Genomic DNA, 72089 nt, shown 5'->3' with positions numbered 1-72089 from the left:
TCAACATCTTCTCACTGTCCTCCACTGCTTTATCAGCAGAGTCATTGATGGCCTCCACCTCCTGTTGAAGCAGCTTCACATCTTTCTCTCGGTCCTGGATTCTCTGCTGGATGTTTAGTCGTCTCACCTCGAGCTCCTTCTGCTTCTCAGTCCTTTCTGCTGCAGCTGGGACTGTTTCATGGCCTTGATGTTCATCCATTGTGCAGAGATAACAGATACTCTGCTGATCAGTATGACAGAAAATCTTCATCACCTCATCATGACGAGAGCAGATGTTCTCCTGGAGCTTCTTGGAGGGGGCCACCAGCTTGTGTTTTTCAAAGGCAGCAGATTCATAATGAAGCTTAATGTGTTTTTCACAGTAGGAAATCACACAGACCAAACAGGACTTGATGGCTTTCAGCTTCCTCCCAGTGCAGACATCACAGGCCACATCTTCAGGTCCAGCATAGCCGTGATCAGCTGGAGCAGCTTGGAGTCCAGTCTTCTTCAGCTGCTCCACTAAAACTGCTAACATGGTGCTTTTCTCCAGGACAGGCCTCAGTGTGAAAGTCTTCCTGCACTGAGGGCAGCTGTGGAGTTTCTTCTTCTCCTCCTCTTCATCCCAGAATCTTTTAATACAGTTCATGCAGTAACTGTGTCCACAGGGAATAGTCACCGGATCCTTCAGTAGATCCAAACAGATGGAACAAGAGAAGGTTTCTCGGTCCAGCTGAACTCCTTTCTGCGCCATTTCTCCTCTCAGTGTCAGTGACTGTGTGAGTTTCACTTCCTCATAACTGAAACTAGTCTGAGCTCTGATCTCAACAGCATGTGTTTCTGCAGTGAATGGAGCCTTTCAGCTCTGACACGTCACCACATGTTGGTTACACCCATCTTCAAACTGCAGATCTGAAGGAGAGGGAACGAGGAAACAGAGAGGAGGTGAAGAGGGAGGAGTTATCAGGCTGTGCTTCATTCCAGGAAGAGGAGCAGATTGAAGCAAACACAGTTTAACCTTTTGTTATACAACAGAGCACATTGAACATGTTTGTCTGCTCAATATTTCAGTAGTAAATAGATCAGTTTTCATAATTAGATTTTCTTATGTAAATCAGAAGATTAATAAATATTTTTGAACATTATTACTTTAAACTAAGGATCCTCAAATCCAGGCCTCGAGGTCTGGTGTCCTGCAGCTTTTAGATGTGTCCGTGATCCAACACACCTGATTCAAATGGCTGAATTACCTCCTCAGTATGCAGTCAAATTCTGCAGAGTCCGGCTAATGACTTCTATATTTGACTCAGGTGTGTTGAAGCAGAGACACATCTAAAACCTGCAGGACACCGGACCTCGAGGCCTGGATTTGAGGATCCCTGCTTTAAACAATTGGTAACAGCCATCAGATTTTCCTCGCCCCTAAATAGACAACAAAAATGTAAACGAGTTCCTGCTGTACATGAACAAATAAATCAGTAACTAATTAAACAAGACAAGTACTTTGTGTGTCTACATGTGTAAATATAATATGGACCAAATCTGAGGGGAAAAACTGTCATGATTTCCACACAAAAGGATTGAATGGCAGAACAGGAAGAGATTTTAATAAACAGACAATAACAACAACTCAGAATTTCACTACAACAAGACTCTAAAACCTCTTGATCCAGCTGAAGGTTAGTTTCCTCTGACTCAGATCCATGTGATTTTTTTCTCTAGCTTCTTTTCCACCAGCAGGGGGAGCTCTGATTAGCACAGGCAGGTTATTTCAGAGAGTAACCAAGCAGAAGCTCCCTGAGTAGAAATCTGTCTCACACTGAGTGCAGAGGTGAGAAGTAACAAAGTACAAATACTTTGTTACTGTTCTTAAGTAGATTTTTTAGGTATCTGTAATTTACTTGAGTATTTATTTTCTGACTACTTTTTACTCCCTACTTTTTACGCAAGTATTTGTACTTTCTACTTCTTACATTTTCAAACAGACTCCTTACTTTTTAACACGTCAGAGAGAAGTTTGCATTTCCGGGCAGTTCACCTCAAGCATCAAACGATCTGAGCCTAAACAGAGGAATAATAACACATAACACTGGGAATTCCACCCAGGGAAATATTCCTTCAACAGACGCCAATTCACCAGCACAAGAAGGACACTCAGGTTCGTTTCACTTACGACAGAGACGTTGTAAGATATAAAACAAAATAATTTATTTTGTTCATAAGAAACAATAAAACAACGATTGCATAAAACAATATAAAAAAATAAACTGGGAGCTGCGGCTTACCCGTGTCGAATGAGGTGCTTGAGGAAGGGCTGAAGATCACCACCGCACACGTGAATACTTAATACCCGTCACCAGCACACGCACACACAAAACCTAAGTGCCACACGAAATCTTAGACAGTCAGTCACGGCACACAAAAATAGATCCCGCCACCAGGGGGCACCCAGATATGATCACGGCAGCCGTCAGCTCCTAAATAAAAGAAATAAAACAAATTACAATTTTAATCACTTTTATTAAAAAAAAAAGACTCATCAGCAAAATAAAAACAAGCCTTCAAATAATAAAAACAGTGTGGGTGAGAAATTACACACCACACACGCATATTAATAAAACCCTGGTTCTCAAATAAAATCCCCACAGCCCGCTGACCTTAAAAACCGGCAGGCGTGCAATAAAACAAAATAGAAGCACGCCCGTGCATAACAATGGTGCTAAAACTCTCCTCTGCGCAGTCTTCCTGCCGGCACAACATCGAAGGGATCGCACCAATATTAAAGCAAGGCAGCGGGCATAAAACATCCATCCATCCATCCATCCATTTTCTTCCGCTTATCCGGGGCCGGGTCGCGGGGGCAGGAGCCTAAGCAGAGAAGCCCAGGCTTCCCTCTCCCCAGCCACCTCCTCCAGGTCATCCGGAGGGACCCCAAGGCGTTCCCAGGCCAGCCGAGATACATAATCTCTCCAGCGTGTCCTGGGTCTACCACGGGGCCTCTTCCCGGTGGGACATGCCCGGAACACCTCACCCAGGAGGCGGCCAGAAGGCATCCTAATCAGATGCCCGAGCCACCTCAACTGGCTCCTTTCGATGTGGAGGAGCAGCGGCTCTACTCCTCCGCATAAAACACTTGTATAAAAAAAGGGGAAAGGCAAAACAGCAGCACACTGTAGCTTTATCCCGGGGAAGCGATGGCGGCGCCGTGGAAAGCAACACGCCGCCGACCCAGGCCCAAACACCCTATAACACAATAAATATTAAAATGACTGGCGAAAATATTGAATGTAAACAGAAACCAGCGGAATTACATACCAGTCAATCAATGCTTGCAGGGACCAAATTGGCCAGTATGGGGCTTCCCCAGCTACTACCTACAAATTAAAAGGCAAATAAGCTACAGGATTAAAATCGCTTTACAATAAAAAAGGGAGTCATACCATACCCAAAGCTTATGGAGGGAGGGCTACAAGGTTACCACCAGCATACTGCTACAGCCAGGAGAAACGTGAATGAAAACCTGGAAGCGTGTGCATCACCGAGAGCAAGATCACAATATGGTGTTACACACCGCCCTTTTATACCATGACTGCCCAGTCATAGCAGGCAACCAATTAGAATCCATTCTGCTACATTTATTTATAGTAAAGCTCTGTGTTGGTGCACAGAGGCTGTGTTCATGGTCAGAGTTACAGGTTACATCAGTGCAGCAGAGATGAGTATGAATCAAAGCTGCTGATGCTGAGATTCATTCACTGAATCCAACATTTCTGCAGCCTGTATGCTGTCAGTGTAGGGGATGGAGATCAGCTCAGATAGCTGTGAAATACTGGGTTACATCTTTGTGAGTTCAGTTCATCCACACAGAGCAGTAAACCTCAGAGCAGCAGCAGCAGCAGGTCAGCTGATCACAGCCTGCACACCAACATCATTTACTGCAGCTACAATAGAAAGCTGTGATTCTTCTCCCCATGCAGAGCCACTACAGCTGATCTTAGGGTTCCTCCACCTTCTGAATCCCACTGTAACCCCTGAGTATCCTCATGTTTGTATTTAGGTGGAGGCACAGTCACCCTCTACTATGGAGGACACAGAGAATAGAGCTGTGTTTAAATTCCCTTTGACAGTTTGTGTCCTACATAACAGTTTCAAGCTGAGTGCATTCATTAGAATTAAAATTTAGAGTGGAATAACATTTGTATTCTCATGTATTATTTTATATTATTACAATGAGGTTCAGTTAGCTTTACAGAAAAATAGCAGGTAGAAACGTCCTCCAAAGAGCGGCTTTTACTTTCTTACTTTGAGTACATTTCAAAGCCTGTACTTTTTTTACTTTTAGTTAAGTAAAGATGTTGAACCAATACTTCGACTTTTACCAAAGTATTTTTTAACACAAGTACTTGTACTTCTACTTAAGTATAGAATGTCAGTACTTTTACCACCTCTGCATGTGCGGTGCCCCTATGCATTGCATATAGGGCATACGCAATTTTTGCATCCACTGGTCAGTGCCCTGTGCTGTACATTCAGTTTAAATAATACTCAACCAAAGCAATTCAAGGCTCCAGAGCACAGTCAGAAAAATTAGTAGAGGGCTCAGAAATAAATAAAACCTGTAAGTGTAATAATGGGAAAATGTTTTGGGAAATTGATTGGACTAATCTTTTCTCTCCTGGTCTTCATTGCAGTTGCTGTAAGAATTAAAGAACTAATTCTTAGGAAAAAGACAAAAAATAAATAAATAAAAAGGGTTTGACACTGTAATGACAGGATCAATTATCTACCAGTAAGTCCCAATTGATAAAGGTGTGATCATGAGTAATTAGCTTATGTAATGTGCTGTAAACAGATGCACTCTGACTCATATGTTGTGTTTGCAAGTAATCATGATTTTTATGTATCGTACTTTAGGCCAGTTGCTTTTCATTTTGTTTGTTTTTAAATAGCATAATTATTATAGAAAAGGAGGGAAATTTTGGAAAATATGAGTGTTTATAATAATTTTGCTTTTTCCATACTTAACTGCTGAAAGAGGTGCTCTGAGCTGTCTGTGGGTGATGACTCTGTCTCTGAAAGGATGTGAGCTGACCTTCATTAAGGAACACGACCAGGGAGAGGGCTCAGAAAGGGAATAATTTAGAGCATGTTTGTCTTATTGTGCCTCATTGCATTTGACAAATATATTATAATCATGCTATTATTGTTCTTAAGAGTTTTGATTAACAGGTTAATAACCACGGTGGGACGAAAGTGGATTCACACATTAAAAGGTGTGAACGGGGGGATTTGTTGAGTTTTATTTTTTACTCTATGAACAAAATCACAATGTTTAATGAAAAAGAAGAGAAATTAATAAATAAGTAGTGGCTGAAGCAAATAATAGACAATTTAATCAATAATTAAATTAGATAGAGAGCAGACAGATGGTGGACCGGTGGACACCAGGCTGACTTCAAGGCTTTGGGGAAACGTGTTTATGTTATTCATGGCCTTCACGGTCTCTGGGAAAAATATGTTTATCTTATGTTTGAGGGTTTTTGCCACAATATGAACAATTAGGTGTAAGGAGAGTGAGTAAATGTCACCATGTCCTGTTACTAAGCTGGATAAAACTGCCTTGTAATGAAGTGTTTCTTTTACAGAGCTTTTATCACTGATGGAAGAAATCTGAGCCATGAGAGCCACTGGACGGACCAATGACGAAGGCTCTCTGTATCTGTTTTGCTTGTAGGAGAAAGTTTTATGCTTAGCCCAGAATTTCTGCTCTTCTCAGGAGGAGAGTCACAGCACTGCTTTAATGGCTGTGATGCACATGTATAATCTTCTGATTCTTTAATATTAAATGTTTTAAATGTGAACTAAAATAAGAACACCTGACAAAATGATGACAGCAGACATCAAATAAAATATATATTTTATAACAAACTTTTATTTTGTCTATGATGACAGAGTGGGTCAAGCTGATTACAGTGACTCGTCATTTTCTCAGTTTCAATTTTGAGTTCATCCTCTGTTACCTGAATCCTGCATTTGGGTCCAGATTCTGCCACACGACCGTTACAGGATATTTACTGAAGACAAAGAGCTCCAACATCCACCACACATTATAAATCAGTGGGAAGTATTTCACCCACTTTTGGGGTCATGTTGTGCAGTGTAGCTGGTTAGGACCCAAATGCAAAGAAAAGCAGACTGAAAAACACAAAGAGCCTCTGAACATTTTCAGACACACAAATTTGACCTTTGACTCCAAGAGAGCCTGAAGAGTGCCACAACAAGTCTGTAATGAATGTAAAGTTTTACCAGTAAAGGCAAACATGCTGTGATAAATGTCTCAGCTTTATAGGTTTTAAAATTCAGCACATTTTGGGAGGATGAGGCATTTTAATTAAAGAATGCAGATCGTGTCGGGAAGATGAATCCATTATGAACAGATCCAAGCTGGATGAGCTGCAAAATAACTGGAGCCTGAACTGGATCTGGGCCTTATCGCGGCTGAATCCGTGATCCTGATCCATCTGGATCCTCCTGCTGCGCGGGTGGACTCGGGCACGGTTTGCGGATCCGTTATAGAGCCTATGATCACCGATTTTGGTGATTTTCAGTGGAAAATCTCACTCTGAATTTCAGACAACGTAACCTTCAAAATGACATCATTTAAGTCACTTTAAATCCATTTAGTTCAGTTTTCAAGTCTTCAAATATTTCAGCCTCATCATCACTCATTCACATCATCTCCGGTATCTGACCGCGGTGAAGTTAGTTTCCGGACATTTTTCCATCCACAGTGTTTTCTGTGTCAGCAGCTTCATCCAGATCAGTGTGATGTAACAGTGATGCTACAGTAACTACAGTAAATGTTTCAGAGGAACTGACTGACAGTCTGACAGCTGCAGCTGCCTCATTATAAATCGGCGACATCATCGGTGTCTCCGTCCTTACAGCCTGTTGACGAGTGAACGACTGTGAAAGCTTCATGTTACGTACAATAATAACAAACTGGATAAAACCTGCCAGGTTAGGTTCACAGAGTCTGTTACCGGTAACTGACTCAGAGTTGGAGTTAGCTCTTTCTGGAACTGAAAACCACAGTTTCCCTCATTTTAGGGTTAACAAACTCAGAGTTATTAGCAAAACCTGCTTTCTGGAATAGGCCCCTGGGTCTCTGTTCCATGTGTTGTAGTTTAACTCCTCCTCTGTTGTCTATGATCTTGTTGCTCTAGTTTAGGTGTTGTAACCCCTCTGTGTGTCTGCTTCCCTGTGTTGTACAAGTCAGCATTTGTTTCCATGTTTACTTCCTGTTTTACTTTGGCAGTCCTTTGTATCGTATTCAGTTTTACTCCCTTGTCTTGTTCCGCTGTGCTCCCTGGTGTGTCCTCTCTCCCTGATCACCTCGTGTGTGTATCGTCTGTGTCTTCCTGATCTTTGTCACATCGTCTCACTCAGGCAGAGCCCTTACTGAGACAGTGAGCTCAGGTGGAGAGAAAGGAGCTCTTGTTCCCGTAACCACCTTAAACCTTTACTGGGAAACAGCTGGAGGTCCTTCATCAACCCCCTGATCAGCAACATGAAGAACAGAGAACTTTGTAGCCTCTCCATCCACCCTGTTTGTTTTACACAGAGAAACATCTGCAGTATGGAAGTTAAAATATTCTGATGAATTGTTAAAATAAGAAATTTCTTATCCAATTACGTGATTAATTGACGGAGTAATCAACTGAATACTTGATTACTAAAATAATTGATAGTTGCAGCCCTACTTGTATTCAGAAAGCCAAAGTCAAACATTAGTTTTCAGCACCAGTGGAGCTATGAGAGGCCTTCAAGAATGAAAAACTGCAGTTCCCAGCAAGATGATGTCACTTCCTGTTCTTGCATTAAAAAGTGATAGTTTATGCTCACAACATGGTGGCTGATATTCAAATGTAGGAAATGCTTTTAGCATCTGATTGTTAAAAAATCTGGATTATGTTACCCCCGAGTCACAGTAACTGTCAGAATGCTCGAAGCACAGGTCGAGGAGGAGGATTATCTGCAATCTTCAATTCCAGCTTATTAATTAATCAAAGACCCAGACAAAGTTTTCATTCTTTTGAAAGCCTGACTCTTAGTCTTGTCCATCCTAATTGGGAAAATCAAAAACCTGTTTTATTTGTTATTATCTATCGTCCACCTGGTCCTTACTCAGAGTTTCTGTCTGATTTCTCAGACTTTTTATCTGATTTAGTGCTCAGTTCAGATAAAATAATTATAGTGGGTGATTTTAACATCCATGTAGATGCTGAGAATGACAGCCTCAACACTGCATTTAATCTATTGTTAGATTCAATTGGCTTCTCTCAAAATGTAAAGGAGCCCACCCACCACTTTAATCATACTCTGGATCTTGTCCTAACATATGGCATAGAAACTGAAGACTTATCAGTATTCCCCGAAAGCCCCCTCCTGTCTGATCATTTCTTAGTAACATTTACATTTAAAACAGCTTACATGTAAAACAGCTAACTGATCATCTGCAGAGGAACAGTTTATTTGAAGAGTTTCAGTCAGGTTTCAGAATTCATCACAGTACAGAAACAGCATTAGTAAAGGTTACCAATGATCTTCTTACAGCCTCTGACAGTGGACTCATCTCTGTTCTTGTCCTGTTGGACCTCAGTGCAGCTTTTGATACTGTTGACCATAACATTTTATTACAGAGATTAGAGCTTGCTATAGGTATTAAAGGTACTGCACTGCAGTGGTTTGAATCATATTTATCTCATAGACTCCAATTTGTTCATGTAAATGGGGAGTCTTCTTCACACACTAAGGTTAATTATGGAGTTCCACAGGGTTCTGTGCTAGGACCAATTTTAGTTACATTATACATGCTTCCCTTAGGCAGTATTATTAGAAAGCACTGCATCAATTTTCATTGTTATGCAGATGATACTCAGCTTTACCTATCAATGAAGCCAGATGACACACATCAATTAGTTAAACTGCAGGAATGTCTTAAAGATATTAAGGCCTGGATGACCTCTAATTTCCTGCTTCTAAATTCAGATAAAACTGAAATTCTTGTTCTCGGCCCCACAAATCTTAGAAACATGGTGTCTAACCAGATACTTACTCTGGATGGCATTACTTTGGCCTCCAGTAACACTGTGAGAAATCTTGGAGTCATTTTTGACCAGGATATGTCCTTCAATGCACATATTAAACAAATATGTAGGACCGCTTTTTTGCATTTGCGCAATATTTCTAAAATTAGAAAAATCCTTTCTCAGAGTGATGCTGAAAAGCTCATTCATGCATTTATTACTTCTAGGGTGGACTATTGTAATTCAATATTATCAGGCTGTCCTAAAAGCTCCCTGAAAAGCCTTCAGCTGATCCAAAATGCTGCAGCTAGAGTACTGACAGGGACTAGAAAGAGAGAGCATATTTCTCCCATATTGGCTTCTCTTCATTGGCTCCCTGTTAAATCTAGAATAGAATTTAAAATTCTTCTCCTCACCTACAAGGTCTTGAATAATCAGGCACCATCTTATCTCAAAGACCTCATAGTACCATATCACCCCAACAGAGCACTTCGCTCTCAGACTGCTGGCTTACTTGTGGTTCCTAGGATACTTAAGAGTAGAATGGGAGGCAGAGCCTTCAGCTTTCAGGCCCCTCTTCTGTGGAACCAGCTCCCATCTTGGATTCGGGAGACAGACACCCTCTCTATTTTTAAGATTAGGCTTAAAACTTTCCTTTATGATCAAGCTTATAGTTAGGGCTGGATCAGGTGACCCTGAACCATCCCTTAGTTATGCTGCTATAGGCCTAGTCTGCTGGGGGGTTCACATAATGCACCGTTTCTCATTCACCTTATTTACTTTGTTTATACTCCACTCTGCATTTAATCATTAATTGATATTAATCTCTGGCTCTCTTCCACAGCATGTCTTTCTCTCCCCTCAGCCCAACCAGTCGCGGCAGATGACTGCCCCTCCCTGAGCCTGGTTCTGCTGGAGGTTTCTTCCTGTTAAAAGGGAGTTTTTCCTTTCCACTGTCGCCAAGTGCTTGCTCATAGGGGGTCGTTTTGACTGTTGGGTTTTCTCTGTATTATTGTAGGGTCTTTACCCACAATACAAAGCGCCTTGAGGCGACAGTTTGTTGTGATTTGGCGCTATATAAATAAAGTTGAATTGAATTGAATTGAATTGTTTCTGTTGTGTATTTTTTTACGTGATTTCTGCAAACACATTAGTGGAAGGAAACGGCACTCTGGGACACATTAAATGCATGATATATAAATCCAAAATGATATGACATGCACTTGGAGGAATGTAACTACACATCCAAAAAAACTGATTACGCCAAGGCTTCAGAGGTGCTTTTAAGTTACATCAATTAATAAGCGGGAGTGGCATTTCGCGGTTACCATTGGCTTACTAATTAGCATTAGCGTTAGCGCTGGGCTGAGAAATATTTTTTGCTAGAACCCTGAAGTTACCATGGCCACCACCAATGGAAACGGCAGAGAAGTAAGTAAGTTGTTTCTCCGCCATTAGTACATTGAGCTAGTAGTGGGCAAATCGATCCTAATATCCATAATATGGATGCCAACGTTGGTATTGGTATTGATCAATATCAGTGTAATGAGATCGATACTTTGGCTTCAGTTTCTCTCCTGTATGCAGTGCTGCGGTTTCATCAAAGATGCGAGCTGACTGTCTAAGTGTCGCTCCTGTCACAGCACAGAGCAGGCACACTTTGCTCCTCCCCTCCCCACAGTGTTTTGTTATACTGTCATGTGACACATAACATATTTTATTTTTTGGGGGGGGGGGGAATTGCTATGAAACATTTAAAGCAAATTTAAAATGAAATTTGTACAATTTGATTATTTTAGAAAAAATCTATAAAATTAGTGAATGAAGGGACATTTTTTATTACATTTTTTATAATACTTTCTGAACAATCTACCTGGAAAAAAAAGTTTGCATTTGTTCTTGAGTGATGATTTTGTACACTTCATTTATGAAAAAAAAAATCCAGACAACAATGTATTGGGAAAATTGTTTTGTTAATGATTTATTGTTTCAGAACAATAACTTTTATTTTTTACTTACATATAAACTTTGGCCAATTCTGTCCTGACTTTTAATGATCCAAAGGAAAAAAAATCTCAAACCAGTTAAACTTCATGAAAATTCTTCATAATTATTGAAAAGTATTGGTATCAGTATTGGTGATAATGGCCCTGTGTTTACTTGGCATAGGATTGATACCAAATCTCAAAGTATCGCACACAACTACATTAAGCACGGCATACACGAGGAGAGACACGAGCAGTTCAGGGAGGAGGTGGAGGAGCTCGAGTTTTTTCGCAGATTATCTGTCTCATACTGTCATGACATGGTGACAGTTTTTAACAAATATGTAAAAAACAGTTTTTTTTTATACAAGTTACATACTGCAGCTTCAAGCTTTAATCTAAAGGCTTTAGTTCTTATTGTCAATCATTGTTCAGTTTTACACATTTAACTATGTGGTTTTGAAATAGCACCCATTTTTACAAAGATTGTTGTTGGTTTAAAAACAAAATAACTTTATGTATTGTTTATGAATGGCAGAGAAAAGTCAAGACTATTGTGATGAACTATGAATAATTGTTTTACATTCTGTGATAAGTCAAAGTCAGCTCTATTGTCGAATCTGCAATATGTACAGGACACACACAGGATTGAAATTCTGTTACTTTCAGAACCATGGTGCAACAATAAACAGTAAACATTTAACTAGCCATCAATAAATATTAGCATAATAAATAAATAAGAAGAGTACAATACTATCCTAAATTGTAAAGTATAGCAGTATAAATATATAGGCATAAAAGTATATATATAAGTGTAACAGTCCTGACATTGACATCTGGTTAAGTGGCATATGCAATGAATAAAATGGATGTACACAGTGTGTGTGTGTGTGTGTGTGTGTGTGTGTGTGTGTGTGTATATATATATACACATATACATACATACTGTGTCCATATATGGAAGTCACCCATATATGGAAGTCACCCAGGAGTATTAAATAAAGATGGTCATATTTATTTGAGGTGTGAGTGTTTAATATCTAGGTGATCTTTCAGATCAATCTGAGAAGTGATTTTGATCATGTTTCACATTTTATTGTGTCATGTAGCGTCAGGCACTGGTCTTGGTCTTGTGTCAGTCTCGGGTTAGGTGGTCTTGAGTACAACACTTTTTGAAGCAGACACTGAGTTTAACATTTTTAATATTTTAGTTCTGAAAGTTTAAGTTATGGACACAATCATTCTGAAAATTTCTTTCAGAAACCGCACAAAACAGCAGCTCAACAAAAACGTGTATGATATTGTCAATAACAGACACATAGTTGTGAAAAGTTTTTATTTGAAGACCTTTGCCATTGTTTTCAGGGAAAAAATATTAACTTCAATATAATTATGAAACTGTGTTCAAGAGCAAGAATAAAGTGCATTCATAAAGCTGCATTTATCAAAGCAAAAATCCCAAAAACCCGTTTATTGAACCTTTTTAAAAATGTAAAAATGCTGCAGATGTTGGTTAACAGTAGATCCACAATAACTGCAGCTCTGCATCTGTTTCCTACCTGAAAATAATGGAAGCAACAATAATAATGATACAGCGAAGCATAAACAAAACCAGCAGCTTTACTCATCACCTAAATCTGCAGTTTGTTCAAATACAAAATCAGTAAAATCTGAGAAAATATTAGTGAGACATTTAAATTTCTTAACGTTCATGAGCACAAAAGTCAGTTTCACTGAAAAAAAAAAAAAAATCATCATGAGCAGTGAGAGCTTCCCTGCAAACGGACACAAGATGCAGCACCACACAAACAAACTCAGTCATTAACTGGACAACAAACAATAAGATGTCAAAGTAGCAGCCATATAGTGTGACTGACAGGTGATCTCTGTGCAGAGAAGAAACAGCACAACAATGATGGAGACCAAAGAAACTGAAACACACATTTTAACCAACTGTCCCTCAATGACTTCTGACTATTTCAGATTAATGAACTCTGCAGAGTCTCCATGTGACCAAAGATTAATCCCAGCATAGAGCGGCTGAGTGAATGTGGTCTGGTGAAGGAAGGAGTGTAAAATAAGCTGCACAGTAGACAGACCACAGATATAACTATATAAATATAACTATACTATTGAGTAGCATATCACAGCAATGATCCTCACAACAAGGTGAAGGTGTTGAAATAACACTGCACAGGAGATAGAAATAAGACTGCATAGTTGAGCAGCAGGAAAATCACATGCTAGATGAGTTACTGGAAAAGAATGTGTGTTTTGGTCTGATGTTTTTTTGTCTACAGGACCCAAATGAGGCCGGTAGCTGGCGACAGTGAAGGTCACAGGAGAAGGAACTGATAAGCAGGCTGCGCATCCCCCGCTATACAACGCAGCATCGTGCATATTTCAGTAACTGTGTAATGGGCTCGACACACGGGGAGCGACAAACGACAGCGACGAATGGGTCGCATCGCCACTGGGGTGAAACCGAACACACGGGACGCGATAGCGACGGCAGCTTTGCGAATCGCGCTCTTACGTCACTCGTCTCCAAGAAATGTGATTGGTTATGAAACTGGAGGGATTTAGACATTTTAAGCAGTCCGTGTCAGACACGGGAATAAAGATGAGGAGTCTGAAGATTTTATTGGAACTGACAGAAATCTTGCTGTTAAGTCTCCTCTACAAAAGAAAAAGACAACCTCGCGTTCATCCTATATTAGCACAAAAGTCCTCTCTATCCGTCTGTTTAACGTTAGTCTTGCACCAACACGTTCTCATATGGCTGCCTTTTATGTTTAACTCGATAATCACTGCGTGAAGTGTCATATAATATAGGAAAGTCAAACACAGCTAAAACGATGCTTTCCTTCCTGCTGAAAGTGGTTGCAAACTGCAGTGTGTAGCATACTCTTCGCTCATTGGTCAGTCAATGAAACTCTTGCTGATTGGTTTAGTGCCACGCGACAGCGACAAAAGTAGAACATTTTCCAACTTTGTTGTGTCGCGTCGCCTGGTCGCGTGTGCACGTCTACGTGTACGAGCTCGAAATTTCACATGCACGAACGTCGCCGGTCGCTTAGCTGGAGGAGGGCAAGCGATTGTCGCCTCATCGCACAAGCTCCATAGGAAATGAATGGAGAGCGAGCGACGTCGCTCCCCGTGTGTCGAGCCCCTAACAGTGTCTAATCCTGAGTATAAAAGTTGGACTAAGATAGAGAGTGGTGTCAGACTTGTGTGAAGCTGCACCGACTGACTGTATTAGGTAGCTTCAACAATTCTGAACCAGAGTACTCTGTAACACATTGTGTGACGTATGTGTGTGTATTAAACAACTCCTTGATTGTGATCCAGCATCTGACTAATGAATTTTTCCCGATTAACAAACACGCAGGGCCTCGGGGTGATTCAGGAAGTACGTCTTGTCCCAACACTGGACTCTGTGGAGGAGAGTCATGGTTTCAGAGACGCTGTAGAAACTGCAACATCAACTCCTCTTCTCTGATTGTTGATGTTCAGGTCGAAAAGCTTCTCTGGCTCCATCTGCTGGTCACGCCACTGAACTGCCACATTAACCTCTCACTGATCACTTACTGTGTGTCACTAATACACTGAACATCACTGATGGACTGAACCTCAGTACAATTATTACACCACTTTACTTTTTTAGTGTTTTTCCTCATTTATTAGGCCCGAGCCTCACGAAGTGATCGGCGAGGAGCCTATTGTATTCGCTCGCGCGAAAAACGAAAAAGGGTCAAAGTCGAGCGCGAAGCGCTCGACTTTGACAACGGACCCTCAAACAGGGTAGGTCAGGTCGAACGCTTCTCGAAAACGTACATATGGGGGTGAATGGAGCAGCCCATAATTGAAATCGTTAGCATCATGAGCTAGCTCGCGCTATGAAATTGGGTCAATGACGAGCGCAACGCGCTCGTCATTGACCATGGACCTCACGACAACGTGGGTCGTGTCGAGACGTTTCCGAAAACGTATATATGAAGGTGACTGGATTGGCGCATTATTGGAATCGTTGGCGACGTTCATTATTCTTATTCTTATTATTCTTATTATTCTTTCTGAGTAAACGATCGCTAATTTGACCCCCTGAACATATACGAAAACTCACCAATTTTTCCATGCAAGCCAGGTCTGGTGAAACATTTTGTTTTTTATTGGCGCCATTAAAAACCTCAAAAAAGTGGCGAAACAGCGCCCCCTAGAATTTTCAAATTTTGCATTCCTATGGGAGGGGCAAAAAAAAGTTGGTCGTAGAACGACGAAATTCGCGTCACAAAAAGACCATATGAAGACCGACAAAAAATTACATTATGGAGTTGCCGCCTGACAAACAGGAAGTCGGCCATCTTGGACTGAACTTTGACCTTTGCCGATTCAGCATTTTTGCACACCTCGTACTTGAATTAACTTTTCCTAGGGCATTAAACCGACTGGCACCAAAATCGCTCAGGAACATCTTCACAAGTTGGGCATCAAAAGATGTGCGAGGTTTTATAGAATATTCAACGGTGTTGCCATGGCAACCGCGTGAATTTGGTCTTCGTTTTTGTCTCTCGCCGCAATATTGTTTCGCCATTCGTTCGCACAATCTTTGGCCGATCAGCCTCAAAATTTAATAACTTGTTTACTGAACCGGCCTGAACCAACAATTAGGGAATCAAGTTTATAGGTGCAATAGCGCCCCCTACAGAAGAAAACGAAAATTTGTATGGAGGTCCAGAATTTCAGTTTGTCTGAAACGCATGAAAATTTGTGTCAACATTCATGACATCATCCTGATCAAAAAAGCCATTCACACCCATACTCTATTTTCTACCACGTTGCCATGGCGAAGCCAGAAATGCCCCATTTTATCCCTATGGGAAAAAGTGAAATTTCTCCAATACTAAAATTTCAGCTTACTTTGCCCAAAATACATGAAATTTGGCTCACCGATTCACGATGTCAGCCTGATCAAAAAAGTCAATCACACCTATGTCATATTTTGGACGCTGTTCCCATGACGATGCCAAAACTGCCCCATTTTATCCCTATGGGAAAAAATGTGAAATTTCTGCGATGGAAAAATGACCCTTGCTTTCTCAAAAATGCATACAAATGCCTGAAATTTGGTACACGCATTCTTCACATCTCCCTGGACAAAAAACCTACCGGTGAAATAGATGTAATATGTAAGACGTTGCCATGGCAAAGTCCGGAAAATGGCATCTTTTTCCTTGAGTTAGCCAATTCATCCATTTCAAATTTTCACATGTAGCAGCCAAAAAAACCGCTAAAACTGGCACGGCTGGAAAAGCACGGTTCCAATCGGCACCAGCGCTTGGGCGGCGGCCGGCGAGGGCCTATTATCGCCGCTTGCGGCTTTAATTTCCCATTATATTCTTTTCAACTAGATTCAGTACAAAAAAATTATATTTTAATATAGAAATATTTTACTGATAGTTTGATTGAACCAAAGACATGAACAAGTTGAACTGAAACCTAAAAACATGTCTGGGCCAAATTCTATCCTGCACAGAATATTACAACTCTTCAGACTGACCCTCTATAAAATCTATTTATTAGAAAATAACAAAGAAGCTTCACAAACTTTTTCAAACATTATTTGTTGGTCTTTCAGTTGTTGTGTTATTTTTTTCTAGAGGAAGGATCAAAATCATTTGTTATCCAGTGTGTAACATTTGATCTGTGAGGATATTTTCAAAAACATTGCTGTTATCTTTTGGTCACTTAAAAAGCTGAGGTTCATTATTGTTTGCTCACTTTGATTGTAATTATTTCCTTCTTTGTACAAACTAGAAACACTTTTGTGTGCAGCAGAATTTCTTTGAGATAAATTTCTCACGTCACTTTGACCTCTTCCCAAAATATTTGAATCTCTGTGCCAAACACAGAGAAACAGTGTTCCTGTGATTTGACAACATTTAAGATAAATGGAAACACAATTTTAGATTTCTGTGTTCAAACAAACTCAATCATTAAGTGGACAACAACCAATAAGAGGTCAAAGTAGCAGCCATAAAGTGTGACTGACAGGTGATCTCTGTGCAGAGAAGAAACAGCACAACAATGATGGAGACCAAAGAAACTGAAACACACATTTTAACCAACTGTCCCTCAATGACTTCTGACTATTTCAGCTTAATGAACTCTACAGAGACTCCATCTGACCAAAGCCAAAGTCCAGCATAGAGCGGCTGAGTGAATGTGGTCTGGACTCTGTGGAGGAGAGTCATGGTTTCAGAGACGCTGTAGAAAGACAGAATACCTGCTCTGTGATCCAGGTACACTCCTACTCTGGAGGACCGAGGACCTGAGAGGTCAGTTTGGACTTTGTTATAGAAAAATTTATAACTGTGTGTCTCACAACATAGCGACCAAGATTTGTCATTAAATCCAAATAAAAATTCTTCTGACCACCCTGCTCTGCTGATATTCTTGTATGCGACTGCTACATAAACTCCTTCCCCGCTCCACTCCACCTCCCAGTAACAACGTCCAGTCAGACTCTCTCTACTCAGGACCTGACACCATCCACTGAATCTGTCTGGATGGTCAGAATAAAACTGTTGTTGTTCCATTAATGTTGCTTTTCTGTTCCCCTCAGATAATAACAGATATCTGTTTGCTGTGTTTGGATCCAGTGTGATTTCACGTGAATATTTTAAGAATCCAGCTCTGGTCTTTGGCTCTGATGGTGACAGTAAAACATCCTCTTCAGTGACTCTCAGTGAGATGTTTGTCCATTCCTCTCTCAGGATGTCCTGTAGTTTATCTCTGGTCTCTGACACAGCTGCTGTCACATCCTCAAAGTACCTCAGAGGACCAATATTGATGCTGGATGAGTGTGTAGACTCACTGAGTGCTGACAGTGAGGGGTAGTTGTGTAGAAACTGGTTGTGATCCTCTGTGTGTGAGAGCTGCTCCAGCTCGGCGTCTTTCCTCTTCAGCTCAGCGATCTCCTGCTCCAGCTTCTCCTGAAGCTCTTTGACTCGACTCACTTCAGTTTCCTGCTGGGATCTGACCTGCTGCTTCACATCAGAGCTTCTTTTCTGGATCAGACGGATCAGCTCAGTCAACATCTTCTCACTGTCCTCCACTGCTTTATCAGCAGAGCCATTGATGGCCTCCACCTCCTGTTGAAGCAGCTTCACATCTTTCTCTCGGTCCTGGATTCTCTGCTGGATGTTTAGTCGTCTCACCTCGAGCTCCTTCTGCTTCTCAGTCCTTTCTGCTGCAGCTGGGACTGTTTCATGGCCTTTATGTTCATCCATTGTGCAGAGATAACAGATACTCTGCTGATCAGTACGACAGAAAATCTTCATCACCTCATCATGACGAGAGCAGATGTTCTCCTGGAGCTTCTTGGAGGGGGCCACCAGCTTGTGTTTTTCATAGGCAGCAGATTCATAATGAAGCTTAATGTGTTTTTCACAGTAGGAAATCACACAGACCAAACAGGACTTGGTGGCTTTCAGTTTCCTCCCAGTGCAGACATCACAGGCCACATCTTCAGGTCCAGCATAGCAGTGATCAGCTGGAGCAGCTTGGAGTCCAGTCTTCTTCAGCTGTTCCAGTAAAACTGCTAACATGGTGTTTTTCTCCAGGACAGGCCTCGGTATGAAAGTCTTCCTGCACTGAGGGCAGCTGTGGATTCCTTTACTGTCCTCTCCATCAAAGTGTGTTTTAATACAGTTCATGCAGTAACTGTGTCCACAGGGAATAGTCACCGGATCCTTCAGTAGATCCAAACAGATCGAACAAGAAATTGCTTTTTGATCCAGCTGAACTCCTTTCTGCGCCATTTCTCCTCTCAGTGTGAAACTGGTCTGAGCTCTGACCTCAGCAGCATGTGTTTCTGCAGTGAATGGAGCCTGTCAGCTCTGTCATGTCACCACATGTTGGTTACACCCATCTTCAAACTGCAGATCTGAACAAGGAAACATGTACACGAATACGAATACCTTTATTAGTCCCACAATGGGGGAAATTACAGTTAACAGAACACAGACAACAGAATGTAGACAAAGAGGAGGTGAAGAGGGAGGAGTTATCAGGCTGTGACTGAATCCAGGAAGAAGCAGAAACAGTTTAACCTTTTGTTATACAACAGAGCACATTGAAAATGTTTGTCTCAATATTTACATAGTAAATTGATCAGTTTTCATAATAATTTTCTTATGTAAATCAGAAGATTAATACATTTTTTCTAAACACTTGGCAAATACCTCCAGATTTTCCTCATCCCTGACCAGGCAGGAGCAGCAAGTTTCCTTTGTTTAGCACAGGCAGGTGTTCCACAGAGTAACCAAGCAGAAGCTTCCTGAGAGACAATCGCACTGAGTGCAGAGCAGAGCTGAGGTTAAATACTGCAGCTGAGTGGAGCTGAGAAACAGATGCTTCCAGGTTGAGCTCTGCATTGACCAATCCTCACTCAGAGGTATGCATAGTTATTTTCACACGTGACAGAGGAAAGAGCAGAGAATAAAATGAACAGCACTATCTGCACAAAAGCAAATTGTAACTTTTGTCAAAACAACAGTGATTTTGGTGATACGAGTTGTCCTGTGAACTAACAGCACTGCTTTCAGTTTGTAAGACAGGGACTGTCTATAGCACGTGTCAGACTCGAGGCCCGTGGGCCACATCCAGCTCATGATATAATTTTATATGGCCTGCGAGATCCGCCACATATACTACAAAAAATAAGTGCAGTAACACCGACAGTGAACGAGGCAAGTGTTTAAATCACGGCAGTTTCAGTCTTTTCTGGAGGAAATAGCTTCTGAATGTGGTGACGTGCCTTATCACACAGGTGCGATGAACTACCTGAGGAAATCTGTCAGTTCATGGAAAGCAAAGGAAAAGACTCAGCAGGGCTCCGAGATGAGACGTGTCTGAGTCGGCTTTTCTCTGCAACATAATGAAGCATCTTAATGCATTAAACCTGCATCTTTGGTGATTATAATTTTGGCCTGTCCTATGATTGAGTTTGACACCCCTGGTCTACAGAATGCAACAAGGAAAACCAGAATACATACATACAGATGCAGCCACTTAAAATTGCTGATCCCACTTGGCTGGCAGCCACTGGAAGTCCTCCTCCTTCTCCTGGGGCGTATCTACTTTCAAGCATGAACACACCCTTTTCCCTCATTTGCAGAGTGTCACCAAGAAATGATGCTTTCTTCACCAAAACTTTGACTTCTGTGATTCACAAATGTTTGTTTAACATTTCATGCTTAAGTACTTTCACTGTCTAAAACAAAGCTACCACCAATGGTGGAACAAGCTTTGAAAATCTAAACTGGATGTAGTCAGTATGACCTTTCACACATTTTCCACTGCAAATCACCAAACATTCTTTTCATCATTTCATTTATTTCAGCAAATCTAATAACTTAGTAAGTAAATAAATAAATAAGTAGTTAAAAAAAAAAGTAGTGCTGCGCTGAGCAATCCAAGCTGCCTGCCCTTCAGGGAGACAATTCAATTCAATTCAATTCAATTTTATTTATATAGCGCCAAATCACAACAAACAGTCGCCTCAAGGCGCTTTGTATTGTGGGTAAAGACCCTACAATAACCCAGCTTCCTGTTAGAAGTTTCATGAACGCAGCTTCAGGCTGTACTTTTATCAATTATAAAATAATTTTTTTAAAGCTACCCTTGTTGGAAATTTATTGCTACTTTTATCCAGCATATATACTTTTCCCCTAAGGTAGTAGTGGGTACTTGCTACTATACATATATTCCATTCATTGCCTGTATCATTCTACCCTTAACAGCCCCTATACTCTCTGTACTATCTTTCCCCTCTTTGAACTCTCTCCCCTTATACTGGTTGTACCTTTGACCCCTTACACTGTTTGTACTTTCTCTCTCTCTATAGGTGTCTTTATCAGCGTCATATCCCTTTCCCCCACCATTAGCAGTAATCATTCTTCATTTGTCTAAAAGGGTCTCTCCTTAGTGTTAGTAGTGACTCATTCACATGTGGTAAAGTGTAGTTTTAGAAGGGGTCCTAACTTTATTAATCACTATTTACATTTATTATTATATGGGGATATACTTAATTGTATTATTCATTACTTATATTGTCTTAGTGCTATTAATTTTATTACATGTATACTTTGTAGTACTTTCATTCATTCATTACTTATATTGTCTTAGTGCTATTAATTTTATTACATGTATACTTTGTAGTACTTTCATACAAGCGCCTGGGGTTGTTGGTTTATCTTAAAGTACCAGGCGCCATTTTTTATGGCACGTGCCGATAGCACACACACACCAGAGTGTTGAGAGTTTTTTATGTTCTTAGGCCACTGAGGCCAGGATAGGACCTGTGTGTGTATCTGGAGCCTTTTCTGAGAAAAAAGTCAGAATTCTGAGATTAAAGTCAGAATTCTGAGAAAAAAGTCAGAATTCTGAGATTAAAGTCAGAATTCTGATAAAAAAGTCAGAATTGTGACTTCAATCTTAGAATTCTGGCTGCCCTTTTTTTTCCCAATACCCCATTTTTTCTTTTTTTTTTTTTTTTAGTGGCCCTAATCCTCTTGAAACCTTGGAGTGTTTTTTGATAGTTCTTTTAAATTTGAAAAGCTAGTGAACACAGTTGTTAAGACCAGTTTCTATCAGTTACGGCAAATTGCCAAAGCTAAATCCTATCTTCCTCCAAAGGACCTCGAAAAACTTATTCATTCATACTTTCATCACCTCTAGATTGGACTACTGTAATTCTCTGTATTTGGGTCTTGAACGAACATCACTCCATCATTTGCAGGTAGTCCAAAATGCTGCTGCAACCAATTGGACAAATTTGAATCTCTCTGGTCCCCGCTGATCAGCTCCATCACTTAGTGGTGGTGATTGGCTGTGGTCTCGTCTCGCGGTATGCCAGCTGGTGACTGGGGGTGGGCCAGGGGATTCAGGTATCTGATGGCTCCTGGACTGGAGCCGATGACTGTTGTTTTGTGGTTTTTGTGTGCTGGCCCTGGTTGTTGGTGGTGGGGGCTTGGATGGATGCTCTTATGGTCTTGGGGTGTGTGGCTGGGGTGCCTATGGTGGTGGGTGGTGGCCCCGGGCAGGGTGGTTGGCCTCCCCTGTGGGGTTCGGGGTGTGGGGTGCGGGGTCTGGGGCCCTGGGGCCCTGGGGCCCTGGCGCCCGGGGTCACCCATTTCCTGGTTGGGCCCTTCCCTGCGCTGGAGGGTCTGCGGAGGGTGTTCCGTTGTGGGGGCACCGGTTACCGCGCGGGACAGGTTAGCCCTGGACTCAGGACCACTGTGTTTATGCGTGTGGGTGTGAAGTTTGCTGTTGTCTTTGTGTGTGGATGTGGGTGTGATGTTTGTTGTAGTCTTTGTGTGTATGTGTTGTGTTTGCTGTGTGGGTGGTAGGTGCCGCAGTGGGTGGGGCCACTCCATTGAATCTGCTCACTGTGTTGCATGCTGGTCCCCCCCCCCCCCCCACCTTTTTTTTTTCTCCTTATAAATCACATCATACAGCTCATATTGGCTTCTCTTCATTGGCTCCCTGTTAAATCTAGAATAGAATTTAAAATTCTTCTCCTCACATACAAGGTCTTGAATAATCAGGCACCATCTTATCTCAAAGACCTCATAGTCCCATATCACCCCAACAGAGCACTTTGCTCTCAGACTGCTGGCTTACTTGTGGTTCCTAGGATACTTAAGAGTAGAATGGGAGGCAGAGCCTTCAGCTTTCAGGCGCCTCTTCTGTGGAACCAGCTTCCAGCTTGGATTCGGGAGACAGACACCCTCTCTATTTTTAAGATTAGGCTTAAAACTTTCCTTTATGATCAAGCTTATAGTTAGGGCTGGATCAGGTGACCCTGAACCATCTCTTAGTTATGCTGCTATAGGCCTAGGCTGCTGGGGGGTTCACATAATGCACTGTTTCTCATTCACCTTATTTACTTTGTTTATACTCCACTCTGCATTTAATCATTAATTGATATTAATCTCTGGCTCTCTTCCACAGCATGTCTTTCTCTCCCCTCAGCCCAACCGGTCGCGGCAGATGACTGCCCCTCCCTGAGCCTGGTTCTGCTGGAGGTTTCTTCCTGTTAAAAGGGAGTTTTTCCTTCCCACTGTCGCCAAGTGCTGCTCATAGGGGGTCGTTTTGACTGTTGGGTTTTCTCTGTATTATTGTAGGGTCTTTACCCACAATACAAAGCGCCTTGAGGCGACAGTTTGTTGTGATTTGGCGCTATATAAATAAAATTGAATTGAATTGAATTGAACTGCCACATTAACCTCTCACTGATCACTTACTGTGTCACTAATACACTGAACATCACCGATGGACTGAACCTCAGTACAATTATTACACCACTTTACTTTTTTAGTGTTTTTCCTCATTTATTTCCCATTATATTCTTTTCAACTACATTCAGTACAAAAAAATTATATTTTAAAATAGAAATATTTTACTGATAGTTTGATTGAACCAAAGACATGAACAAGTTGAACTGAAACCTAAAAACATGTCTGGGCCTATTTTATCCTGCTCAGAATATTAATCAGGGATCAATAAGTGAAAATGATCCATCAGCAGAATCAGTGATGGTGTTGTATCAGTACAACTTTATTAACATCCATCATTGAATACAGACGGGTTCATGCAAGAAGAATCAAATGTAGAATCATTTTATTTACAGATCTTTCTCACTTTTACTCTCACCAACACAGTCACAACATTTAGACTATTCATCAGTTTCCTGACATGAATTCCTCCTCCCTGATTTCCTCATGTCAACATGATTTTTCACCACCTGGTCTCATATCTGCTGATTTGTGTGTCTGTGTACAGGAAGTGAAGATTTTGCACTTTATGAGGCTCACAAGGCCTCATTTGACTCTTTTTCTACACAAACTGGACTGACTGACTGCTGCAGACTACTTTTTATGCAGCTTTGCATGCTGGATATTTCAAGAGATACACAACCAGAGAACAACAATGACAAACACACACAAATAAAACTTCTCTGAATCAAAACATGAAAATTCAAAAACCAGGTTTGATAAAGAGAAGAAATAAAATCCTGTCAGTTCAGAAGATCAAACAAAATCCACACAGCAGGTTTACATGAAACAACTCTTCAGACTGACCCTCTATAAAATCTATTTATTAGAAAATAACAAAGAAGCTTCACAAACTTTTTCAAATATTATTTGTTGCTCTTTCAGTTGTTGTGTTATTTTTTTCTAGAGGAAGGATCAAAATCATTTGTTATCCAGTGTGTAACATTTGATCTGTGAGGATATTTTCAAAAACACTGCTGTTATCTTTTGGTCATTTAAAAAGCTGAGGTTCATTATTGTTTGCTCACTTTGATTGTAATTATTTCCTTCTTTGTACAAACTAGAAACACTTTTGTGTGCAGCAGAATTTCTTTGAGATAAATTTCTCACGTCACTCTGACCTCTTCCCAAAATATTTGAATCTTTGTGCCAAACACAGAGAAAAAGTGTTCCTGTGATTTGACAACATTTAAGATAAATGGAAACACAATTTTAGATTTCTGTGTTCAAACAAACTCAATCATTAAGTGGACAACAAACAATAAGATGTCAAAGTAGCAGCCATAAAGTGACTGACAGGTGATCTCTGTGCAGAGAAGAAACAGCACAACAATGATGGAGACCAAAGAAACTGAAACACACATTTTAACCAACTGTCCCTCAATGACTTCTGACTATTTCAGCTTAATCAACTCTGCAGTGGCTCCATCATAAAGATAAAGTCCAGCATAGAGTGGCTGAGTGAATGTGGTCTGGACTCTGTGGAGGAGAGTCATGGTTTCAGAGACGCTGTAGAAAGACAGAATACCTGCTCTGTGATCCAGGTACACTCCTACTCTGGAGGACCGAGGACCTGAGAGGTCAGTTTGGACTTTGTTGTAGAAAAATTTATAACGCCATTTCTCACAACGTAGCGACCAAGATTTATCATTGAATCCAAACACACATTCACATGACCTCCCTGCTCTGCTGATATCCTTGTATGCGACTGCTACATAAACTCCTCTCCCTCTCCACTCCACCTCCCAGTAACAACGTCCAGTCAGACTCTCTCTACTCAGGACCTGACAGAATCCAGTGAATCTGTCTGGATGATCAGAATAAGACTGTTGTTGTTTCATTAATGTTACTTTTCTGTTTCCCTCAGATAATAACAGATGCGTGTTTGCTGTGTTTGGATCCAGTGTGATTTCACGTGAATATTTTAAGAATCCAGCTCTGGTCTTTGGCTCTGATGGTGACAGTAAAACATCCTCTTCAGTGACTGTCAGTGAGATGTTTGTCCATTCCTCTCTCAGGATGTCCTGTAGTTTATCTCTGGTCTCTGACACAGCTGCTGTCACATCCTCAAAGTACCTCAGAGGACCAATATTGATGCTGGATGTGTGTGTAGACTCACTGAGTGCTGACAGTGAGGGGTAGTTGTGTAGAAACTGGTTGTGATCCTCTGTGTGTGAGAGCTGCTCCAGCTCGGCGTCTTTCCTCTTCAGCTCAGCGATCTCCTGCTCCAGCTTCTCCTGAAGCTCTTTGACTCGACTCACTTCAGTTTCCTGCTGGGATCTGACCTGCTGCTTCACATCAGAGCTTCTTTTCTGGATCAGACGGATCAGCTCAGTCAACATCTTCTCACTGTCCTCCACTGCTTTATCAGCAGAGCCATTGATGGCCTCCACCTCCTGTTGAAGCAGCTTCACATCTTTCTCTCGGTCCTGGATTCTCTGCTGGATGTTTAGTCGTCTCACCTCGAGCTCCTTCTGCTTCTCAGTCCTTTCTGCTGCAGCTGGGACTGTTTCATGGCCTTTATGTTCATCCATTGTGCAGAGATAACAGATACTCTGCTGATCAGTACGACAGAAAATCTTCATCACCTCATCATGACGAGAGCAGATGTTCTCCTGGAGCTTCTTGGAGGGGGCCACCAGCTTGTGTTTTTCAAAGGCAGCAGATTCATAATGAAGCTTAATGTGTTTTTCACAGTAGGAAATCACACAGACTAAACAGGACTTGATGGCTTTCAGCTTCCTCCCAGTGCAGACATCACAGGCCACATCTTCAGGTCCAGCATAGCAGTGATCAGCTGGAGCAGCTTGGAGTCCAGTCTTCTTCAGCTGTTCCAGTAAAACTGCTAACATGATGTTTTTCTCCAGGACAGGCCTCGGTGTGAAAGTCTTCCTGCACTGAGGGCAGCTGTGGAGTTTCTTCTTCTCCTCCTCTTCATCCCAGAATCTTTTAATACAGTTCATGCAGTAACTGTGTCCACAGGGAATAGTCACCGGATCCTTCAGTAGATCCAAACAGATGGAACAAGAGAAGGATTCTCGGTCCAGCTGAACTCCTTTCTGCGCCATTTCTCCTCTCAGTGTCAGTGACTGTGCGAGTTTCTCTTCCTTGTAACTGAATCTAGTCTGAGCTCTGATCTCAGCAGCATGTGTTTCTGCAGTGAATGGAGCCTGTCAGCTCTGACACGTCACCACATGTTGGTTACACCCATCTTCAAACTGCAGATCTGAAAGGGAGGGAACGAGGAAACAGAGAGGAGGTGAAGAGGGAGGAGTTATCAGGCTGTGATTGAGTCAGGAAGAGGAGCAGTTTGAAGCAACCAGAGTTTAACCTTTTATTATACAACAGAGCACATTGAACATGTTTTTCTGCTCAATATTTCATTAGTAAATTGATCAGTTTTCATAATTAGATCTTATGTAAATCAGAAGATTAATAAATATTTTTGAATATGTAAACGAGTTCCTGCTGTACATGAACAAATAAATCAGTAACTAATGAAAACCAAGAGAAGTACTTTGTGTGTCTACATGTGTAAATATAATGTGGACCAAATCTGAGGGGAAAAATTGTCATGATTTCCACACAAAAGGATTGAATGGCAGAACAGGAAGAGATTTTAATAAACAGACAATAACAAGAACTCAGAATTTCACTACAACAAGACTCTAAAACCTCTTGATCCAGCTGAAGGTTAGTTTCCTCTGACTCAGATCCATGTGATTTTTTTCTCTAGCTTCTTTTCCACCAGCAGGGGGAGCTCTGATTAGCACAGGCAGGTTATTTCAGAGAGTAACCAAGCAGAAGCTCCCTGAGTAGAAATCTGTCTCACACTGAGTGCAGCGCAGAGTAGAGCTGCGGTTATTGGTCGCAGGACCAAAATGATTTTCTTTTCATCTTGACGTTGAAAAGTGAAGCATTTTGGTTTGGTTGCATTAATGTCTGAGTCCAACAGTAATGTGAACTTTAACTGGCTTTTGATTTTTTAAAAGTCATGAAATCATGGATTTACTGATGGTCGTTACTTGTCTGATTTATATTTGAATTCCACATTTTTTCCCTTTTTTTCTTCATGTTTTCAGAAGAACAACAGCAACAAAAGAAAAAAGTACAACATAGTTACACAGTTGCAGACTCCTCATTTCTCGTGCTATATTACTGTGGACTCTTGAAATCATCGTTACGTAAATATGATTGGAGGCAAAAAATAAATCAACTCAATATAATTAGAAAACATATCATAAGCAGGAATAAGCTGCATTAATCAAAGCAAAAATCTAAATCCAACAAGCTGTTTATTGAACTTCTTTTAAATCTAAAAATGTTGCAGACATTGTTTAAGAGTGGATCCACAATGAGTGCAGCCCTGCATCCTCCCTGATTATAATAAAAGCAAAAATAATGATGACACAGTTAAACATAAATGACAAAAACAGAAGAATCAGCTGCAGGGTGTCATGTTGTGGAGTGTAGCTGGTTAGGACCCAAATGCACAGATGCAGAAACACAAAGAGTCGTTGATCTGATTGCTAAATTTACAAAAATATCAACACAAAAACAGATGGAAAAAAACTGTCCAAAATGCACAGAGAAAACAAACAGGCAGGTAAACAGTACAAGGAGGAGGAAATCAAGGAAATTGGTAAGAACAGTTAACAGGACACAGTGACACAAATCAAAGATAACTACACAAGGGAAATAAAACTAGCAGCAAGATGCAAACAATAAACAGCTACCAAAATAAAACTAGTCAGTGACTAAACACAGACACAAGACCATAACAAGGTTAAATTTGACACAGCACAAGACACAAGGGAAGTTTATGAAGATAACTCGAGACCATTCAAATTAAACCTTTAAACATAATGCTAATGGGAATAAACAGGAACTGAAACAAGGAGTCCAAGACCCAAAACCAGGAGCCACAATTTTATGTCATGAACCAGCTTAAAGTTCAGAAAAAACAGAGAAACCACAGAGACAGATGTAGTTTAACAGAAGCTAAATATACTTAATTAAATTCAGCTGAAAAGAAATATACAGTGGGCAGATCTTTAAAATAAAAACTAAACTAAACTGATCTTAGATATGTTTAACATTATTCTTGAATGATAAATTGTAAAATCAAGATGTTTAACTTCATTCACAATCTGAAGTTCTTCTTTCAAGAAAAACATTTGAAGATTCTTTTGATGTCGGTTGTTTTGAAAAAAATTATACAGTTTCAGTTAAATTAAGTGGTAAACATGACTTAGTAACCACTCCCAGATACAGTTCATAGCTACTGTCAATTTTTCCAAAACGTAATATTAGTTTTTGCCTGTGTAAAAATAACAGCATCTTCTGCATACAGCTGAGTATTGATGTTTTTGCAAATATTTGGTAAGTCACTAATATATAAAGAAAATAAAATTGGTCCAAATATGGAGCCTTGAGGTACTTTATCAGTCAGAGAATAACAATCAGGACTAATAATCAAAGCATCAATGTAAGGACTCACAAATGTCAGCAAATTCCTGGAGGGAGCTGCTGAAACTATGGGAATGGACGTGAGGGAATGAAGAAAGTGAAAAACAGGGACAAATATGTTTGCAGCCAAAAAACTGAGCACAAAGAGCAAGGACCAAAAAAAGTCCCAGTGGGCACCACATATAAAACACCAGCACGGCGACCACAAGGTAATTAACACACACAATCCAGCTACACAAGCATAAATGCGGACATGAAGTCGGCCACTTGTAGGTTGTGTACAGAGGCTGCAAAGACCCTACAAATCCAATCAGCGAGCATCTAACCAAGCTAGCTCCAAAACAGAAGCAGCTTCAGGGGATGAGAACATCAGGATGCAGCTGGATTTGAGCTTTGACTCCTTCAAATGTTCAGTTTGTTTTTGTCAAACATTCGCTGTGTTCTGATGTTTTACACCACGGGTACTCCACTGACGCTGAAGTTTGTTGTAGAGTTTGAGTTTGGGGTTTCATGTTTTTCTTCATGTTTCTCCCTGTTGATGTTCATGTGTGTCCTTAATATTACACACATTAAGCACTAATGCTGCTATTTTGTGAACAGCTGATTGTTTAATGCAAGATTTTAAATGGTATATTTTGTGGAGTGTTTGACCTTGGCCTCATGAAATTTTGTCTGACTGGACCTCTTTAAACTTTATTTGAACACCCCTGACCTAGACAGTAGTGTGTGATGGTGAAAAGCATCCGACTCCCTTTATAAGGCAAGAAAAACAGCACCAACAAAAGTGTTAATATCAAAGGCATATTTTACTTTTTCTAGAAAAACATTAATTGCTGTTTCAGTTGAATGATTAGCATGATATCCAAACTCCTCAGGATGCAGAGATGTGTAACCTTTATTTAAATGATCTATTAATTGCTTTGCTTTCCATTTTTCAATAATTGTAGATACAACTGGTAATATATTAATTGGTTTGTAATTCTTAACATCTGCTTTATTCCACAGTTTGTAAACTGGAGTAATCGCGGCTACTTTCCATGTTGTAGGAACAACATGTTATCTAACTGACAGATTGATGTGTTATCAGACACACCAAAGAATCTTTATAAATGAAGGATCCAGACCATACACATCCTTAGCTTTAGAGTATTTTTCATCTGCCTATAATAGAGGCCATTTCTGATCAGTCAGTCCATCTATTCTGAAAATAGGCAAAGAATCATTAACGTGGTAAAATTCACTTTCATATGAAGTCAAAAGATGAATTCAACTGAATTTTTAAAAATTGTATTAAATTCAGTTGCCACAGCAAGAGGCTCTTTCACTAATATATCATTGATTTCTAATTATTTTCCTGTATCTATTCTTTTATCAATTAATGTATTAATATTTTGCCAAATCTTCTCACCATTTCCTTTTGCTGACTCAATAATTGACAAAAAAAAAAAAAAAAAAATTTGGACATAAATTACTATCTAATGTTCTTCTCTAGTGATTGAAGCAGAGTTTCTGCTTTGTTCCTGTCCTGCTTATCTGAGCAAACAGCTGCTGCTGAGTTTCTGCTCAGTAAATCTTTGTTTTTGCAATAAACTATCAGTAAACTTGTGATCAGTCTCTGGGTCTACTTTTGAGTCCTGGTAGTTTAGTAATACAGTATTTTGAATTGTCTTTGTGTGTGGAAAATGCTCTAAAAACAATAGCAGAAACTTTCTTCACAGATATATCCTTTAGTGTACATCTTAAAGTAAATTCAAAGGAATTTGTAGTTTTTTAATTATTGTAAGAAGTTATAATACTGTACTTATTTACTATGATGCATATTTAATACTAGCCTAAGTAACCTTTATAATGAGGCAAATCAGCAACAGCACATTTGTACTTTAAAAGAAAAAAACAAAAAGTAAACAATATGTGAAAGGTTATTTGAAGAATGCAATGTACAAAGAAGTGGACGGTTAATTGAAGAAGAAGAAGAAGAAGAAGAAGAAACAGCCTTTATTGTCCCACAGAGGGGAAATTTGGGTGTAACAGCAGCCGCAGTTATTATAAATATAAATAAAGATATAATAATTCACACTATTAAGAAAAGAATATATATAAAATCAACAAACAATATTAACCTTAATACTACTAATAATAACACTAACACTATATACAATGTACATGATGTGCCTGTGTGTTGAACCTTAACAGGCCGGACTATTTACAGTATATTATATATTATCCTACATTGTGTAGGTTATTGTGGTTTTTGTTGGGAGCAGTGATGGTTATAAAGTCTTACAGCTGCTGGAAGGAAGGATCTGCGGTAACGCTCCTTTGTGCATTTAGGATGCAGCAGTCTGTCACTGAAGGAGCTCTCCAGCTCAGCAACAGTTTCATGCATGGGGTGGGAGACTTTGTCCATCAGTGATGTTATTTTGGTCAGAGTCCTTCTGTCTCCCACCACCTGCACTGAGTCGAGAGGACATCCTAGGACAGAGCTGGCTTTCCTGATGAGCTTGTCTATCCTCTTCCTCTCAGCTGTAGACAAGCTGCTGCTCCAACATACTGCTGCATAGAAGATGGCTGATGCCACCACAGAGTCATAGAAGGTCTTCAGGAGTGTCCCCTGCACTCCAAAAGACCTCAGCCTTCTCAGCAGGTAGAGTCTGCTCTGACCCTTCCTGTAGAGCGCATCAGTGTTATGAGTCCAGTCCAGTTTATTGTTTAGGTGAACACCCAGGTACTTATAAGAGTCCACTATCTCAATGTCCACTCCCTGGATGTTCACCGGTGTCCGTGTGGTGGGTCTGCGCCTGCGGAAATCCACCACCAGCATATTGCATATAAATGTTGTTTTATTACAGCTGGACAGAAAAACGAAAAAAGGCATATGAAGGCATTAAAGTGATGCCCTAGATTTGTGACTATAATCACACTGTGAATTTGGATTGCGACGCTTGGTGGCGCTGTTCAGTATTATTTGCTTCAACTCCATTTGAGCGCTTCAGATCCTTGAGGTAAATAACATGCAATGATCTACAAAATAAAATACGACCGTCTATTTTTTGAAAAATTGATCCATGAGAACGTCTCAGAGACAATTCCTCATAAAAATAATGAAAAGATATCGCAATGCGATGAGGAATAAAAACTTGAATTACGCAATTTTGGGTTGTAACTAAAAGCAAAAATGCTTTTATTTTTCAGAATAATAACCGGAACTAGTAATCGACACTTCCGTGACTGTTCCAGTGGCCCAGTCAAAACAATGCAGCCACGCTGGCCTTCTGCTGCTGCTAGCAGCTTTAAATATCTAACAAATTATTAACCTCTCCGTGCACTCAGCCCGCCGCCTGGTGTTTCTCCTCAGCGGGGTGACGTCCCGTCACTCCTGCGGTGAATTCTCCCCCCGCTGTGCGCATTCATGCGTTTTTACGTGAGTGTTTCTCGGTGAGTTTACGGTGACGGCTGGAAATGGAGACGGCTAACAGGCGTCTGCTGCTAGGTAGCCTGAGAGCGGCGGAGGGGAGCGGCTAAATAAAACCAAAACAAATACAGATATTTTTTCCCCGTAAAAAGGGGAGTGTAAACGCGATACCTACGCCCCCGGATATTTTGCGTTTTAGCATGGTGGAGTAGGAGGCTCCAGCGTTGACGCTATCGGGCTCCTCCGACCTACCGACGCTCAGCTCGTTCTCACTCCGGGAAGCTCGTCATGGCCCCGGGCTCGCTGGTGGCGGCCTGCCGCAGCCTGGCCCTCTCTACGTGGCTGCTCTCCTTCTGCTTTGTCCACCTGCTGTGCCTGGACTTCACCGTGGCCGAGAGGGAGGAGTGGTACACCGCCTTCGTCAACATCACCTACGTGGACCCGGCCACCTCGGAGCTGCGCACCGAGAAGACGGAGTGCGGACGCTACGGCGAACAGTCCCCGAAGCGGGACACAAAGGGGCTGGTGGTCCTGCCCGCAGCACCGCTAGACCGCCACGCCTGCGACCCCAACACCCGCTTCGCAGTACCCGCTCAGGCCGGGGCCTGGGTGGCGCTCATTGCCCGGGGCAACTGCACCTACAAGGAAAAGATCCGCAACGCTGCAGCCCACAACGCCTCGGCGGTGGTCATCTTTAACGTGGGCTCCACCAATGCTAACGACACCATCACCATGCCCCACGCAGGTAGGATCATTGTTGTTAACTTTTCAAAAAAAGAGTCCAACACAGGAGAGGTTTCTGTAATACTGAAGGTGTTCCCTGAGCTTATGTTGAGGTGTTGCAGAGAGTTATATGCAAACTGGCCCCAAACCCTCCTTATCTGGAACCATTTGGGTGATTAGTGTAGCTGTTTGTGTGACCAGAGGAGGCCTGTTTGCTGCACAGTGTGTATTATGTAGTTTTAAAGCTCTCCTACCAGTGAAGGTGGTGTCTTCACAGCTGCCACCCTCTCTGGCAGGGTGAAGGGTTTTCAGAGTACTCACACTGGGGACTGCAGAAGCTGGAGGCACCTGGGAAATGGGTCAGTGTCAAATGTAGGTGTGTGGTTGGTGGGTGGTAAGTAAAAATTGAACATGAAAAGTTAGACATAGCCACAGTGACACCACCCATTAGTTTGAGATATTTTAGTTGTTTTTTTTTTTTTAAGCCAGAAGTTTTAAAATTAGAGGGTGAAGGGGTCGAGGGCCTGAGTACAGAACTCCTTCTGCCCAACCACCTCCTCCAGCTCACCTGGGGAACACCAGGGTGTTCCCAGACCAGCCGAGAGTCATAATCCCCACCGTGTCCCGGGCCTACCCTGGATTTTCCTTTCATTAGGACATGCCTGGAACACCTCGCCCAGGAGGCATCCTAGTTAGCTGCCTGGACCACCTCAGCTGGCTTCTTTTCATGTGAAGGAGTAGCCAACCCTGAAGTAGAAACTTCTTAATTCACATATGGGCAAAGTAAAAGCTGCACTAAAGACAGTGCTCTTTCAAGGAGTAGACACTAAGGAAACATGCCATGCTTTATTAGTGCCAAGAAATAACAGTCTCTCTGCTGAGTGTCTCCTCATGTGGATGGATTCAGACTCCGCAGCCTTGGACTGTGACGGAGTTCTTGTTCTGCTCTGCAGCTTCGGTGAGCTCGCTGTAAGGACACATGAACCAGTTCTCCACCTGCTGCAGGCTCAGTTTAGAGAGGACCTTCTGCTCACAGAGGTCTTCACATCTGAAAAAGGACTCGTTTCTTCAGGGCCATGGAGTTGGAGTCTGAATTGCACAACCCGATTAGCCTACTGGTACGAATGCAGGAGACAGGAAGGGCCCGGGCTAACTGATTTTCAGCGATTGAATTTTCAAAATAATCCTGCAAGGATTTTTCATTTGTACACAAGTAAAAACACTCCAGTTCAAAACAGAGCAGGCAGCGATTTGAGTTATTCATATTCATGGTTGTAACCACGTAACCATCATTGAAGGTGTCAGCCGTCTCTGTGGGTCTGTCGGTGCTCCGTTTGTCACTGCGGGGCAGATGTGCACGTGCAACTTTCATCAAATTTGGACCATACATATACTGAAATGCATCTTTTTTTTTTTTTTTCCCCCAAAAAACAATCTGATTTATTTGAACATAAATTTCTCTTTCATCTCTTTTGACTGTGTATGGTGTTATTCAATCTATTAGCTACAGTACTGTGCTGAAGCCACCCCTCATTTCTTCACGCTTTGACAAGAAAATGGGAAATGGTTTCCTTATAGCATGTATTTACATACATGGAAATACAGTATATAAAGCAAACCCCCCCCCCCCCCCCCCCCCCCCCCCCCCCATTCAAAGCTCTTATTTGGATGTTGGCTGCTTTTTGTTTCGTTATGTCCTGATGATCCCACACTGCTTCAGCAGTGTTGAGATCCGAGCTCTGGGGAGTAAAAGTGATACTGCTCACTTTCACTGCATTGGCAGTGTGTTTGGGATCCATTGTCATGCTGGAAGATGAGGCTGTTGCCGTTCACTTTTTCCAGATGGTGTTGCATGGTGGATAAAAGTCTGATAGTCTGACACCACTGCAGATAGCTTTTTCTGGCTTGTCACTTCTTTTTTCCTCCACTTGTCCAGTTTCCTCAATATTTTTTAAGAGGTACACTGCACACTGCACTGAGAGATTCTAATATCAGCTAATATCGCTTTAAGATTGACATTATTGATTAAAAAAAAATACAATTTTATGTCTGTCAAACTTTGCTATCATTGCTATTTTGCATAGTTTCAACTATGGAAGTGGGAACAAATGATGCTTTTGTGACAGACTGCTAGTACCAGCAAAGGTTGGCTAAAACTGGTTATTTTCTTAGTTGTCTGTTATGTGTAGACATAATGGTGGTTCATCCCTTGAGTTAGGTGCCTTTTTTATTCTTGAATGACTCAGAGGTCAGTGTTAACATTCCTCAGGTACAAGGACTGGACTAGGAATGAGTGAAAAAGCAGCGACTGTCCAAATAAAAACTTAAATGATCCTCAAAGTCTGGGTATATTTAGTACTATATATGCAGCCCAGTTGTATTTGTGTGCATCGTCTCTCCTCTGAAGGACCATTCTGAGACAGAAATTTATTTAGTAGTAGTCACAAGTAACCATTAAATATACCGATAAAAGGTTCATTACAGGTCTTACAGACTGCCCAGTCCCCCACTGATGGTTTATTATGTCAATCTGTATTTTGTAAAGTTATTATAATTTCGTTTAGATTTTTGTTATACATTTTAGTTTGGGGCTTTAACTCATACAGGAACAAAAGCATATTGGGAACTGGAGGAAACAAATCTGACAGTGACTCAGAGCTGACTGAAGGTCTGTGATGCTCCTTTAGCAAATCTTTCCATGTGTTAAGTGGTGTTGCCAGTTGCTGTTGTCCACACGTTGCCTCTCTGACAGAAAGCAGACTGTCGTGTGGAGCAGGGATTCCCAGCCCTGCTGCATCCACAGTGACTGCTTATGGAAAGCAGCCCCTTCTCATTCGATTGTATCCAGAGAAACTCAATGTGACGTTTGCTGTTAGTCACGATTTAGCGCTGAATTACATAACGGGGCTGACTGCTCTGTAGCAGCAGAAGTGGAGTTGTTTTGAATGACTGTGCTGCTGAGTGAAGTAACAGCTGTTTCTCTGACAGCTGGAAACTCCTTCAGGGATCCCCCGCAGGCCTCCGCACTCGGCTTTAAAGGCCAGGAATTCAGAAGAAAAAGCCCAGAGTGGGCGTGTTTATGATAAATCCTGTTTTTCATGACGTTTTCTGTGTCAGGGTCGTTTTCTGGGAATCCATATTTGGTCACATGAACGCAGGTTGAATAATTTTCCCAGAAGCTCAACAGCCGGAAGGTCATCCACAAGTTCAACAATGCCATGTGTTGTTTGGATACGTAATCACTCTGTTTCTTATTAAAAACTGACTCGCATACATACTGAGAGCTGCACACAGCTTTTCCTTTTGTTTTAAAGTCAGAGATTCACTCATGTCGTGCTGGTAAAAGACTTGACGGGGCATCAGTGTAGATCACAGGTTGAGCAGGCGGCCATATGCTGCAAAGGCTAAATGCAGCGGCCTGGGTTCTACTTCAACTCTGCAGCCCCCCCCCAGCTCTCTCTGTCCCTCTGCTTCCTGTGTCCTCTTCACTGCAGTATCTACCAAAGCTGAAAAGCCTGTTACAGGATATTTTTGACTGGAAATTGACTTCACTGATCAGCTGAAAAAAGCTTCCAATTAAATATTCAGTATATGAGATAAATCACAGTGATTAATCTGCTGATTAGTATTATCACGAGCAGTCTGTCCTAAACCAAAAGATTTTCGAGTTTACCATCGTTTCAGGCAGGCTTTTTGCTTCACAGTAAAAATGTTGGGGTTTCTTCATTAATTGAGCAAAAAATGCATTTTTTGTTTATTAAATGGTTTGAAACTAACAGGAAAATGATCGGATTACTCATAATAAGGGCTAAATTTCAGTGTGGGATTGAGGGTATTGGACATATTTGACCTGATTCCTGCAAATGTAGCACATAAAATGTTGGAAATATCGGCACACTATCAGAGGAACCTAAGAATGTTCAGACCAACAGCTATCCAGAAGCACTGCAGAGATAAACTGATGTGCAACCTGGATAACACCAGCAGCTTCCTCTCTCTCTGCCTCTCCAGACTTCTGCTGTTTCAGGAAGTGCTGCTATCAAACACAAACAGGCCTCTAAAATGTGAGCTTGAAGGCACGCAGACATGGGTAAGGATCCTGTTCAGCATGCTGAAATGACAAACAGTCTCAGTGAAGTTCATGTTAAAAGCATCAGTCCTGAGACTTCTCATGCTGGTAGTGCAAAAATTATTAAAGTGAAGCAACTGTCCAAAGACAAGTTTACTCAACTGGCTCATAATATATGGATGGGGCTAGTGAGTTCATGCATATTTATTCACAGGTCACTAGAATTGCTGCTCATCAGACTTGTACACAGTGACCGTGTTACAGGTCTTTTTCTAAATTTTGCTTAAGGTCACATTTTTCCTGTTTACAGGCAGTTTTCACATGTTTTCATTCTTTTTTGGTTTCTACTGACCCTGTAGCCATAATACACTTCAGTACAAACACATTTTTTAGTGAATAAGATAAATGTGTCCTGTTACGAGCGCTTGCAAGCCAACTCTGCTTCTCAGGGGTTTTAGTTCTCATTAGTTCGAGCAGTACAGCCAACCAGTGCCAACAAAACTTATCGCTTTCTTTCTGTACTTCACACTTTACAATAACCCGTGAACTGTGTCATGAGCCGAATGAGCTACTGTGTCTCTGACATTCTGGTTCTCACCTAAATAATCGAATTTGGCTCATAAATGTGAGGAAATTCCAGTTACGAGGTCTTAGTGTTTTCTCCTGTTCTTCGTGGTCTCTCTGCTCCTCCTTTCTATCTACTCTTTTCCGTCATGCCCCAACCAGTCACTGCAGATGGCTGCCCCTCCCAGGCCCTTTTCCATTGACGGGGTGCAAGTGCCAGCATTTGAACCAGTCAGTGGTCTTTCCACCGTGAACGCACTCGGTGCTCGGCCGAAAAATGGGTTCAACTCGGACCCCGCAAGCTATCTGGTCTCGAATCAAGAATGTGTGACGAAAGCGGCAGAAGGGCGTGACTCTGCCATCTCAACATCAAGTTTTCTACCATATTACATGTGTATTACATGAGAAAAGCGAGGCGATTTTCACGGCTAAGGCTGAACTCACTGCTTGTATCAGTTCATATCACAGATAAAAAGACACAAAGTGCATATTTGTCGTCTTGCTCTAAGAGCTGTCTGTGTTTACCTCTGTGCTGCACACAGATGCTGCAGTAGTTTGGTTTGGACTGTAAAATGTGTTCGCAGCACAAGAAAGGGGAGCGTGTTCTCCCACGATTGCACTCTTCGACTTCCGTGTCCAGACGAGGACCCGCCCACATGCATACATAAAGGAGCAGTTCACAGAAACGCGGGCCCGTTCTTAAGCGTTTCACCGATTCATTAAAACCAGCACTGGCACAAGCACCGACACCTCGACGGTGGAAATGTAGCAGCAGAGGTTGTTTCTGTTGAGGTCTCTTCCTGTTTAAAGGGAGTTCTTCCTTCCCGGAGTTGCCACGTGCTGCTCACGGGATCTTCTGATCATTGGTTTTTTTGTTTTTTCTCTCGAATGTTGTTGGGTCTTTACAATATAAAGCGTTTTGATTGCTGTGGACAAAATTTATATAAGTGAAAATGCAGGTTACTGATCATTTTGAATGAATATGAAGATGACTTTGAACAGGTTTCCCAGACATGGATTAAGTGCAGGTCCAGACAAAATGGAAAACATTCAGTTACGGTCTCTATCAGACAATGTTTTCAGTCTTGTACTAGGGTTAGTCCATGTCTGGGAAAACTGAGCCTTTATTGAGCTTTTTGTTCAATTTATGACAAAATAAAGTGATGTGACAGATAAATGATGCTAAGACATCCAGGGGCAGGATTTCTGGTTGCAGAGGGGTTTTAAAACCTCTGATATCAGATTGAAATCAGTGCTGTGAAAGGAAAAAGTTGAGCTGGTAAATTCCTTGGTTTGTCAGGCCTTTTTATCTGTGAAAGACTGTTAATCCACCTGGGAAAAAAATAACGGACTTTGTGGAATCAGCTGCTTTATCATTCCACCGTTTATCCTGCAGATTAGTCCGGAGCTGCTGGTGGCAGCGAGCTGAATCTCTCTCACTGCTTTCTAAAGTTAGAAAAATGACATAACACCTGAAATGTATAAAAACCTCTGCGGAGGAGCAGGAAGGTTTCACAGGGCTGAGCAAGCTTGTCTGTGATTGGTCCATTCCTTTTCCAAGAAGGAAGTTCTGCTTCTGCCATCTACCATCATCACACCACACCTGAGCTTGTGTAGTTCTAACTCTGCAAGGCCGAGTTTACACATTAAGAGGAAGACGAGACCTTTTAAATGGATGAGATTTGGTTTTATAGTGAAGGTGTAAATGGACCAGTTCTTATATAGTGCTTTTCTGCTCTGAGCACTGAAAGTGCTTACACAACATGTTTGCATTCATACAAGCACTTCTATGTGTAACTAAGCTAAGTGCTTACTGTCTAACACTCACACACATTCACACTCCAACGCCTGCGTCGGAGAGCAACTTAGGGTTTGGTATTTTGCCCAAGGATACTTTGGCATACAGCCCGGAGCAGCCAGGAATCAAACCACCAACCTTACGATTAGTAGGTGATCTGCTCTACCTCCACAGCCACCACAGTGAAATTTAATCTGATCATTATCAGTATCTTATTCTAATGATTATTTTGGAAAAATTTCAAGCCTGTGATTTTTTTTTTGTCTTTCTTTGTCTGTAATAATAAACTTGTAATGTTGGTGAAACTGATTAATTTTAAAGTGGATATTTTTTCCTTTTACACACACACACACACACACACACACACACACACACACACACACACACACACACACACACACACCCATGTATGTATGTATGTATGTATGTATGTATGTATGTATGTATGTGTGTGTGTGTGTGTGTGTGTGTGTGTGTGTGTGTGTGTGTATGTATGTATGTATGTATAAGTCAAAAAGTTAGACTTCAGAATTTTTTTTGAGTCTTGCCTCTGTGATGTCATAGGCTACGTTCACACCGCAGCCTGAAGTGACCCAAATCAGATTTTTTTTTTTTTTTTTTTTTTTTTTTTTTTTTTTTGCACTCATGCGACCTGTATCCGATGTTTTCATGCCAGTCTGAACAACACAGATCCGATTTTTTTTTTTTTTTTTTTCTTCTTCAAATGCAACCCAGGCCACTTGGATATGTGGTCCTAAATCCGATATGTATCCGATCTTTTCAAATGCGACCTGTGTCTGTACGGCCAGGTCGCATTTATCCGACCTGCACGTCATTGATACTTGACAAACGTCACTATTCTGCCTCCCGTTACCCGGCTGTGGGAAGGAAAACGTGTGACTTCCGCAAACATTGAGCGCGCTCGCTACATGAGACATTATCGTGTCCTCTACTGCGCATGCGGGACACTTTCAGGTTCGTCTGCTGTTCACACACAGATCACATCCAAGTCGCATATATTTGGAAATGTGAACAACCATGCAAAAAAAATAGGATTTCACAAAAAATCGGAATCGGGTCACTTCAGGCTGCAGTGTGAACGTAGCCATAGACGTGGGCAGTCTTTCCATTGGACAAAATGGACTCAAGCTTTTTCCTGACCCTTGGTGGGGGGGTTAATAAATAAATGAAATTCAGTCTTGCGTGTAATCTGTATGGTTAACTGGAAACGCAACACATTGTTGACTCAGTTGGAACCCCATCTGAATAGGTACTCAAAAAGCTGCCAGCTTTCAACTTTGTGAACTAGAACGCTGTGACCTAGGATGTTCTAATTCACACCATAGATGCAACTACTAAAAAAAAAAAATCTCAGATGAGTTCAAAACTCAGCCACCTTGACTTGAAGGTCAGAGGTCAAGTTTTCTGAAAATATTGTTAACACAATAACTCGATCAAGGTAGGATGGCCCAATTCATAGCATAGATACATCTGCTAAAAATCTTGATTAGGTTTGAACCTCGGCAAACGTGACCTCAAGGTAAAGGCCAATGGTCAAGTTTTCTTTAAGTCTTGTGAACACAATAATTAGTGAAAGACGCCACCAAGGATTTTCAAATTGAGGCTCAGCCAGGAGGCTGAGGGGGTAGTACTGGCAGCTGACGTGTACACAAAACATGGTGAGGATTTTGGCTTTCTGAGTTGTCTTCAAAAGCCGCAGAAGTTACCAGAACAAATTGTTAGATTAGTCGCTAGTTGCTGTAAGAATGTAACAAGTGAATTTCTTTGTCCTTTAAAGTTATTCAGATGTAACCTCCCACACGCTGAGAATTGAATTGTATGGATTGTATCAATTGTAAATGAATAAATAATGAATAAATAAATAACTACACATAAATGTTAGGGAACTCTATTTATTTCAGGCTTCAGATTCTCTGTTGGGTCCCTGGGCCAGTAGAGGAGCTTTTTACTGGCCCAGTACTACTGGATTGATCCATAATAATTTAGAGCAATTTATTAGGAGATTTATAATTTATCCTAGTAATCTTAAGAATTACTAACTAAAAAAGATAAAAGGAGACCCAACCATGCAGGTATCACTGCGCACAGGAGACAGGATGGGTGTCGTCATCTTTTAGCAAAGTTTATAAGAAAGGTGCCAGATTTAAAGATGGTGAAGAGGCTAAGCAAGCAGTTTTTTGCATGTTGACAACTTAAGTTTAATTTTGTCGTTAATTCACTGTGTAACATAAACAGAAGTGGATGGGAGCAGGCGAAAAGATCATCTTCCTTCATATGTAAACTGTCCTAGCAGGCGGTTGGATGGACTTATGAGGATGCAGATGTGAAGATACTGCCTAACAGAGGGGGAAAAAAAAAAAAAAAAAACCCTACTCTTTGTGAGGGTTGAGTTCAGCCAAATGGTGGAAACACAGTCACTAGTTCAAATATGCCAGCAGCTGGCCAGTGAACTTGTCTGACATGCATTATGACTGGCCCCGGGCCATCGAGTCATCAGTTACGCTGAAACTTTGCAGCATGAAGGGTGATTTGATTGCAGCACTTTAGTTTTTGCAGAGATGTACATTTTCAGTTTCTGGGAAAATGTCAGTAGTTGTAATATAGAGAGCCTTCCACAATATATATATTTTAAGTAGAGAGAAACAAATTGGAAAAAATGTGATTCTTTTTTTCTTACCACACAAATCTTGAAAGAATTGGTTTTAAATGATGTTTTTGTGTTGGGATTGTGTGACTTCTGTGAGAGTTCTCACAACAAGTATACAAAATGTGTGGGGGAGAGTGAGGCACATCGATCCCAGGGGATTATTTTTAGGCTAAGACTAATCAATTTTTGTGTTTGTGATGGTAGGGGTCAGTGTCAGTTCAATTCAGGCCTCTGGGATTTTATCTATATTAGTTGTGGTCAGCGAAACTGTGCTCACAGAGTAAATATATAACTTTTGAGCAAACATTAAAGTTCAGCCTCAACTTCCTCAAGATTATAATCTGAAGTATCCACCATAGAAGTTTGTCTCTCACTCTATAAAAATCTGATCTAAAACAGGACACTGTAAACACAAAGCTGCTATTTAGGGCCTCAAATGACTGTTTTGTTAAATCTTAATTAATGTGAAACATTTTTTCCTAATTTAATCAAATGAAAATTGTTTTTTTTTTTTTTTTTAAAGTATTGCATGCTTTAAAACTGAAAGGCCTTTAAGTTATTAATAAAACAAACAAAACAAAAATCTGCAAATATTCATTTTTAAAGAGCCAAACAATTCTTGGGACTATGAAGAAGAAGGAAAAGTACTTCTGAAAACATGTATGAAGTGGTGGTAGTTTAACTAAACTCATTGATCTTTTCAGATTTAGTGTAATTATACTTTAACTACCAATAGCATAGATGGATGTTTTAGCCATCTGTGCAGTTTTTAAACAGATTAAACACCTTTTTATCAGTGATATATGAGCAGATCATAACCGTCAGTTTTGATAAGATCACCAAAGGACAAACTGCACACCATGCAGAGTTACACAATCACCTTTTTGGTGCAAAAATGCTATTTTTTCTGTAGTTAATGATTTATGTCTTTCAAACTGTCATTTTTGCATTTTAACTACAGAAATGGGAACAAGTGATGTGTTTTTTGAGTGGCTGCCAGTAACAAAGTATCCAAAGTTAAACTTTAAAATTGGTTCTGTGCTAAGATGAAGTGTAGACACAACACTGGCTCATCCTTTGAGTTAGGTGCCTTTTAATGCTTGAATGATTCAGAGGTCACGGTTAAGTTAAAAACCAAACACACAAAAAAACAATGTCCAAAGAAAGCCTAGATATTCAGAAAGCCTGGAGAACTGTTGCTCAAGATCGCTTTAAAAAAAAAAAAAGAGAGAGAATATAATAGAACTTTATTGATCCCGTGCAGGAAATTGCTTATATTGCTAATATAAGGACACACACACACCTGCACCTGCACTGAGTTGGTGTCAGTCTATGGCTGAAGGTGCTTTCCTGAAGCACCTCCAAGTCATGCAGTGGGTCTGAGCTGCTATTCCTCAATCCAGCCACCTGCTGAACAGAGTCCAGTTCAGCCCCGATGGAGCTCACTCTCTTTGAGCTTATCCAGCCTGTTCCTAAAGTCAATCACCATCTCCTTGGTTTTACTAATATCCAGCTGAAGGCAGCTGAGGTTGCACCAGTCCACAAAGTCCCTAATCATGCCCCTGTACTCCTCTTCCTGTCTTTCACTGATAAAACCCATGATTGCTGAGTCATCAGAATTTCTGAAGAAAGAAACAGTTTGTCTCCTTATATATCAGGGTTGGCTAAATATTTTTGCCCAGTTCTATACCAAGCCCAGCCAACTATTGTCTTGAGTGAATAATCTTGAATAATCTAATTGTCATCTTGCTTTTATTGTCACTGTTCATGTAGTGTGGCTAGGTTAAAGTGAGCTAGCTGTCTATAGTTAGCTTGCTACTTTTAATGCTAGCAAACTCATACTGGAGTTGTCTAGTTCGCCAGCTGATCTGATCAATGCTACTACCTTGTATATAATGTTAAACGGCATTGATTTTTACCCATCAGTAAATCTTGTAATGCATATTTCATATCTCATGTTCAGGGATGTTCCCTGAACATTTGTGCAAAATGAGAATTGTGCAATCATATTTGTACAAGTAATAATGGCTTCCTGTGGTAAAAACCAATACGGGAGTGGTTATATATCTCATGCTGGGAGCATTGAGGTTGTATTTTTGTCCAAGATTCAAATCATAAATAGATCCAGGAGTCCACATAACCCAGTGTGATGCTTAGGAAATATTTTCTGTATGTAATTGGAGAATAATGGAGGACCGAGGACTGAGCCTTGAGGAACTCCAGAAGCAAACAGAACTGAAAAAATTGCTTTAAGATGGACACACAGTTACCTTGACACAAAATTAGGACAAATCAAATAAAATTAATACTTTAGATGTTAACACATTCAGTCAGTTGACACTTGTTTTGACACTTGTTATTGATATTATGATGAAAAAATTAAATATTTTCTTTGTGACTCCCTGTTGCTGTGGCTTGGGGTCTGATACATTTGAGATGGAATATTTTAAGGTGAAATAAGTTACTGTACACACTGACACAGATCTTTCTTCCAGTTTCTCCTGTAGTTAATCACCAACTTGTTCTGAAAGCTTCAGACTGAATGGGGCAATGATTTGCTGTCAACTTGTAGTGACACATTTCTCTGTTGTCTGGAAGAGTTTACTGTACAGTTTTACTGTACAGTTAAACTTTGCAGTTAAACTCTTTAAAGTTACCAATGAACTTGGTTTTACATGCCACATTTTCAGTGTGGAATCGAACATTTACTTCAGAGATGCAGTTAAGTCGCTGTCTGATAACAAACCTTCCTCTGGGATATTTTTCTCCACGTTTGGGGTTACATGAGGGTGCATTTGTACTGAGTCAGGCCTCAGTCACAAGGATGGCCTCAACTCTAAATCAAAACAGCCCAAATATGGTGGACAGGCAAACACAAATTAAATTTTTTTCCTCAGATGTGCAGAGCTCATGAGACTTTGTGTGTTTGTGTATTTTCCACCTCAGAATAAGCAGCTGTTGAAGCTTAGTGTTGTGGTTTGACTCAGAGTTGGGGCGTACAATCTTGCACCATGAATGTCCTTGAGCAAGACATGAATCATTACCAGCTGCACATCCTGACCTGACTTTAGAATTAGAATTTTTAACTTTATTGATTTATTTAAAACTTTAAAACTTTTTTTTTTGTGGGACCTGTTCCAGGATTAACACTTAGGTGCCAAACTCAACTTTAAAATTGTAGGTATAACAAGGCATGGTGACATGGTGCTCAATTTACACCAGGGACAAAGGTGCACAGTAGTTTCACAACAGTTTTAGCTTCGTGTTGGCAATCATATCTACTGGTTATGGAAGTAAAATGGCAGATAATTGTACGACCATATCCATAACATGAAATAAGTGTGTCATCTATTCAGTGCTCTGGGAAGAGTGGCAGTTTAAAATTGACTGGTGCATCTACACATGTAGTAGGATATGCTCCCCATCCCTGAGCCTGTTTCTACTGGAGCTCTCGTCCTCTTAAAAAGGAGTTCTTCCTTCCCATAGCAGCCACGTTCTTGTTCATCAGGAATCATCTGTTTGTTGGGGTTCTAATATTGTTGGGTCTTTACTGTGCAGTTTAACCAGCCTCAGGCTGACTGTTATTAACTGGTGCTGAAATAAAACAACAATGACAGGCTCAAACAGCAGCCAAAAGATTAGCTTTGCACTGAAACGGAGCTTTCCTCTGTTTCACTGCATTTTGTTGATAACAGATACACATTTGTGTTTGTCTTAACATGTTTTTTGTCATTTTGACAGAAAAGCCAGATTTCTCAGTGATTCAGTACAGCCTGCTGCATGTTCAACAGACACTGAGGTTTAGAGCTGATGGAGAATTTGTACATTGGAAGGCAGAAAGCTTCTCTCAGTGTACTTTAGACTTCAAAGACATCGCTTTGAACAACAGAAATCTGTGTTGTGTGCTGCGGTTAAAAACAAATCTCTGATAACGGCAACCGACTCGGTGATTAAGAGGTTTTTAGATCTGCAGTAATACCTGCCACAGGATTATAGAAATCCTGCAATAATCCTATAGTAGTCACAGAGTGACTTATATAATCTTATGGTCAAACTCCATCCCAAAGCTGGATATACAGTGCATCACAGGCCGTGTATTCGGTATATTTTTAGAGCGGCAGTCCCTTGTGCGTGGGAGAGGAGCTGGTCTCCATAGTGATGGGGGGATTTGTTGAGCAGAAGCTGTTATTGGATCAATAAACAGGCTGCCGGTGCGGGTGTGCTTGTGTTGAGTTCAAACTGTGAGAGGTTACCTCCACAACAAGGAGGTCAAGTGAAGACGATCAATTTCTGGAAACCGGAAAAGTAAATAAATAAGATGATTAAGCTTTCCATATCTGTAAACAGTGTTTGTTGCCTAAAGCAAAGGGCTCACTTTGAACTCTGATAGTCGATTAGTTGATTGGCAGTCATTTTTCCTGCATTAAAAAAACGAAAAGGTTTGCAGTTCGGGTTTCGTAAATGTGTTGTAAATGACAGAACATTGAATATATGAGTTTTAATGGCTGTTCTGGTAAAAACAATCGCTCTGGGAGGGCTTTTCAGACCAAAAAAAAAAAAAAAACTAAAGACCGGGTCAGCTTTAACTGGCTCTAGAATGATGTATAAAATGACAACTTGAAAAAAAGACACAGAGGGGAAATTTGGGTGTAACAGCAGCCGCAGTTATTATAAATATAAATAAAAATATAATAATTTACACTATTAAGAAAAGAATATATATATATATAAAATCAACAAACAAGATTAACCTTAATACTACTAATAATAACACTATATACAATGTACATGATGTGCCTGTGTGTTGAACCTTAACAGGCCGGACTATTTACAGTATATTATATATTATCCTACATTGTGTAGGTTATTGTGGTTTTTGTTGGGAGCAGTGATGGTTATAAAGTCTTACAGCTGCTGGGAGGAAGGATCTGCGGTAACGCTCCTTTGTGCATTTAGGATGCAGCAGTCTGTCACTGAAGAGCATCTGTACCATTAATGACCCTAGAGCTGCAGGTCCTCTTTAGCTTCAGTGGCCTCTATAGGGAGTTTCAGTTCATTATTTAGCTGTCATGTCCATTTACCATTCAGTGCCAATTAAATAAATTTAGCCTACTTTCATCTGATTGGCTGCCCCTCACAAACAGAAGGTTTGAACATCAGGTCAAACTGAGCATTTAGAGCAGTCTGAAGGCTTACAGAGCTTTTTTGTTTGTTTGTTTTTTTTAAACTTTAGCCATGTTTAAACAAATATCCACCACTGGAACAGTAAATATGGAAATAAGGAAAAGCTTAATCAGCCCACTTTTGGTGCACTTTTTTGGAAGTTTTCTACAAGAGTGGAAGTAAAGCCTTAATCTGATAAAATGATTCCTTCCTTCTGTTTATTTGCAGACAGGTGTTGGAACAAATGGTGGAATGACACCATCTGGTGCATTATTAGGATAAACTAATGATATAAGTGGCAACTGTGCATTGCCTTTGGAATAGTGAGGGAAGAAAACAAAGTAACAAGTGAAGGAGGACTTGCTGGTCAGAGGTTTATCCTACAGAGAGATGAGAATGAGCTGGAAATTTAGGAGAAAACAGTCAAACGATTGTACAGGAGAGTGAAACCCCTTTGAGCTCGTTTGGGATGAACTGGAAAGAAACTACAAGTGCAGCACATTTGTGGTACATTGTGCAACACTGCTGGGACGGCGTTTCCACACAATCTTTTATTTCTAATGTGGAAAGAATGCTGGGAGTTTTGGTAGCAGGAGTCAAAATTTTGTAATTTTTGTAAAACTTAAAAAATCATTCATTTACTCAGAGTGGATGAGTTGAAGTATCTTGGGGTCCTGTTCAGCAGTAAGGGGAGAGTGGAACTGGAGATTTACAGAAAGATTAGGTCCACGTGTGCAGCAGTGTGGACGCTGTACTGATCTGTTGTGGTGAAGAGAGCTGAGTGTGAAAGTGAAGCTGTCAATTTACTGGTTAATCAATGTTCCCACGCTCAGCTGTGGCCACAGGCTCTGAATACTGACAGAAACCCAAAAACAAGGTTGCGGATACAAGCAGCTGGAATGAGCTCCCTCTGAACGGTGGCTGGGCTCAGCTAGGGTGTGGTGCTCAGAGTTGCTACTTCACTACCTTAAAAAGAGCCAATTAAGGTGGTTTGGGCATCTGACGAGGATACCTCCTAGCTGAGATGCTCTCAGTGTGTCCAACTGGGACGAGGTCGCAGGGAGCGTCCAGGACATGCTGGAGAGATCACGATCACAAAATAAGTGTTAAAAATAATAAAATAAAGACCACTAAACACTCTGGCTTAAATAAGGTCTTAGTTAGATTTTTGTTTTTTTTAACCTTGAGGTTTGAAATTCATTCCTGTTCTGTGTAATTAAGGCTGTGGTTGTTGCTTATGGAGCTCTAACTCTTTTAATTTGACAAACGAGTTTGAGTTTTAAAGTTTTATTGCAGTTGTGTGATGCTAAGGAATGAAATTGAAATCAGTTGGATGTTCTTCTATCTGTCACTTAGTTAAAGTGCCTTTCACCTCTCCTGATCTGCAGGTGTGGGTGAGGTGGTCGCCATCATGATCCCAGAGCCGAAAGGTCGCGAGATCGTTTCACTGCTGGAGCGAAATGTGACGGTCACCATGACGATCACCATCGGGACGAGGAACCTGCAGAAGTACGTGAGCAGGACGTCGGTGGTGTTCGTGTCCATCTCCTTCATCGTGCTGATGATCATCTCCCTCGCCTGGCTCGTCTTCTACTACATCCAGAGGTTCAGATACGCCAACGCGCGAGACAGGAACCAGGTACAAACAGCTGATTGCACGATGATATTGCTAAATGAGGCATTTCAGAAGGAAAGGTCTGGATCTTTGACATTTTCTTCCCTGATTAAGAAACTCTTAATCACTCCTAACAGGTTTTTACCTTAGCAGCTCATTTCAGATGGTCTGTGAAAAAGGTTTTATCTCTTACAGGATTCAGCTTTAAGAGTAAATCATTACATGTGAATCATTTTGTCAGAAAATGTGCCATCATTAATCAATTCAGTATAACCCCAGCAAACAATGTTTAAAAGCATGTCATAAAGACCAAAATATTTCAAGTATATCAGATTATTTGTAGATATTCATTTTTTTTTCTAAAGCATGGAAAATTTATCACATTTCACAAACTGAAATAAAGTCTTCTTGCCCACTCTCCGTCTCTCCAGCGGCGTCTTGGTGACGCGGCGAAGAAAGCCATCAGTAAGCTTCAGGTTCGCACCATCAGGAAGGGCGACCAGGAGACGGAGGCCGACTTCGACAACTGCGCCGTCTGCATCGAGGGCTACAAGGCCAACGACGTGGTCCGCATCCTGCCCTGCAGGTAACCACAGCCTGAGGAACACCTCACTCAGGACTGAAATGGAGAATCCAGTGTAGCATCTTATATACATTCATATATAGCATTCATTCAGTTTAAGCTGTGTTAGTCTTTTTATAGTCTGTGTTCGTCAGCCCACAAACACGGACTGAAGTGGAACAAATGGTGTCTTTGCACCATTTGTTCCACTTCAGCAGGAGTGTTTTTTTTTTTTTTTGCTGCCACAGAAGAAACAAAGTCATGGAGACTGAAAATGAGAGGAGTGAGTCTCCTGACATCTTTACGCTGCAGCTGTCTGAAAGGACAGGACAGGACAGTTTCAGTCAACTGACTCTTAATGATGTATTTATTCATGGTAGTGTAATCTATAATATACCATATTTTTATTAGTAGAATAAAAATGTATATGAATTTTATAATTGGTAACGTATGCTTTAAAATTAATGTAGTGCTGCAGGTATCACTGCGAGGACAGCTGCTATGAGCCAGCAGCAAAGTTTAGAAGAAGTTGAACCTGAATAAGCAGTACCTGCACACGGGGGCCTCTTTCCCACCAACAGGGTTCTGGTGCCGGTGGCTTAATTTGAACCATTTGGCGGGTTTTCCACCGCCGAAGCACTCGGTCCTCGGTCAAAAAACGGGTTCAATTCCAGCCCCGCAAACTAGCTGGTCTCGAACCACGAACACGTGACGAAAGCAGCAGAAGGGCGTGACTCATCTCAACATAAACTTTTGTACCATATTACATGTGTATTATGTGAGAAAAGCAAAGCGATTTTCACGGCTGTGAATTAGGTTGGGCTCTAAGGCTGAACTTGCTGCTTTGTATCAGTTCATATCACAGATAAAAGGACACAACGTGCGGACTTGTCGTCTTGCTCTAATCGCTGTCTGTTTCCCTCTGTGCTGCACACAGATGCTGCAGTAGTTTGGTTTGGACCGTAAAATAATTTGCAGCACAAGAAAGGGGAGCGTGTTCTCCCACATTTGTGCGCTTCGGCTTCCGTGTCCAGACGAGGACCCGCCCACACTCATACGTAAAGGAGCAATTCACAGAAACGCGGTGGGAACGTGGGCCCGTTCTTAAGCGTTTCGCCGGTTCATTGGGAACCGCACTGGCACGCGAACCGGTTCCTCGGCGGTGGGAAAGTAGCATGGCAGCTCTAGTTTTGACTTGTTTTTGGTTCAGTTGATCTGTGTCTGCAAAACAAACTGGGAGTGGAAGGGAGCAGCTGGGAAGGCGCCTTTTTTCATGTTTGAGCGTGCTGATCGGGTGGTTAGATAAAGGACGCTTGCTGGCTTTTTACCTGTGATGGGTTCGTGTTCTCAGTAACCTCTGCACTCGCTGTCGACTACAGAAAAACATTTTGACTCCACTTTGGTTCTCAACCTCAGTTTTTCCTGCATTCTGTGACAGGACAGGCTGCAGCTGCACCATAAACTGTGACTGACATCTTTGTTGTGATGTCAACCTTTTTTTTTTTTTCTCCAAAAACCAAAGCCTGCTGGGAGTAAGTCTTTGGCCTCAGTCACACAGACTGTTTAGCAACTGTTTGGCAACCTCCAGTTGGAAGAGAGAAATGTGTGGTTGCTGATGGTCGCCAGATGAAGTCTGTTGCAAAAATTGTGCCCCATCAAAACCCTCCTTGTGATAGCGTTGGTCACAAGCAGATTGTTGCTTTAAGGACACTGAATTGTCTACAAACACTCAACATTTCTGTAGTGAAACTTAAAAAAAAAGTACCTTGGAACACGATGGACTTCAAAGTAAAAGCTGCGCGCTACTACTGCAGCAAACACTTCTCAAAAGACACAGCTTTTACTTTGAAGGCAAATGGTCTCCATTTCGGGTTTGCAGCGCACTTGCCACAGCCCACTCAACGTCTGCCACGCAAACCACTGCAGCAGTCTGCTAGAAACCAAAGCAGCCGCAGGTGTTTGATGCAGCACTGTGCGCCTCTTTGCAACCAAATTCGAGCTAGGATCTGCCGGCAACGTCCAGCAGCCTCTCGCCAACTGGTTGCTAAATGCATACATTTCCCGTGTCACCAGTGGTTGCCAGGTGTTCACTGACCATCCTCTAGGCCTGCATTAATGGAACTTGAGCCACTGCCAGCAACCACTTGTAACCAGTGGGGAATGCACATTTTCCCCTAGTGATGGGTGGCTGTCAGATGGTTACTAACTGGTCTCTAAGCCTGTGTCACTGAGGCCTTTTAGGACCTGTTATTCACACACATGCTGTCAAATGCTTTTTACAGTGCTTGTACAAATAAGAGTGCCAGCGGTGCATTTGCCATGTGAACAGTCTGTTAACGTTCTGTGGCCTCACGTCATTCATTTAATATGAAAATACCGACTGTGAAATAAATGCATAAATAATATAAAATATTTTGTTGAAGGTTTGCCTGTTTCAGGTGCTTCACAGATTAACTTGTGACTTGCTCAAATGGACTTGAACTTGGCCGACACCTTGGATTTGATTGCTGGTATACTGTAACTAGTGATGGGCATTTTAAACAAAGCTACTATTCAGCATTCACTGGAAGGGTTTGACTTTTCCTCGAAAATCTCTGCCGCACCCAGAATGCTTTAAACGACTTCTGAGACACGCTGGCTTTACCTGGAAGTTTGCAAAGCACTGTTGTCATCTTTGGCTTTGTATATGTCTCTTATTTGTAGTTGTATCATCTGTTTTTCATAAATATATATTATATTTTAACTGGTGATCTGTGGTTAGCGGTCTCGTCTTCTTCCTGATGTTAGTGGTGGTTGGCAAACAGCAGATTTATGTGTCTTACAGGCATCAGTGAAAATGGGAAATTTGAGAAAATAACGAGTTATGTGCAAAAATCACAACCATCCTTAATTGAAAGCTTAAATGCAGCTTCTGGCACACAGTGGCAGATAAATCACAGCAGATAGAATTGAATCTGCGGTTAACTCTGTTAAAATGTCAGAAAGTCCCATTCATTGTTTATTGTTCAGACCTGCTCTAATGTTGTTGGATGGAGGCCGTGATGGTCGCAGGCAGAAAGGACCTTTATTAAATTGTTGCCGTCTTGTTTTCATGTGATCAGAAAAACCAGTTTGTGCTGATGGAAGCTGCTGAGTTCAGCTCAGGGCAAATTGTTTTCTTGTGATCAGAGAAAATGTATTTTAGGTTGCGACCACAGTGACTGTTTATAACCTCACACAGTGCACTGCACACCCAGGGTGTTGTGGGGTTTCAAAAAGCATGTTTGCTCAGATTATTGTGCGCTTGCACTGAGTGAAAGCAGCTGTGATCTTTGTCTTTCCCCACAGCGGTTTTCTACTGTTTTTCATATTAACAGTAGAACTGATTTCACCACATTCTTTTCCTTCTTTGCAGACATTTGTTTCACAAGAGCTGTGTGGATCCGTGGCTGCTGGACCATCGCACATGTCCCATGTGCAAGATGAACATCCTGAAAGCTCTGGGCATTGCTGTGAGTGTGACGACATTGAAGCAGTTTTTTGTTTTTTTTAGGTTTACTTTTGTGAGCATAGAGCAGGAAATGCAGCCCTGAAAGGAAGTCATTTAAGACTGTACAATAAAGTTCAGACATGATTAGGGTTGAATAAGAAGTGATGATTATCTTCTTTCTTGATCTTTGCTCTCTGATAACCAGTCTCTGCTCCCAGTCATGCATCCTCTGATTTCTATTGCCAGCTTGACTTGGGTGTCAAACATAGGGCTTGGGGGCCAGAACAAAGGTCCCAAGAGTACCCATTTTTTAAAATGTTTAAACTGCGGAGAAGAAAGGATCACATTATGAGAATCCTGATTGTTAATTTTAGGTGAGCCAGGCGTCTGAATCATTGTCAGTTTCACAGCCTTCTCACTGACAAAGATGTAACCCGTTGTCTGTTTGCGTAAGTGACACACAAACATCCCAGAATATGAAGCGTTAGTGTTCCATTAAACCGTTCATCATCAGTTTTAGAAATGGATGATTCATTAAATGGGAATGTTTTCATGACCTGCATAAACCTTCTCACCCCAAAAGAAGGAGGAACAGTTTGCAGTTGTTTGAGACACCCCGTAGTAACATTTTAGCCCAGAAGTTGGGAAATTCCTGAAGCTGCAAGAAAAACTAGCAGAACAGAGCGTGTCCATTTCCACCCAAGATGCCCCTGCCTCTGGCAGCCTCCAGCAGCAGATAGTACTGACCTGTATTTTTCCATTAATGCGGAGAAAAGAAAAACTTGTGCTCAGTGATTCCAGATAAAGCTGACAAAAAATAGGCCAATCAGAGTCAAGAACCCAGCCAATCCTTAGAGCTGGAGCCGGATTTAAATGTTCCTTTAGGATATTTACAACAATTATTACTTATTAGGTAATGTTACATTAAAGTGGACCTATTCTGCTGATTTGCAGCTTCATTTTTTGACTCTACTGGAGTAGCTTTAAATGATTCACAGATCTGGGCGGCCCCTCAGTTCAGCCTCTGTTTCAAAAGAGCCATTTTAGCTCAGCACCCTTTATGGCTCCCATCTCTTTGGCAGTTTTGATGACCGATTGCCAATTTCAGCACCCGACCTGTGACTGAGGACCACACAATACAGCTGCTGTTTGTCATGTGTCAGATCAGAGGGGTGGTTTCATGTTAACTGTTATTTTTGTGCTGTTATTTTCTAATCGTCAGTAAAGTGTTTTTATCAAAGCTTTAGTCCAACACTGAGAACAGAAAAGCACAAATGTGACCCTGTTGATTTACATCAGCGTATCTGCCAAGAACGCTGCATTTACTTAAATCGGTGGACGATATTTGTCTGGTTGCAATTCTGTGCTGGCAAACTGTTAAAAATGATGTGGACACATGTTGGATCAGCCATTAAAAGAACAAATCAAACAGCAGAGTATAAACCATGAGTATCACTGGTATTAAAACATGTTTAGGTTACTGCATTCCTTAGACATCTGCTCTGTGTTGTGTATTATTCATTGATTAAGTTATTTTTACAGTTGCCAAAGTAAAAAGATGTTTTTCTGTAGTGGTAACAAAACTCTGAATTCACCCTCACTGTTCTACAAGGAAAAACATTTTTAACTTTGAAGTAGAGTTTTTTAATAGTATTACTAGCCAAAAATATCCCAGGTTTTCTGGAACCAGCTTCTCCTGGAATGTAATTATGTTACTTTTTCAGGTTTCTATGATGATAAATTGAAAATTGGGAGGTTTTTGATTAAATAACCTTGTATTTCAGAACAAAGATGGGATGTTTTGACTTCTGAAGAAAATAACTGTCAGATGTGTTGGTTATTGGTTCGAGTCTTACTGTGAAGAAATATTAGTGTTTGGAATTCAATTGGAGACAGGTCTACCAGCTGTAGAAAGAAATTTTCAATCAGTTAAATTACTTGGAATTAAAATTATATCAGTGGCTTCTTGGGAGCTTCCCTTTTATCTGACTGATAATCCCACCATGGCATTTGCCGGAAACACGCTCTGTCTTATCTCTCCATGACAGCTGAATGCAGACTGTCTGGACGACTTGCCTCTGGACTATGACCTGGACCTGGGCCGTGTGAGTGGTGTAGGCGGAGTCGGGGCCCTGGAGGCTGTGGTGTCCGGTGCATCCAGTGACGGCACGCTAAGCGAGGGCGGCTCCTCAGTGGTGCTGGACCCCGGCGTCCGGCGAGTGGGGCTCCCGCAGGACTACCAGGACCCAGACACCCTCAGGGACAGCCCTGTGACCGCCACTACAGACACCCACACAGGTGACTCTCACACTGCATGTGATCGGTGTTCTTATACTGACACCTAGTGGTATTTCTGCCCCATAACACACTTCAGTCGTGGCCACTATAGTCATGCTGACAGAGCAGTGCGAGGTCTTTCCTCTGATCAAATGGGACTTTGACACATGGACACGAGAACTTGTAATTTTTGACAATTTATTTCCCTTGAATTGATTATCACCACTGTACTGAGAGTGGAAATGAGTGCAAAAAGATGTAGATTCATCTGAGCAGGTATGACCCCGAGGCGATCAGATCATCGTGAAGTTCAAGACAACCACAATTTGTTTTATTATAAGAGTTATAATTAAATTGGCGCTTTTAAAAGGTAATGTGAGACCTTGTAAGTTCAGCCACTCCAATACCTGGCAGTTAACAGGCGGCTCTTCTTTTGTTTTTGTTGTTTAATAGTGGCTGGCAAACAGCTTAAAGGTTCATTACTGCCATTATTAATTTAAACAGTGTCAAAAAGGGATTTTAGTTCATCCTTTAACGCCAGGCAATCGCCACTGAAGCGCCGAACAGCTGGTTAAGACGTAGCGTATCAGCGCGGAGTCGGTCGATCAAAGGAACTTTGATCAGATGGCTTCTTACCGTAACTCCGCGATCGTTTGTCCTATCAGAAAAATTCAAACAGTTCCTGAAAGCTCAGGACCTGCACTTCACAGCCATATAGGGGCATTACAGTATTTGTTGCCATAAGTTCACAAACAGCGGCACTTTTGAAGTACGCTGTGTCGCGTTTGACATGTTCGGAGGTATAAGGTTAACTGAAATAAAAACTAGAAGAAGAGCAAACCTGCTCTGGAAACTAAACAAATTGAAAACAAAAGTTAAATGTTTCTAGAAGCTCTGAAACAGCCCCTGTTCTTCTGTCTTTCAGGTGAGCTTCAGCCCATGGCGAGCAGCGCCTCGGTGGCATCATTCGTCATCGCTGTGGAAACGGGTTTGTCAGATGAGGAAGGGTCCTTGGAGCAGCCTCGGTTGGGGGACAAGTCCTGAGAGCAGCACAGCAGAACCAAACCAGAACCGGCCTAAACCAGGCCCTGATCAGGTCTCAGACCCAACTCTTGTTTTTGAAAAAAAAAAAAAAAAAAAAAAAACCCACTCGACCTGAGTTAGGCCCAGGATCTGGTTCCAATTGGAAGCTAAACCCAGAGCCAGCACCAGGGTTCTACTGGGCTTTTCTCCTTGGATATGTGATTCAAGATTTCACCAAACCGACTTGTCTGGACTGCCCAAGGTGGACCAGACATAGTGGAACTCAGTTAAGTGGGTGTTTTCCAGTGTGTTTGCCTCACCTCTTTCCTCGGTCCTTGGTATAACCAGGATTTTTCTCCAGTGCAACTCATTCTGCAGATGTCTCGACGAAATCCTAGAAATCCTCACTTTCTTTAAAAAAAAAAAAAAAAAACTGACTCTTTTCTTGGTGTCTTACCCACCATCCTGACAAGCTTCCAGTATAAATCCAGTCCTTCAGTTCAAATACCGCCAAATTTTTCGAGGAATTTTTTTTTTTTTTTTTTTTTTTTCTGTTCCCTTAACTTGAAGGACTTTCGAGCAGCGGCAGGTTGTATTTCTGTGAGCGATGCAGACTGTGAATATACATTATGGTTTTGTTCTGTAACTTTTCTCTGGATCTCTTGGAATATTCTGTTACCAGGTTTTCCCAGATAGGAAAGCACAACAGCTAAACCAGTCATGATGGGCTGCTCGCTTCCCTTCTAGGTCTGGATTATCGGTAAACCTGTTAATTCAGCTCATTTTAATTTGCCTGCCAACAAGGCAAGCCCTGTTTCTTCATGTGTGTGAGGCATCTGCGGTGGCTGACTTATATTTTGCAATGGTAGACTTTTATTTTGAAAAGACACACAAGCTACTCTGAGCAGTGGCTTTTTTCTGTCTGCTGGTGATGGAAAGCAGTAGACTTGGCCAGGAAGTATTACTACCATAGTTTGATTGCAGTATTGAACAGCAACTACATGGAGTATTTTTTCCCCTCCTTTTCCCTGTCTGTGTTCTTCTTGGCTTCTTTATCTTAACAACACTCTGACAGTATTTAGTTTGGGTGCTGTCTGTCCACAGTTGGGTTTCCAAACAGGGTTCCTATGTATGACTGTAAGAGTGATGACATTTTGAAAAGTGTTCTTTGTAGTTTGCAAGGCTCCACAGAAAATTATAGGGTTGAACTAGTGTAGAGTTTCTGTAGAAAAAGTGCTTATGGAGACCAGCTAAAGGGTATGAAAACTCGCAACAAATCAGCTTGGGTATTCAGGTCATTAGGAAAAAATGGTTCTGAGACATGCCATCATAATGTATCGGTCATCTTTTGAAGTATCTAAAATACTTCCAGTGCTGAGCAGACACATTTCTGTCAATCCTGACAGAAATGTTGACCTGAAATAACAGTTTTAAACTGTCTGCATGGCCAGAACCTGCAGCTTTTATTCTCAATGAAACACTCGAGGTGAACACGTCTGCCCTGGTCCGTTCTGTTCGCTCAGTTTCTGTAAAGTGGACAGAAAGACAGAAGAGGAGTCACAGAGTTCAGTCGTATTTTGTAGCAGTGAGGGACGTGTTTTGGTCCACGTCAGATAACGTTTTCCTGATAGTCATCATACAGAAAGTCCAATTAATTTATTTATTAAAAGGGATCTAATGAAACCTTAGATGTTAAACTATTGCAGATGGAAGTGGGATATTTTTGACATACTTACTCAAACCCATAACAACAAAATGTAAGTGCAATAAAGCTCAGTCTTGCGCGATAGCAGTCAAAGGCATTACTTTGGCCCACATTGTGTCAAATAATGGTTTTATTGGCATAAGCCACTAGAAAAGTTTGATTGTGGAACAGCTCAAGCTGTACCACCCAAAGTGCATGAGAAGGGAATAAGAGTAAAAGATGTACAAACTCCAACACTGTTTGCTGTGTTCCTCTTAACTCGGAAGTTGGAGCTGGGAGTGAAGTCGCATCCGACTTGATCATTTTCCAGTAGTAGTAGTTGGAATAACAGGCTTGTTTTGCTCCCTAGGAGGGTAGAGTCACGCAGCCGTAAGCAGCAATGCTTAGAGTACAACACAATGTCTGTTAAGTGCTTAAAAAAAAAGCTGCAGCACATTCTCGGATAGAGGCTGATGGTGGTTATTTAGCAAGTCACAAATGCACAACAGTGGCAGTAAAGATTCCAAGTTCTCCAGTTACTGCTGTTTATGTGCACTGCTGATGTGACTTTTCCAACTTTCCGAGTGGATATCCGCCCTCAAAGCGATGTTCCAACTGAAAATTGCGAGTCTTCCGTTTCAGATGGAAAGCAGCACGAGGCCGGTTCATTGTGGCTTGTGGCATTTGACGAACCCATTCGTCTGAAACGGTATTTGGAGTTTTGCACATTTTGGATCAACTCAGACTGTGAGAAATTTTTGTTGCGATAGTCTGAGAGGTAGATCGTTGCTCGTTTGTGGAATTAATGGAGAAATTCTAGCTAATTGTAAATTGAAATGAGGTATGAAAGACTGCCCAGCCTTTAGGCTACACAATGGAAAGCCTTCCCTTGTCATTCTTCCGTCGTCTTAACCTTCAATAAGCAAACTTTCTGTGGTGGCATCAACATGCCACATAAGAACCTTGTCTATAGCCTTGCCTCGTTTTGTTGTTTGACTGTCCAGCCGTCTGTCCGTCTGCCCGTCTGCCTGACCACACGTGTCTGTTACCATGGCCTCATGCTGCCTTTTTTATAGACACATTTACCTTTAAACCCTGACAATCAAGGATCTGATCCGTTACTTGCTAGTCAGGGATCCTTTCTCTGAACTCTAGGAAACCTAAGAAGCGCTTTCAAATCTGCAGTCTGCACGCCACACAGTAGGTGTTAGATACAATTATTACTTCCACAAGTCAAGTAAACATCACCACATGCTGTGAATAAAAGTACCCAGAATAGAGAAACCCTGTCAGAGCTGTGGAAGGAGATTTGTGGAAATGCGTTTCACTTGGGATGAATTCGTCAGCTCAAAGCCGAACGTGTAAATGAATAAAATGCATATTACAGCAGTTCACTTTGCCATGTGGCGTCACTGTCGTTTTGTCGAACAAGTGCGCAGACTACGTAGGGCTGCGGTCACATCGTGATGTCGCCAGTGCCGTGAGCTTCCTGAAAATGAGAGAGTTAAAAGATTGTCGTCTATTTTGATACCAGAGGAGACGTTTATTTTTGTAAAAAGACTGATTTTTCTTCCCATCCCCCCATCTACCCATCGCCTGGATGATTCTCAGTGATTGAGTTTTGGCCAGGCTGTTGATTATTTGTATAATTGTACATACACCCAGTTTGCAAAGATTGATGCTATAAGCCTGAACTGTTGTTATAAGCTTGTCCTTAAAGGTTTTGGGCTTGATTTCTCTTCATATATTTTTTTTCTTTCTTAAATGTAGCCCAATGAAAGCTGAGAGAAACGAGGCCAAGGGGCAGGCTGGAAAACCAGCGCTGCACTGGTCCACCAGGCAGACTGGACCATAAAACCTGCAGTACTCAAACAAGGTTAAAGGTTTAAGTGTTGCTTTTACTGTTTATCTGTGTTCTGAAATAATAAACAGGAAATGCAATTTGGACTTTTCTGAAGAACAGTTGAGTTTTGGGAAATTCAAGCAAATACAGATTTGTAACAGAAACAATGTGTTGCTGTTTCCGGTCCTCCCAGCCTCTTTTTCTTTCAGACTTTCAAGAAAACAGAATTTATGTTATGAGATCCTCCTTTACTTCCAAGGCTTCACCTTTCCCGTGTCTTCACAGTTCAGTTTCAATCCTGAGGATTAGCCCACACTAAGATTAGTTGCCAAGTATCCTGTAAACACTAGCTAATTGAAACACTGCTAGAATGGTGGAGGGCTCATTTGCTGGTAACACGTGGAGATGACTGATTTTGTATGCCTTGTCCTGGCCAATTTTCAGTGAGAAATGTTTCAATTAAAGTTGCTTTGTGTTGTAAGCTTTAACTGCGCATTGACATTTGCACTTTTCATTCTCTTACTGTGTGAATGCTGCCACATAGTGGACGTGAACTGAACTCGACCCTCCTTTGAATCACTTTCTCTTCTTTTCTTCTGCAAGCAGAGACCGAGGCTGCTGTGGCACGATGTTCCCCCAGAGAACTTCTAATATAATTCTAACATATGTGACCCGATCTGGCAAAATGAGCCGCAAGTCACGAGGGCTTATTTTTAGACCAGTAGCGTGTTGCGGGTCATTTCCAGGTTTATGGGATGTTCTTGGCAACAAGGGAAAGCAAAATGAATGAGCTCTTATTGGCTCAATAAGAGTACTCAAATCATGTAAGCAATCTCTCCTTTGTTGCTAAATGACCCGCAATATGTTATTGGTGTAAGAATTGGCCCTCGCGACTTCATTTTGCCGGATCAGGTCACATGTTCTGATATAATTGGGAGGGGGCAGGGGCTCACAATGGAGCCCTATGAAGCTGCGGCTATAAATGTCAATTTTCTCAGATCATTTTTTCTTCAAATTTTCAATATTGTGCAGGTCCATTTTTTTTTAAAGGGTTTTAGTTGTGAAATATATTTCAAATATCAGTGCAATATTTTTTTCTTTTAAGCATTAGAACCTTCAGGACATCATGAGCTGCTTTATGACATCTGAAATTTAGATAACAGGAAGCACCAGCTGAGTTTCCAGCAGCACCCTCAAACCCTACACCCGTATTTTGGAAAACGTTGCTTATTCTTTTGTTTTTGTCCTTTTGTCCTCACGTAAACAGCATTTTATGTCACCGAAAGCTTTCAGAAACTCCATTTCAGCATTTACATGTGGACAAGAAAAATTTAGATTTTGTCTCCTGACATCGAAGGTGTGCACTTTAAATTTCCTCTTTTGATGTCAGACTGCCTGCCATGTTTGTAGGCTCCTGATTGGCCAACTGTTCTGTTGTTCTGTTCTGTTCTGTTGGTCCTTCAAAAGTGAGAGAATAAAACTTTTTCAGGAGTTTTTCAGAGGGGGACCCTTGTGTCACTGCCAGTAATGACGTCTGGTTGGCTCTTTGATTCAGGCTATTTTCTTATATGCTGCAGTTTGATTGGTTGCCTGGCGTTAGTCCACTTTAGTCTGGCTCATCTATAAAAGTCCACTCCTGCTGTGACTTCTCTTTTCCTGCTTTTTTTTTTTTTGTCTTTTCACTCGTCTCTCTCTTTGTTACAGATTCTGATTTGTCCCTAAAACTGAAGCAGGTGAATCCTGAGCCATGTTTATAGATTATTATGGATTATTGTTTTTTAATCTACTACATTACTGATGTCTGGCCATAACTGTAATTCAGAATGAGCACAGCCTGCTTTTAGGGTACTTTAATCACATTTCGAGGCTTCTGCTTGCGTTCTTACAGTTTAGTCACAGCTGTGCAGGAGGAGGAAATCAGAGCGAGCCGACGTGCTCGGAGCCGTGGTGAGGTGATGTGTGCGTTTCTTCACTACTGACGTGGACTTTTGTTTTTTCAAACGTCTGTTTGTGTGATTGTCCCGTGCACGCAAACATAAAATAAATAAACACACACACATGTAAATACAAGGCGGCATGACGCCATGATGTTTGTGTTCAGTTGTTGCACGTGTCCGGATTCAGGACAGAATTTAAATAAAATTTTACTCCAAGTTTTTGTTTTTATTCCAGCCTCGTGTTTGTGTGTCTTCCTTGAACATCTTGGGATTTAGTTATTAAGCAGTTGTTGCCATACTGATCCAAACTAAATCCCTTATTTTGTTATGATGACTCATAATTACAGGTAATTTAATGACACCTTGTTGCATGCATTATTTGGATGGCCTTTTCACATTATTAGTAATTCTAACGCTGTAAAGAATTGCACCATTTAATATTTTTTCTTCATTTTTGTTTTGTTTCACTTTGTTTTTAGCTTCAGTATTTATTTTTCATCCAGCTAACTAAATGCTTTTTTCCACACTTAGTGTCACTTTTTTTTTAACTTGATTTACTTTCACTATGATCTTGTTTGGGAATACCACAAATTAGATCTTAGTAATTTCTTGTCTTTGATGTTGTATCAAGTATACCGGATACCGGTGTGATTCCAGAGGAGGCATGCTTAGGCTGGGATTGTGTTCTGCTCTGGATGAGAGACGCACAGATTTAAAAAGGTGCTGGAAACATTCCTCAAAGATTTTGGTTCATGTTGACATGACAGCATCACACAGTTGTTGCAGGTTTGTCAGCTGCACATCAATGGTGTGAATCTCCTGTTCTGTCACATGCCAGAGGTCCTCTGTTGGATTGAGCTCTAGTGTCGGTGGAGGTCATTTGAGTACAGTAAACTCACTATAATGGGTAAGCAGTGTGAGATGATCAGAGCTTTGTGACGGGTGTTATTCAGCTGGAAGCAGCCATCAGAAGCTGGGCACACTGTGGTCAAAGGGATTCACACGGTTTCAGGTAGGCTGTGGGGTTAAAAGCATGCTGGTACTAAGGTGCCCAAAGTGTGCCAGGAAAATATCCCCCACACCATTACACCACCAACAACCTGAACTGTTGATACAAGGCTCATAGATCCATGCCTCACCTTCCAAATGCTGCAGCAGAAATCGAGACCTATCAGATCAGGTGATGATTTTCCAGTTCTTCATTGTCCAATTTTGGTGATCCTGTGTAAACTGTAGCCTCAGTTTCCTGTTCTTGGCTGATAGGAGGGGTACCTGGTGCAGTCTTCTCCTGCTGTAGCCCATCTGCTTCAAGGTTCAACGTGTTGGGCTTTCAGAGATGCTCATCTGCTCACCTTGGTTGTAACAAGTGGTTATTGATTATAAATCAAGCACATTATTTCACAGAGCACATGGAAGGTCTCAGATCATGAGCTTAGCAACCAAGAAGAATTCAGACACAAATAAGTTGCAATGAATTTTATAACGAACAACGAAATATATCTATCGAAAAGGCAAACACAACACTTGTCAACAGCAAATACATGGAGCTAAATGGAGACTTGATACCATCAGGGTTTTTCAAAAAAGTTAACGGAAACCACAGGCTGTATGTGAGCTCAGTACCAGGTAAGGCTGATTAACCTTGGAAGTCATTTGTGCACAGTGGGTAACCGTCTTTTCTAACTGGTAATTGTAGCATCATACAGAGGGTGCTTTGGGATAGTTCGTCACCTGGGTCTGCAGGGCAGACTCAGTCGAATGCTGCCATGTCTCAAAGATGTATTCAAAAAGACGCAAAAATAGAAAGTGGTGCATAAAATTAGGATATCATGAAAAAGTTTATTTATTTCAGGAATTCCATTCACAAAGTGAAACTTGTATATTATATTCATTCATTACACATAGACTGATATATTTCAAATGTTTGTTTTTTTTAATTTTGATGATTATAACTGACAACTAATGAAAAGCCCAAATTCAGTATCTCAGAAAATTTTAATATTGCGAAAAGCTTCAATATTGAAGACACCTGGTGCCACACTCTAATCAGCTAATTAACTGAAAACACCTGCAAAGTCCTTTAAATGGTCTCTCAGTCTAGTTCTGTAGGCTACACAATCATGGGGAAGACTGCTGACTTGATAGTTGTCCAAAAGACGACCTTTGACACTTTGCACAAGGAGGGCAAGACACAAAAGGTCATTGCTAAAGAGGCTGGCTGTTCACAGAGCTCTGTGTCCAAGCACATTAATAGAGGAGAAGGGAAGGAAAAGATGTAGAAAAAAGTGTCCAAGCAATAGGGATAACTGCACCCTGGAGAGGATTGTGAAACAAAACCCATTCAGAAATGTGGGGGAGATTCACAAAGAGTGGACTGCAGCTGGAGTCAGTGCTTCAAGAACCACCACACACAGACGTATGCAGACATGAGTTTCAGCTGTCACAGTCCTCGTGTCAAGACACTCTTGAACAAGAGACGGCGTCAGAAGCATCTCGCCTGGGCTAAAGACAAAAAGGACTGGATTGCTGCTGAGTGCTCCAAAGTTATGTCCTCTGATCAAAGTCAATTTTGCATTTCCTTTGGAAATCAAGGTCCCAGAGTCTGGAGGAAGAGAGGAGAGGCACAGAGTCCTCGTTGCTTGAGGTCCAGTGTAAAGTTTCCACAGTCAGTGATGGTTTGGGGTGCCATTTTCATCTGCTGGTGTTGGTCCACTGTGTTATCTGCTGACCAACTTTATGGAGATGCAGATTTCATTTTCCAACAGGACTTGGCACCTGCACACAGTGCCAAAGCTACCAGTACCTGGTTTAAGGACCATGGTATCCCTGTTTTTAATTGACCAGCAAACTCGCCTGACTTTTAACCCCATAGAAAATCTATGGGCTATTGTGAAGAGGAAGATGTGATACACCAGACCCAACAATTCAGAAGAGCTGAAGGCCACTATCAGAGCAACCTGGGCTCTCATAACACCTGAGCAGTGCCACAGACTGATCGACTCCATGCCACGCAGCATTGCTGCAGTAATCCAGGCAGAAGGAGCCCCAACTAAGTACTGAGTGCTGCAAATGCTCATACTTTTCATGCTCATACTTTTCATGTTCGTACTTTTCAGTTGGCCAACATTTCCAGAAATCCTTTTTTTGTATTAGTCTTAAGTAATATTCTAATTTTCTGAGATACTGAATTTGGGGTTTTCTTTAGTTGTCAGTTATAATAATCAAAATTAAAGAAATAAATATTTGAAATATATCAGTCTGTGTGTAATGACTGGATATAATATACAAGTTTCACTTCTGAATGGAATTACTGAAATAAATCAACCTTTTCATGTTTTTCTAATTTTATGACAGCACCTGTAAATTCACATCCTTTCTAAAGTAAAAATCGGGCTAAATAAGCTTTTAATGAGCTACTAAAAACTTTCAACTTTGGAACACTTTCCAGCAAACCCAACACAGACCAAAGATCTGAAGACAAACAAATCAAGACGTGTTTTTTATCATTCAGCAGGAGAGATATCATTAGTCTGCGCCGATTGCAGAGCTGCTGACACGGGTGGGGCTAAGGGCGGGTGCAGCCGGTGATGCAAAAATGAAACCTAGATGACCCTATTTAACAGCCGCTTACTTTCAGCCTTCAAAGGCTGCAGCCCCTGAATTGGGACACACCCATATGTTCTTGGGCCCCTGAGGAATATTTCCAGTTGTTAGGCTGGTGGAAGCTTTCGGGGTTTGACTTTAGCAGGTGGAGTTAAGAAGAAGAAATTGAAGGTCTCCAGTTGCCTTCAGGAAGTATAGAAGCAGTTAGTTCTGAATCAGGTGTTTCTTGTTGCTGCTCTGAAACCTGTGAGGGGAAAAAAGTGTTTAAAATCAGATCACAGGAAAGATTAAGGTTTTTGTTAACTTTTTATTTTTTTTGATAGCAGTTACCATATGCTGTGTTCAGAACCCCTCCTTTAAGTGCCTTCTTGATGTAGGTATTTAGTGTCTTACCTGTGGACACATCATTGTGTGAAGGAGTGGGAGCTGCAGACAGAAGAAAAGTAAGTTTCATGTAGAAGTTTTCTTTGGTCGGGGTGGAAAGCTTTCTCATATCTTCACTAGGTTGAGTGAGGTAAAAATAAACAACATCCAACATTAAGATGGCAAGAAAAGCAGCAATCATGGCGTGACATCAAAGCAGCACCACTGACACAGCTGAACTGAACTGAAGCCTTTAAATGGAAGCAGCTATGTTTCCATCTTTTGCTTGCTGCACATTAACCAGTAGATGGTGCCGTACATCCAGTTTTTACCTCCTCGTTTCTCTTCTGGCTTCAGCAAACTTGTGTCTCAGCAGGAATGTGGCCACAGCTTCTGCCACCTATGCACAAACAGATAAAATCATCAAAATTAGTTTGAACTTTTAGCAGCACCAAACAATCCATTTGCACGTCGGAACATTTACGTTGGCCTGTAAAATAAGTGCGTAGTTTCCCTTCATTTATTTGATGTCAGGCTGAACTTTAGTCCAACTTTGCCACAGTAAACTTCACAGTGTTGAAACATTCACACTCAAAAAAACAGTACAGATGATAATTTAACTACTTATACAGAAGATTGTTTAACCCACTGATTCCTTAAAGCACTGCCTGTAAATCAACATCCATGAAATAAATGACTTAAACGCGCAGTGAACCTTACAGAAGTTTTAAGCTTTGACTGGAGGTATTTTAATTGTATAGATGAATTGACCACTAATTTACACACCACTAGAACTGGAAATTGATTTTCCCCAGTGGCCACATGAGAAACTGGGACTATTGAGAGGGGCTGCACCAATAAGCTGAGCTCAACTGATATTCATTTGATGTCTTTATAAGCTGATTTGGTGCAGTGCTCCATAAAAAAAAATGGGAAAATGAATTTCCCACCCCTACTTTATGGAAACATGGATGGAAAAATTAACTTGCATGTTTCTTGAAATGTGTCTGGTTCAAAATGTCAACTTTTTTAAAGGGCAAACTCTTTATTCTTTACAAGATTTTAAAGAAGCATGGTTATATCTGAGAGGTAATGATACAAAAGAGCGACGTGAGGAGTTCTCTTCACCTTGTCTGGTTTGTCTTCTTGCACTGCGTGACCACATGGGGGCAGCACCTGCATCGTGAATTTACCTGGACACAAAAATCAAGACACGCTCTTAACGTCTGTGTCTCTCACTCACTGACACACACACACACACACACACACATACACTTGTGTGCTGTCACTTCCAGCATGGCTGTTGACTGACACAACCAGCTGCCTCTGTGTACGTCTGAGTGTGGACGTGTCTACAGCACTTTGGAGTAGAGACGTAGGGGTGCCACTGTTGGCTAATCTTTTGTGCCGCTGCTCTCTTGTGTATGAGATGGTGCATACATCATCCAGGAAACAGTCTCCAATGGGGGAAGACATGCAGGAAAAGGCCACAGGTTAGATGCGAACCTGGGCTGAACTTGGGGCACCTGAACCACAGGCATGTGGCATTCATGTTCACCCACTGAACCACCCTGATGCCTGTGTGCTCCAATTTCTAAAGCCAGTTACTGCCAAAGGCTCTCTCTTTCTTGCCTTTCAGGTATCAGCAACCAGCAAATGCCTGCTAGTGACTAAAATTTTACAATTACAACTTTGAAATTGTAAAATCTCACTTAGCTTTAAGCAGTGAAGGTGGTTTTCCCTTTGTGGTTCCTGCTGAAACTGTTTAGAACTATAAACACCTTTAACCTACAGTGTGTCCTCATACAAACTCACTGCTCTGAACACATCCAGCACATAATGATCAGACTATAGCTGGGAGGCCATGTATCATCTGACTGTGGTTAAATGATTTACTTCCACTTCTTACAAGAACATTTCCTTAGTTTGAACTTTAACACATGAAACCTGAACAAAATTGAAATTTTCAACTAGTTTCCTCTTTCTTTTGAACCACAAAGGAAATGTCATTCCAAATCTTTCCTGTTGCCCAATAAGTAATAGTCTCAGGACAGGATGGTAATTAATGTTTTTTAACATGGCTGTGTTTCTAAGTTGCAGTACAGCAACAGTGACCGTGTGACTCATTTTTAAATCCAGAAGTGATTTTAAAAAAATTTCTGTTGTTGCATGAGTTGAACCAACAACCCACCTTGCATTTGGCCAATAGTCAAATCTCTGTCCAGCCGGTCAATTCCTGGAAACAGAAATGAACAAAGCACAGATTTATCTGAAGCTGTTTTGGGCGGTTATTTACAAAAAGTTTACAAATCACTTTTGAAATTCAGATTTGATTAGTGATGTTACCCTGCTTCCCCAGCCTTGGTTAGGTCTGGGGAAGGATAATGGTTTGAACTGCCAAGGTTAGGAAGCCTTCAGGAGTTGGAAGGCTGTAGAGACCCCTGAGTAGGCCTAAAACTCTCTGGAGATCATATGTCTCGTTTAGTCTGGGAACAACTTGGGATCCTCCAAGAAAAACTGGGAATGATATTAGGGAACAAGGATGTCTGCCATACCCTATTTAATCTGATGCCACTGAGTCTCCACTTTACATAGACAGAAGAGGATGGATGGATGGATGAATGGATGAATGGTAAATCTTAGTTATAATGGTGGAAATCACGTGGTTATGATTAGGACCCATTGTAGTTACGGTTAAGAAAAAAAGATTTTGTTTATCTGTTCAGATAAACCAAAATCTTTGAGGCCCTAGAATTTAAAGAATATTAATACTAAAAAAATCCTTTGAGGGGAAACATTTTACATTAATAATATACACCAGAAAATGCATTTACCCACCTGCCAGCAGCAGCAGTTTGGGCAGATTGCAGGCAAGGAAGAGGTTGGAGGTCCCTCTAAACCAGCCATCCCAATACTTTTCTGACTTGGAGAGGTCTATACGCCACTTATACACACTCTGACATGCATAGAGATGATACACAGATTAGCTGATTAGTAAACTGCAACAATCCAGGCAGTAGGTAACAGAAATAAACATTGGACATTGGGGTGGGGTTTGTACCTTTAAAAAAACCTATTACCATCAGTGTTTGTGTGGAGTTGTTTTCATACCTGGTTTTCGTTGAGGCTCACCTCTGAGGCAGTGGTTTCTTTATCACTGACGTAACTCTGATCATAAAATTCTTCATTGCGCTCAAAGACCACGTCTGTCACCGGGCTGGCCTGCTCCAGAGTTTCGGCCTCCTCTACCTCACATCTAACAGCCACAGCATAGCAAGTCAGGATGAGTTCACTCTACCTTGGTTTAGTGTGAAAGTCAGCAGTCTGGATTCAGACTTCTCAGGCATATGTGGAACATAACATACAAGTGGATATTTGTTTGTAAGTTGGCTACCTTTTTATCTGACCGACCACTGAAACTCTGGCAGACTCCAGGTTTCTGATTTGCCCGCTCTTCACACTGAAAGGAGACCAAAGAGTAACAATTGCTTGTTGGAGTTTTGAAACTTTGGAGTTTCAAAGTCAAATGTTTCCTTGGGAAGCGCCAGAGTATTAACCACTGTGGAATTAAGCATTTGGAATTATAAGGTTTGGCTTTTTCTCTACTCTTTTTGCTGTGCTGGATTAAAGTCTCAAAGGAGTTGACCTGCAAGGCTACTCAGGCAGTGTTGTTTTCAGAGGCTAGCAGAGTGGACATCTGTAGGTAGGCAATTAAAGCTAGGCCAGTCTCCTTGCCACCGGCTAACACAATGTCTGCATTGCTTGTTGGGAAACACCCCTTGGTTCCTGTACAGGAGTGACTGGCCGATCCGTTATGTAGTGAAGGAGGACATACAGGGTTGGATGCTAGAGATAGGGTGAGATGGAGGCAGATGAACTGCTGTGGTGACCCCTAAAGGGAGTAGCTGGAAGAAGATGATTGCCAGCTCACTGCCAGAGAGGTGCTAAGGCGTTTGGATGATTATGATGCCTTCACCAATATTGTTTGCAGTATTTTGGAAGTCAATGGTTGAAAACACAGATTTTTCTACTGCAGTGTGACTACAGCTTCAGTGGGAGGTAAAGGTGGCAATTTCAAATGTGTATTTGAGAACTACTGATGTAGCTACCTTATTAGTCTGGTTGGGGTTTTCAGTAAGCGCTGTCACTTTGGACCAAGGTAGTAGAAAGTGTTTCCAAACTATATGAAAGGTAATACCCCAGCCTCCTTAACTCAAGGGTCCACATTTCAAATTAAACTACAGCAAAGATGTGCCCTGATGCACTGATGGGCTTGTTTCTTTGTGTTAAATTCGATGTAGTAGAGTTTGCCCAATACTGCTGAAATGCTAGTTCTTTATCTTCTGCATTATCACCTTTCGCTGGACTCAAGAAGATTCAGCCAAAGTTTGCATGTACTCTAGGAAATGTAACTGAATAACCTAGGTATGCTCAGACATTAAGTAATTTAAATATACAAGGGTTTAAATTCCCACCTCCACTCTATAGCATGATCCATGGACTTGAATGACTTGGGTCTTCCTTTTATGAAGTTCTGAATGCTGTGGAGGGCATCCATTGCACTCCCTGTAGAAGAAGGTCCAGAAGAAGACTAAATCTAAACTTTAATGTCCAGATTTAAATGAAATTTTCAGATACTCCTGATTTTAAAAACACTTACCTTCCACAACGTCTATCGCCACCAGTCCCACAGTGGTGGGCAGTAGCATGTTGCTAGCTGTATGGACTGCGATTGCCCCTCCAACACCGTGGCCAATCAGGATAATGGGGGGAGGGGTCTCTCCATAGCAGGCCCGAAGCACATTGGCAACATCGCTGATGGTAGCCAGGCAACAGATAGCACAGTAACAGGAATGTCAGTATTAGTAGTATCTCTGTGAGCAGCAGTTCAGCATGTGTAATGTTATTAGATGTTTCCTTGAGGAAATATTCAGTGTCCAGTGTCATTTGCTGTTACCTGGACATTGTTTGAGTTGAGAAGTCATCTGATTGATGTACCAGAGTGGCACCTTAAAAGAGAATAAATTGATTAAAGGTTTTAAGTTATGGGAAAATCTGCCTAATTTCTGTCTGCAACTAGTTGTTGATATCCACAGTCCAACTTTTACAGGATCATCTCAGTCAAGCCATTTAGATATGCATAACATTTTCTTTGCCTCACCATGACCCCTGAGATCCATGGCAAGCACCCTGCAGATCACTCTACTGGTAATGGCTGTCTAAAAAAATGCATGAAGAGACAATGGCATGTAGCCACCATCAATCAATGGGCCACGGATTCAATCAACCAGCCAACTGTACAAAAAACTTACAGTGAAGACAGCCCAGGAGAGGGCTGAGTGTCCTCCTCCATGTAGAAGAACCAGCAGCGGTCCATCATTTCCTGCTTTAAAAATTCTGAAGACATCCCTGCTGTCAGCAGATCCCACGCTAACATCCTCCATCTGGTCAAAATACTCCCTCCATGACACTGGAGAGTAGTCTAGCTTACGGCCAACCTCGCTGGTCGACATGTATAGCCACAGAAACATACACACTTTATACTACCAACACAACCATATTACAAAAATGACAATCACTGCTACCATTTGCGGGATTGCATTTAATCATTCATAATTCTGATATCAGTATCATGTGAAGGTTGTTGGTCCTACTAGCTATTAAATTATGGCTAATCTGAATACTGGGTCATTAGTGGGATTTTAACTTAAGCTTTTAACTCAATAATAAATAAGCAATACATTAAGGTTACCAATTTATCTTTGGGTTATCTTCTGCTTTCTTCCTTTGGATTTGGATCATTTTAGCTGGTCTCAAAGAAATATGTAAATTGACTGCAACCTCTTAACATCGCATTTCGTGGTAGGGGCTCTAAATAAGCTCATATCATGTGTGAGCAGCAAGGAAAGCACCAAGATTCTCCTTTGAGTCAAGTGCAAATAAATGGGTGTAAGTAAAATTAGTTCAGTTTTATTCAGTGTTGAGTTTTCTAAAACTAATTAGTCACAAATAGTATTCTCTGTATTGTATTCAGCACAATAAATCTCTTTTCTGCCTATTTTGTTAAATATAAATTTGGGCTGAGTGAGATCTGCTTTGCCACTAGTTTAAACCTTCCACTTTTGCATTAAGCATGTTGAATTTCTAACTGAGCTTATCGCTTATTTGTGTTAACAATCAATAATGACATTTCTCTCGTGTTTTGGAGAGGTGACTTACTGCTCTGTATCAAAGTTCTCCTCCCACATGTTGCGTTTCAGCAGGAAAGTTTCCAGACTGTAGATGATTATCTTTGGTGCGGTACGTTGCAGTTTTGTTATGTATAAATGAGGTAATAAAAGCAGGTTTTTTTAAGAGAAGAAAGAGTTTATCCACTTCCTGTCTGCTGCATCCAATGTCCATTGACCACCAGATAAAATGGGTGCCTCTGGTGTTGCTGGTGTACAAACTCAC

At 41.2% G+C, this 72089-nt stretch overlaps 4 protein-coding genes and 1 pseudogene across 4 annotated transcripts in view; 1 reads left to right on the top strand and 4 right to left on the bottom strand.

The window, feature by feature from the left end:
* Positions 1–803, bottom strand: part of LOC115797274 (tripartite motif-containing protein 16-like protein) — a 2967-nt gene extending 2164 nt beyond the window's left edge. The window contains exons 1-2 of the mRNA XM_030753806.1: positions 262–803; positions 1–189 (exon numbers count right to left, since the gene is read on the bottom strand). The exon at positions 1–189 is cut by the window's left edge and continues 2164 nt beyond it. Of these exons, the coding sequence (XP_030609666.1) occupies positions 1–189; positions 262–733 (661 nt within the window). The 5' untranslated portion in view covers positions 734–803. The remainder of the gene's footprint in view (positions 190–261) is intronic.
* Positions 804–16618: 15815 nt separating this feature from the next.
* LOC115797216 (tripartite motif-containing protein 16-like) lies at positions 16619–18885 on the bottom strand. The gene has a single exon (XM_030753737.1). It carries the CDS (start codon positions 18874–18876, stop codon positions 17203–17205), a length of 1674 nt encoding a protein of 557 aa, XP_030609597.1. The 5' UTR covers positions 18877–18885; the 3' UTR covers positions 16619–17202.
* Positions 18886–23656: 4771 nt separating this feature from the next.
* LOC115797271 (tripartite motif-containing protein 16-like) lies at positions 23657–26533 on the bottom strand. The gene has a single exon (XM_030753803.1). It carries the CDS (start codon positions 26460–26462, stop codon positions 24789–24791), a length of 1674 nt encoding a protein of 557 aa, XP_030609663.1. The 5' UTR covers positions 26463–26533; the 3' UTR covers positions 23657–24788.
* A 5579-nt stretch (positions 26534–32112) lies between these two features.
* Positions 32113–61224, top strand: LOC115796973 (RING finger protein 150-like). The gene is made up of 6 exons (XM_030753468.1): positions 32113–33020; positions 48649–48899; positions 49307–49461; positions 52832–52928; positions 54955–55204; positions 56109–61224. Exons 1-6 carry the CDS (start codon positions 32564–32566, stop codon positions 56225–56227), a joined length of 1329 nt encoding a protein of 442 aa, XP_030609328.1. The 5' UTR covers positions 32113–32563; the 3' UTR covers positions 56228–61224.
* A 4228-nt stretch (positions 61225–65452) lies between these two features.
* LOC115797191 (protein phosphatase methylesterase 1-like) lies at positions 65453–71884 on the bottom strand (annotated as a pseudogene).
* Between the last annotated feature and the right edge of the window lie 205 nt (positions 71885–72089).

The sequence above is a fragment of the Archocentrus centrarchus genome, chromosome 18, assembly GCF_007364275.1.
Source record: "Archocentrus centrarchus isolate MPI-CPG fArcCen1 chromosome 18, fArcCen1, whole genome shotgun sequence".
Taxonomy (NCBI): Eukaryota; Metazoa; Chordata; class Actinopteri; order Cichliformes; family Cichlidae; genus Archocentrus; species Archocentrus centrarchus.
The sequence above is the reverse complement of the archived record's forward strand: the minus strand, read 5'-3'. Positions and strand labels throughout refer to the sequence as shown.

What these genes read in the sequence shown, in the direction of transcription:
- LOC115797216 (XM_030753737.1), bottom strand. Translation starts at nt 18,876, where the DNA reads ATGGCGCAGAAAGGAGTTCAGCTGGATCAAAAAGCAATTTCTTGTTCG.
- LOC115797271 (XM_030753803.1), bottom strand. Translation starts at nt 26,462, where the DNA reads ATGGCGCAGAAAGGAGTTCAGCTGGACCGAGAATCCTTCTCTTGTTCC.
- LOC115796973 (XM_030753468.1), top strand. Translation starts at nt 32,564, where the DNA reads ATGGCCCCGGGCTCGCTGGTGGCGGCCTGCCGCAGCCTGGCCCTCTCT. An exon ending in CATCACCATGCCCCACGCAG is followed by an intron (nt 33,021 to 48,648) that starts GTAGGATCATTG and finishes CCTGATCTGCAG; the next exon opens with GTGTGGGTGAGGTGGTCGCC. An exon ending in CACTACAGACACCCACACAG is followed by an intron (nt 55,205 to 56,108) that starts GTGACTCTCACA and finishes TCTGTCTTTCAG; the next exon opens with GTGAGCTTCAGCCCATGGCG.